This window comes from Dipodomys ordii, unplaced genomic scaffold (genome assembly GCF_000151885.1).
Source record: "Dipodomys ordii isolate 6190 unplaced genomic scaffold, Dord_2.0 Scaffold8, whole genome shotgun sequence".
Lineage (NCBI taxonomy): Eukaryota > Metazoa > Chordata > Mammalia > Rodentia > Heteromyidae > Dipodomys > Dipodomys ordii.
Window position 1 is genome coordinate 9,649,902 of NW_012267224.1, and position 72,089 is coordinate 9,721,990.

General features: G+C 45.1%; 1 protein-coding gene across 2 annotated transcripts; it reads right to left on the reverse strand.

The window, feature by feature from the left end:
* Nucleotides 1-1,949: 1,949 nt before the first annotated feature.
* Ccdc149 (coiled-coil domain containing 149) lies at nt 1,950-56,286 on the reverse strand. Of its 2 annotated transcripts, XM_013009202.1 has the most exons (13): nt 56,239-56,286; nt 54,244-54,405; nt 52,771-52,809; nt 41,882-41,989; nt 31,885-32,001; nt 30,501-30,673; nt 29,723-29,795; nt 28,316-28,400; nt 24,797-24,941; nt 17,256-17,332; nt 15,365-15,397; nt 11,514-11,630; nt 1,950-4,242 (listed from the first exon to the last, which is right to left on the reverse strand). In XM_013009202.1, the coding sequence occupies exons 2-13, from the start codon at nt 54,301-54,303 to the stop codon at nt 3,803-3,805; spliced, it is 1,467 nt and encodes a 488-aa protein (XP_012864656.1). In that variant the 5' UTR covers nt 54,304-54,405; nt 56,239-56,286; the 3' UTR covers nt 1,950-3,802. The 2 variants fall into 2 exon arrangements, with proteins under 2 accessions (XP_012864656.1, XP_012864657.1); XM_013009203.1 differs by lacking the exon at nt 15,365-15,397.
* Between the last annotated feature and the right edge of the window lie 15,803 nt (nt 56,287-72,089).

A 72,089-nucleotide genomic window follows, 5' to 3' on the forward strand; every position in this document is an offset into this window, starting at 1 on the left:
AAAAAAAAATCACAGAAACACATGAACACTGGACAGCAGAGCCTTTTTCTGGAACTTCACATTGGGTTGAGGATACGTTTGTTTGGGAAAATATGGAAGAGGAGAAACGACGGGGGAAAAACCCCTCAGTTTACTTACATTTACTTACATTTGCCTGTCTCCTGGGGACACTGAAGGAGAAAGGGGAGAGGAAGGAAGAGTGCAAGCAGGGCAGGAAAGGCCTGTAAAGGGAAGGAGTTAGAGATGACAAATGACTGTTTTTCTAACACCAATCCATTTCCACAGGCCTTAATTAAAAGGAAGACAAACACCCATATGTAAAAATCCACACCTAAGGGCTCGCAGGTACAGAGTGGTCAGGAGACCGGCAGAGTGTGCAAACTAGCTTTCATTAAGAGACCTGTCAGCTCAGTTTCATTTATCCACTACGGCTCTGCCTTCTGCTGGCACCAAACTGGAAAAAGAATAGAGGGACAAATGCACCTGTAGAGGGTAGCACATGCCTAGAACACATGACTAGAAAACAGGGATATAGTTTAAAAAAACAAAAGATATGAAAGACCAGCCCCTCCCCAACCCCTACCTAAAACATAAAGAATAAAAAGGACACGTGGGGTTCAGAGATAGCACTGATGGCCGAGTCAAGTCTACTTAAATCGAATTCCTAATGCTACTGCACTGCTAAGATGTGATTTGTTTTGATGGTTGCCCATTTAGTGTCTGCATTTCTAGTGCATGAATCTAGAAACAATAATATCGTCTCCTTGCTAAGAGTTGGTTTAGACCTAGGCATGCAAGATGGTTACATAAGCAATTGATGATTTTGATTAAGAAAATGTGGCCAGAACTGTTTCTTGTTCTTAAAGTGCACACATATATATATATATATACAGGGAGGGAGCAACTCCCTATGTGAGAACACGGATATCTGCTACTGCTGCTGCAGCTATTTTACTGTCATGAGGGAGTAACTGACACAGAACAAGCAAAGCAGACAGGTGAACACTAGACCCCTGGAGACTTTCTCAAATGAACCAGCCCTAGATGCTGTAATTCAGAATTCTTGTGATTTCTTTTGCGGGGGGTGGTGGTGGTGGTGGTGGTGGTGGTGGTGGTGTGGCGCTTGAACTCAGGGCCTGGGTGTTATCCCTAAGCTGTTGTTTGCTCAAGGCTAATGCTCTACCACTTTGAGCCATAGCTCCACTTCAGGTTCTTTGGTGGTTAACTTGAGATAAGAGTTTCATGAACTTTCCTACCCAGACTGACTTTGAACCATGACCCTTAGATCTCAGCTTCCTAAGAAGCTAAGATTACAAGTGTGAGCCACTAGTACCCAGCTCTGGTGATGTCATCATATTCACTATCCTATTGTTTTAAGTTTCTGTAAGTGTGGCTTATTAGATTGTATGATGACTGCCTTTACAAGGCCTCTATTTTGTGTGTGCTGGTACTGGAGCTTGAACTAAGGGCTGTCCCTTAGCTTTTTCACTCAGGGCTGACACTCTAACACTCAAGTCATACCTCCAGGTCCAGTGTTCTTTTTATTGTTGGTTTTTTTTGCCAGTGAATTGTAGATAAGAGCCTCCTGGGATTTCCTGCCTGGGTTGGCTTTAAACTATGATCTTCAGATCTCAGCCTTCTGAGTAGCTATGATTACAGGCCTTAACTATCTGGTGTCTGGCCCTTTTAATGACTATTTTTTGGGGGTGGGGGAGGAGAGTCAGTTGTGGGGCCTGAACTCTTGGCCTGGGCACTGTTCCTCAGCTCTTCAGCTCAATGCTAGCGCTCTACCACCTAAGCCACAGTGCCACTTCTGGCTTTTTCTGCTTATGTGGTGCTGAGGAATCAAACCCAGGGCCTCGTGCATGCAAGGCAAGCACTCTACCACTGAGCCACCTTCCCAGCCCTGCTAATAAATCTTAAGAAGACAAAAGACAACCACAAGTAGCTGCTGAAACTCTTTTAATATTTGGAAAGGAAAAGGGAACAGAAGAATCATACTGGGTGGGGACAACAGAAGTGGGACAGCGTCCCATAGGAGACTGGGGTGTTGTCATGGTAACCCTGTGACAGGATCAGCTCATTGGCTCCCCTTCCATCTAATAACAGCCACTTGGGCTGCTTGCACACACAGTTGAACTTATGTCTCTCCTAACTCTCCAAAGCACAGACTCTCTGGGACCCAGTGAGTCCTACTGATCTGATGGACTGCATTGGAGCTCACCACAAGTCCCGCTTTCCAGAGCCAGCCCTGGGCTGCTCATTTTGCCCAGCGTGGGTCAAAACCAGAGCTTGCAGAGGTCAAGTGTTTTCTTCTTCACTATCACTGTATTAAGTGTGGCTGTGTTCCTCAGTTAGCTCTGGTGTTGTGGACAGCTGATCCCGTGAAGCTGAGTGGCAGGACAGTGGTTTCTGGGTCTGCTGGCGTGTGAGGGCTTAAAGCTGCATAAGTACCCCTTCTCAGGGTGGGGTGGGGTGGGGTGGCATGTTACAGAGTGGCCCTGGGGATGGTCTGGAACACAGGGATGAACAGCACATCCCTGAGGATGTCATCAGACATCATCTTGACCCCCAGGGCACTGACATGGGGATTTGAGGCTGAACTGGTCACCCTGGAGCCTCGCTCCTGCTGGAGTACATCGGAGGACAGCCATCCTGCTGCTCTATACTTCAGGCTGTGCTCTCAGAGCCTCCCAGGGAAAGAACAGCCTATGGTTCGGTGAGCCTGCACTTCTCTGCAGCCCAGGGTACTACCCTAACATAGCTCAGAAGAACCAGGTAAGACAGACCCTCCCCTCAGGCATTTTGGTTTCATTTCTTCTTTTTCCTGTAGGGCCCCAGCACCTAGTGGCACAAAGGTGACATTCTGCCACAGGAGTAAACAATTCAAGGACAGTATAGGAAGCTAGACTAGCCCTAGGCAACTCGCTTTCCCCTCAACCCAAACTGGCCAGGCAATCCTATATGTAGCACAGACCCAATAGAGAGAACCAGTATTTCTAGTGGAAACGCTCACATCAGCTCAGAGACACAACCTCAGACGACTCTTCGGACTCTTCACTCTTCCGAGGAGACTCTCCCTCCCCACCAAACCAGTTAATCCTGCCAACGACTCACAGGCTGGACAATGTGGGGGGGCGGGAAGAGGGGGCTGCTAACCATCAACAAACAGCCTCAGCAGAGGCCACTCCTTTCAAACCCAAAGCCCAACCTTCCCGGGGCCTGCGTGGGTCTCCTTCTTCCTGCCAGTGCCAGCTGTGACAGGCAGTGCTGTGGGCAGGGTGCCAGGCACACCCATGATGGGAGATCCTGGAAGGAGCAGGCTGCCATGATGAAGTCCTGTGGACACCTTATGCTCAAGTACACCTGCCTCTCCAGCTACCTCACCATCACGACAGAGACCTGCTTAAAACCCCCATCCATTCCCAGCCCTTCCTACAATTTTGATTGCCAACATTAAACGCTAATAGAAAAAAAAATCTTATCTCTAATAAAAGAAATGCTGACAGGAAGATGGATGTCAACAAGCGGCCATATGGCTGCCATGATTCCAAGCAAGCCCGGCTCACAGCAGCAGGACAGGCAGAAGGTGATGACATAAGAAATCGGAGGGTGGCGTTTCATGAATGCTGCTGAACTGGCACCGTGGATGTTCGCAGCTTGTGGCAGCACGAGTGTTTTCTCATTTGCAGGTGCAGAGGTGTTGCAGAGGGAAGGAACTTGGGTGTGCGCTCTGTCACGTCCTTCTTTTGCCCTCCTCCTGGGTACCTTCATGGTGTCACCGAGTGCACCAGGCTCCTCTTCAGGTTTGCCGGGCTCCCCTGGTGGTGTCCCGGTCCTCTGGGATCTCTTCTCTGCTTTCCCGGGAGGAGGCTTCCATCCCGGGCTGGGCGGTCTCCAGGTCGCCCAGCAGGGATCTGGGCCCCTCCCTGTGATAGGCCAGGCCAGGTGTAGGTGGTCCTGGCTCACTCTGCTGTCCCTCCATGGCCCTTTCTCTTCTGACCCCCTCCAGCCCTGCAGCTGCCTGTTCCTCTGTCAGTTTAATTCCTTCCCTTCCCAGCCTGTTTACTTCTTCCTCTGAAGGTAAGTGGGAAAAGGAAGGGTGATGAAAGCAAGTGCGCTGCTTCCCCAGGCTCGCCTTTGCTAGGGAGCTGACAGCAGGCCTCACGGCGGCGTCCTCTGGTGCTGTCAGTGCTGCCACAGAACCACACCTTTCATCTCCTTCCTGCTGCTGAGCCTCCCCTGAAAACACAAGACAATGTCAAACCTCTGGCTGCAAGTCAGCCTCCTCACTTTGCTCTCCTGTGGGGCCTCCAACCTCACCAGCATTGACATGGTCCCCCCCCCTCCTCCATCCAGGGCCCATGAACACTGATGTGGTTTTCTCCCCTCCATCCAGGGCCCAGGAGCACTGACACGGTCCTCTTCTCTTCCATCCAGGGCCCAGGAGGATTACAGGACCTATTTTGTTTTTGTGATGGTCCTGGGGCTTGAACTCAGGGCCTGGGCATTGATGGTGAGCATTGTGGCTCAAGGTTCATGTTCTACCACTTGAGCCACAGCTCAAAGCTCTGACGTTTGGGTGGTTAATTGGGGATAAGAGTTTCAGGGATTTTTCTTCTGGAGCTGGCTACAAACCATGATCCTCAGATCTGTTTCCTGAGTAGCTAGGATTACACACATGAGCCACTGGTACCTAGCCAAAACCTGGTTGTTAAGAAGCCAGCATGCAGCCAGGCACTGGTGGCTTATCCCTATAATACTAGCTACTCAGGAGGCTGAGATATGAGGATCATAGTTCAAAGCCTGCCCAGGCAGGAAAGTCTGTGAGACTCTTATCTCCAGTAAACCACCAGAAAAACCAGAAGTGATTGGAGAAGGGTTGGGATTGGGGGGGAGGGGGGAAGCTGGGAAGGGATGTGAAGGGTAAACCAAAGGAGGAGGCTGCAATGCTTGGTAAGAAATGTACGCATTATCCTGCCCATGTAATTGTAACCCCTCTGTACAGTATGTTCACAGAAAAAAAAAAAAAAACCAGAAGTGGTGCTGTGGCTCAAGTGGTAGAGCGCTAACCTTGAGCTGAAGAGCTGAGGGACAGCGCCCAGACCCAGAGTTCAAGCCCCACAGCCAAAAAAAAAAAAAAAAAAAAGCAGCAGCAGCAGCCAGTATGCAAACACCCCAGTAAGGGCTCAGGGAGGAAGGAGAGAGCACTTTAAATAATTCATAATACCATTCATAATTGTAATCTAAATCACAACAGGATTCCACTGATGAAACTGGCAAAAAAAAATTCAAAGGATTCAGAAAGCTCAATGTTGTTAAAGGTGTGTAGGGAAACAGAACTTCGTATGACTTAGGAGGACAGGAAGGCAGAAAAAGTCTTTTACGGGTCTTTCGGACAATATCCACGGGAACCATATAGGTAATCCTTTTATGGCAAAGCTACCAATGCATAGCAGCCCAAACATTTCAAGTCTCTTTTTTTTTTTTTTTGCATGTTTGCTACAACACTGATGGGGTTGGAGGCATGGTTCAGGTGGGAGAAATCCAGCTAATGAGCCAACATGTCAAATACAAACTTCCAGACTGGTTTCAAAAAACAATAACAACAACACCAACACTTTAATAGCAAGCACCTGGATGTTACCTGTGTGTGCATCAATGGGAGATTAAGTATAAAATTGCACTCAGCAGGTTGTAAAATTCTTTCCAGTGTACAGGATGCGTATCTTTTATCCAAAATGCTTGAGATCAGAAGTCTTGCAGATATTCTTAGATTTTGAAATCCTTGCATATACATAATGAGATATCTTGGGATGGGACCCAAGTCTAAACATGAAAAGTAATTTGTTTCATATGCATCTTCTATGCATAGCTGAAAGCAATTTTATACAATATTCTTACTGTGCCTGTGTTTGACCGTGACCTGTCACATGTTGACAGGGTGGTATGGAATTTTCCACTCCTTGCATCATGGAAGCAATCAAGAGTTTCAGATTTGGGGGGAATTGCAGATTGCTGACTAGAGATGGCTTACCTGGTGCCTCTGGGGAGCAGCATGAGGACAGGCAGCCAAGGCGGAGGAAATCTTTACATTTCACTTCATCCTTCTGCCAGATTTAAATTTTTATGCTAGCCTAGTAAGTGTAAGACCTGGGGGTTAAGCCCGAGTACTGCACACAAACAACAAGAGGCACGTGTGCTTCTTTTATAATCAAGAAAGTAAAAAGCAAGATTTGCAAGTTCCAAGATTCCACCACCCATGGTTGCTTTGTCTTTCTAGTCTCAGAGTTCCTGTCTATTCTGTGTGTGTGTATGTGTGTGTGTGTGTGTGTGTGTGTGTGTGTGTGTGTGTGTGATATGTGCTGACATACACAAGCTGCGGCTTGAACTCAGGGCACGGGTACATACTGTCCCTTAGCTTTTTTGTTCAAGGCTCTACCACTGGAGCCACAGCTCTAATACTGGCTTTTTAGTAGTTACTGGATATAAGGGTCTCATGAATTTATCTGCCTCCATTTCTCAATCCCGATGATACCTTCTCTGTCCTGCGTCCTCCCTGCCCCTCCCTGATATGAGGTCTGCCTCCTCAGCTCCCGTGTTTGTTCTCTTTGGGTCCCCAGTTCTGTACCATGCATTTCCATTGGCCATGTCATCTTTTCAAGCTGCCTCTGCCTGTGGTTTCTGCAACATCCCCATATTCTGCTGTTTGTCCTCCTAATCTAGTACTGTGAGCATGCTGTATTAGTTTCCTACAGTTGCTATAACAAATGACTGTCTACTTCAAACAATGTATACTGATTCTCTTACAGTTCTGGAGGTCAGAAGTCCAAAATGGAAACCTTCAAAGGCTGTGTCTGCCTGAGGAACACAGCCTAAGCTTGTCACCTGTCACTCATAGCCTTCTATGGCCCAATGCCCATCTCCCTTGCTACTTCATGTCCCAAATCCTCTCCTTGTATTTTCACCCTCCAACTACATAAGCCCTTCATTGAACCCACCTCTGCGCCAGTGTCCTTGCTTAGAGTGGGACTATTATTCCCTTCTGTATCCCAAAGACAGATCTTGTGAGTCGGCCCTACCTCCCTGTCTGCCACATAAGCCTATTTGACTAAATGTGGACACAAGTCCTATCTCCATGTCCAACTTCCCACAAGTCTATTATCAGATATATTAATTTTTATTTCTCAAATTGTTATTTATAACTACCATTAGTATAAAACCTGTCCTGATTAATTTTTTAAAATCTTGTCAGTGTGCTATAGTAGGGATTCAATCACTATTTATTAAATGTTTTTGAGTATACAGACCTATCCATGTATGCATGAATACCTGAATATATTAACACACATCTTTAAACACCTGGCATTAATATATGAATGTGCTCCTTGTATTCATTTTTGGTTGTGTACAGGTAGCTACCCTTAAATTTCTTCAAATGGTACTTTCTGAAAACAAAGAAAAAGCTTTCTACCTTGCACAAACATTTAGCTACATTAAAGGTAGCTTGGGAAAGCAATCACATAAATTTCACATTAACAAATGAGCTTTTGTTGTTGTTGGTCATGGGGTTTGAACTCAGGGCCTGGTCACTATCCCTCAGATTTGTTGCTCTACCACTTTGGGCCACAGCTTCACTTCTGGTTTGGTGGTGGTTTACTGGAGATAAGAGTCTCACAGACTTTCCTGCCTTAGATGGCTTTGGCTATGATCCTTAGATCTCAGCCTCCTGAGTAAATAGGATTACAGGCATGAGCCACCAGTGCTTGGCTCCAAATGAACATTTTTATAGTGGTTGTACAGTGAGGGAAAAGGAACAAGTTTCCCAGAATGACCAAGTTGATTACAACAGAATAAAATAGGATATTGTCTGAAGCTAAATTTTTCAATGTGTAAGATGAATAAACTCCCTTTGGAAATTACTCCTGTGGAATTACTTCCTCTAGGATACTTCATAGTATATTCTTGCCCCTGAAAAATTAATTAACCTTACTCGCCGCATCTTCACCCCTAAGCCCTTTGCAGTACGTTTTTTTTTTTTTTTTTTTTTATTATCGAGTCAGGTTAATTCTCTTCACCTTTACCTGCATTTATACTGGGGAGGCTGAAATGATACTGGCATGTTTGTTCACTGGTATATTTCCTTGTATAATTTCTTTAGATTATATTCAACTCATGTGCAGATGGGACTCTTTTCCTTTAATGGAAAACCTATGACAGTGTACCAGGGAAGCTGCTTAATATTTTTTGGTGGAGATGGGGGATACTCAGTATGGATTTACAGCATAGTCACAGGCAGGCACCAGTGGCTCACACCTGTAATCCTAGCTACTCAGGATGCTGAGATCTGAGGACTGCAGTTCAAAGCTAAGCTGGGGAAGGAAAGCCTGTGAGACTCTTATCTCCAATTAACTACCAAAAAGCTGGAAGTGGAGCTGTGGCTAAATGGTAGAACACTAGGCCTGATCAAAAGAAGCTTGGGGATAGAGCCCAGGCTCCGAGTTCAAGCCTCACGACTGGCAAACAAACAACAATAAAAACCCACAGTCACAATGAAGGACAAGTGGGCACAGGCTATAATTGGCTTAGGAGGTCCCATCTGGCATTTGCTTCCTCTGAGAAAGGCTAGATGGACATTCAGAGTGCCAGGACCATGAAGCTCCAGAGGCCAGGTTCTGAGGTAGGATTACAGGTCAAAGTAGGGCTGACCCATTCATTTTCCCCTTGCGTTTATCTATGATCCTAAAAGTACTCCAGGAATTGTCAGGACACAGGTGTTTCTTCAATGTGTCACAACTCCGTGTCCATCATTGGCACCTCTCAGTACCTTTTAAGGCCAACGTCTCCTTTCACTTTAAGATTCTGGACATGAACTCAGCGATGAGAGTGTCCTTTCTCCTTTAGAACAGACTCACAGACACGTAGCTTTGGCATTTCCAGAATGGCAAGATTTCTGAACTAGCCAAACTAGGAAAATATTATTGCAAATAATAGTGATTATTCTGTGGTGTTTTAGCAAAGCAAATTAACATCATGAATACTTATTAATAACCATATGCATATCAAGAATGACGAGGCAATAGCTGATACAAATGCATCATGACACAAATAGTGTGGAAAGAAAAACGATGAATAAAAAAATACCCAACGATGTCACTTTGTAGAAGCCGATCACTAAGCCGCTAGAAATGTGTCCCCCCTCCTTGGCCCAAAGGCGATATTTGTCTTCCTTTGTTAGCAGCTTTCTGATAGGCTTTGTTCTTCTGCATGTGCTTGGCTTTCAGCTGGAATTAACTAGGGCTGTGATGGCCATGCGTCCAGACACTGACAGCAGCCCCATGAATGCTTCCTTGTTCCCTCAGCACCAGTGAAAGCCGGGTGGGAACAATGGGTGCTGATGATGGAGCTCTGGACGCTATCACATTGAATTACAGCATCACTTCTAAGGCCCTTGTGAGATTCAAGCACAGCTCCTACTCCATTCTAATTTATCAGGCCCAAGCCCACTCAAGTCTCAGCAGGTCCAGAACAGACAGAAGGCTTTGGATCTTCAGATGGATGCTGGATGCTGATATGAGATGACCACCAGCTGAGACATGATATACTCTAGTGTGCTACAAGCCCGTCTTGCAAACAGACACGTGTAGTGGAAGGTCAAGCAGGGAGCCTACCAGAATCAGGGGCTCTCTCCAACAATTCCCTCACAAGTACTTGTGGGCACTTCCTGTGGAAACTTGAAATCCATGTCCTGGCTCCTGCTCTTACCACTCTATGCACTGTGACAAATGAATTGAACAAACTTCAAAGCACAGCAGTAAAAATGCACACAGAAGCCTGGGTGAGGCTAGATCAGGTGGGCAGAACTGCCTGTCTGAGCCAAGGACTCCTAAGAAGACACTACTGTTGTTTAATGCCCGCAGTTTTGAGGTGACCTGTTACACAGCAATAGCTGACCGACACAATTGACTAGTCTACTTTGATAAAAGGTCAGATGATCATCAAGTTAGAAAGTTAGACTAAGTCGACATTTGAAATAGAAGAAAGTTGAGAAGCACTTGGATCACGAGACGGGCACAAAATAAGATGCAAAAGCATCCAGAAGGATTATCCTAAAGCACAGGAGAAGGGTGGAAGTAAAGCAAGGGAGGACAGGAGGCAGGAAATCCAGGTGGGGAAAAGAAGGTCTGAACCAGGCTGGAGGTGAGAGGGGCCCAGATACAGGAAACCCAGCAGGACTTGGTCTACAGACCAAGTGGCGATGGGGAAGAGCAGGGGACACTAGGTCTCAAGCCTCAGTAACTGAGAGGGTGACAAAAGAGGGAGGAAACAGAAAGAGTTGGTGACATCCACCAATTGAGTTGGAGAACTCCACCAAAGGTTTAGTAGAATGTTCTAGGCTCTGGGAAACATGGGATTCCGGCTGCAGGTAGAACCTAGAGCAGGGGCATGAGGGGAGAGAATATTTTTATGATATTGATAATTGAAGGTAGGCCTCTAAGCAGGCAAAGCAGAAAAAACTTTAGCTGTTCAAAGAAAGAACTTGATAGTTATCTGTGGATAACAGTGTTATCTACTGCCATTTCTTCAAATCCTAGAGCTTCATACCCAGCTTAAGCTGTCTGAGGACAGTTTATTTGGATGGTTCCAACAAATGGATTCTCATGGAATTTTCTTCCAAATGTTAACCAGGACTGCCAGCATCTGAAGGTTTGACAGAGGTGAAGAATCTGCTTCCAAAATGGTGCCTAAAGGCCTCAACTCCACACCACAGGAGTAGCTTGTGAGATCACCTGAATAACATGGCGGCCATCTTTCTCCAGAGATGACCAGGAACAGGGAGGGATGAAGCATAAGGAACAATCCATTCATCTTTCATGACCTAGCACCATCCCATTACTTCTGCAGTGCCCCGATAATCATTAAGGCTGATTACAACATGGTAGAGGACAACACAAAGGTTGGAATACAGAGGAGTAAGGATTGTTGGCGCCATCTTGGAAGCTGGCTTTCACACTGAGGATGGAGGAAGAAGACAAAGCTTCAAAAGATGTGAAGGAGAGTTTTATCAGGTAAACAAGCCTGCCACATGGGAAGAATCTGGTGTTCATAGCTGTTCTCATCCCCTCCCTAGATGAGCCATTGATCGCCTACCACTCTACCCAGAACCATGTGCCTGGTTAGATGTTCTCACCATTCCACTGGACTCTTTCCAACTACTCAGCCAGCAAGCCACTGGCTAAGACTTCTCTGAGGTTGACGCCATCATGTCACCGTTTTGTGGGAGAAGAAACAGAATTGGAGTCACTAGCCCAAGTTCTAACAACTGCTACAACATGAGGTTTTATAGGGGATTAGCACTCCTTTGCTAGGACCTCCCAACAAGATCTCAGGTAAGCAGGGAGAAGAAATGGGGGGCTGTCTCAATGGTACCATAGCAGCTGCAGAGAGGAAGGGACTTTCCTTAGCCTGTCCTACAGAGGAGGCAAGCCGGAGAAATGGAGGTATGTGCTTACCCTCTTTGGCATCCATTTGCTTCTTCAAAGGCTGCTCAGCGAACTTCAGCAGTGGGGATCTTGATCGCTGGGTATTGGGAAGAGTGGAGTCATTGAAGAGTATGGTGTCCTTACCTCCTGCCATGGAAAATAGGAGACATGTCATATCATCGGTAAGTTTAGCTTACATTTCCTCCCACATAACCAACTGTCTGTTTGGAGTAGGAGTCTTCATCAATGGAGGAAAGGAAGAGAGGAAGTGACCAGCAAGCTCTTTCTCTACTGGGAGGGTGGAGCAGTGAGGTCGAGGGCCAGCTGTCAGTAAGAGTTTGCTCAGACATGGCTGCCCACAAGTACCACCATTGAAGGGTGGTCCACGTGTTTGCCCCAAACTAACAATAAAGACAGTAGCAGTGGGCTCAGGAGTGCAGGCGTTGGGGCCCCACTCTACTATTAACTGCTCTGGGAATGTCATTTGCTAACTGACATCAAGAATGTCACTTTACCTCTCTGGGCCTCTTGTCTCTCATCTGTGAAATAGGAAGAGTGATATATCTGGCTTGATTCTATTTTGATTACATTGCAATTGGAATTCATTTTGATTGAATAGTGACTGCCATGAGGCAGGTAGTATCAAGTCCTCCAAATGCTCCCAGGTGAGCTTCCCTTCGGCTCACACTTCTACCACACCCTTGTGTCTATCTGTGTGATAGTCTCGCGTGCAGAGAGAGCACACAGGATGGGGGAAGGTAAACAAAGCACCACACTCCTATTCCGGAAGTCATGGCTGCTCACATAGAACAGTTTTGAAAGTGAGCGTGAGGGCCAGACACACAAACACAAAACATGTGGGCATGAAATGATGCCACCCTGGGGCGTGGGGGAGGAGGTGTGGAGGGGCGGGGAAGAAGAGGCTGCCAGGAAGGATTTGGTGCCATATTTGATTCCTTGATAGGAACCATCATTCCAAAAATGAACCCCTGGGCTGCCTTGGTCCAGGCTACACTCCAATCTTACTGTTTGACTATAAGTAAGATTCTCGAAAGCTGTGTGAAACCAACCCACTGAACAGCCCTGCACCCTGAGTGGGTTCTAGGCGTTAGAATTCTCTAATTTCCCTCGGTTTCAGGGGCAGCAGACACCAAATAGTGCTGCATGAAGATGTCTATTATTATTTTTTTCTTCTTGGAAAACCACACCACCTCTGGATATAATCCCCTATACTGCCCACCCCACCCCCCTCGTCCTTCCTATTTGTGCACCATACTGTCTCACTAACTTACTGCAAAAACTGTGTTAGAGAGTTTTACATATTGTAGGTGTTTAGTAAACATCTGGTCATGTCTGAGTGACCCACCGGTGATGCATCCTGGGAGTCTGGCATTTGGTGAGTCTGCAGGCTTACAGCTGTCTCAAAGGATAGAGCCTGTCACCACCCGCTACAGGTGCTACTTTCTCTGCCAGCTGAGTCCCCTGGGACTCCAAGCTTCCACAAGACATGCTGTTTTCACATGGAGGAAAAAAAAATCCAGACACCCATTTGGGATGGGTTTCCCGAAAAAACAATGTTGACCTGTGGCTCAGGTGTTGGTAGGAGATGCTAAGAAGGAAGCTGGCATAACCAGGTCCCTTGTGGGCTGCAAAGACACAGCTGGAAATGCTCTGATGGGTTCATAGCAATTGAGACTTGGTGACTATGAAACCAGAGCCGGGGCCCTCATCATGGATGGCTTTAGTTTCTCTCCATCAAGGAGAGAAAGTCAAGATCAGGCCACATGTCAAGATCAAAGCTGTATTCCCTGTATTCCTTGGCTCATCTTGGTTGGCCAAGTGAACTGGCCTTTCTCTGGCCTTCTAGAGGCTCAGGGAGAAAAATGACCAACCTTACCAATGCCCCTTCTGCCTTAGTGGCTAAAGAATTACAAATGTGGGTGGGGTAAGAAGCAGCTGCAATATCTCTGTCAGCCTTCCTCTCATGGGAATTCTTTTTTTTTGGTCAGTTGTGGGGCTCGAACTCTGGGCTTGGGCGCTGTCTCTGCACTCTTCAGCTCAAGGCAAGAGCTCTACTGTGTGAGCCACAGTGCCACTTCCAGTTTTCTGGTGGTTTATTGGAGATAAGAGTCTCGTGGCCTTTCCTGCCCGGGCTGGCTTTGAGCCATGATCCTCAGCTCTCAGCCTCTTGAGTAGCTAGGATTACAGGCGTGAGCCACCAGCGCCCAGCTCACAGGAAATCTTCTATGTGCCTTGCCTCACGGGCCCCACCCAAACTCAGGGCCATCCTTAACTCCATGGCAGCTCCTCAGAAATGCAGTGTTAACTTCTGCAAAAGTCTGAGCCAGGCGCATGCAGAGCAAGGGAACAGCAGCCAGCTGTCACCATGCCCAAGCATTGTGAAGGTGTGGAAAGGATGAACCCAGACTGCTCCTGATTTGAAGCTTGCTAAATATTCGAAGGGTTCTCAGGCTTTGTTAGAGACAGCTCTTAGCTCTATCGTTTCTCTGAGAGCGCAGAGCTCATCTACATTGACTATATGGAGCTTGAATCCATTGGCCTGATGCCTGAGCTTTCGTTTGGTTTCTTAGGTCTAGCAGGTGGAGTGCGGGAGGGATGGCAATAAACGACGGTCAAGCTACCATCGAGGCAGAATGCCACACAGGCCTTCTGCAAGCTCTCCTAATTCCTTATGGCATAGAAGTCCTCATCCTCTTCCCCAAATGTGCCAGAGACTCTCAAAGCCTACACCTTCCAGAAGGGACCCTGAGGGTGCTTCCCCCACCCCCACACTCCCATCTCCACTACTCAGTGCAAAGTGGGGACCATTTGATGCTTTTTTCTCTCACTGTCAGATGCAGGTGCATCTGGAATCTCCAACTGGCCTAAGAGTCCACCAAAGGGGTGAGAAGCAGCATTTCCCAGTACAGCATTGAATGCAAGTGGACACTGAAATGCTATCAACCCACTGATGGGCTGACATGCTGGCGAAGACATTGATCCTTTTGAGGTGCTGACAAGTCTGGTTGGTGTTTCTCCCACTGAAACTCAGTGTCTACTAGTGTTGATTTGGTTCCTACTTGGGAAGAGGACAAAGAAGAATAGGCAGAGAAGGAGAAGAATGAGGAGGAGAAAGGGGAGGAGGAGGAAAAGGAGAAGCAAGGTAGAAGAGGAAGGAGAAGGAAAAAAAGGAGGAGGATAAAGAGGAGGAAGAGGAGGAGGAAGGAGAAGGAAAAAGGGGGAAGATGAAGAGAAAAGGAGGAAAGAGAAAAAGGAAGAAGAGGAAGAGGAGAAAAAGGAGGAAGAAGAGGAGAAAAGAGGGGAAGAGGAGGAGGAAGAGGAGGAAGAGGAAGAGGAAGAGGAAGAGGAAGAAAAGAATGTCCTCTTGTCTTATCCCAATATTCAGTAGGTTAAATGGAGAGAAATAAAGCCATCAGCAGATAGAGGGCCTTGTCTGAGGTTCAGGGAGAGGCTCCCTCGTGCCTGCTTTCATGAGGTACTGAAGATACATCATGCAATGCTTCATGGGTACATATTTCGACACAAGGCAAAGCTGTCACTATTACAAGCACTGTATCAGAGCTGGGAATGCCCACTCCTCCCCCCTCCCCGATGCACCTACTTGGAGTCAGGCACTAGATAACCACAGCCACAGTATAGAATTCATTCCAGCAGGTCCCTTAAAGCCAATTTTCCCTCTCTAATTCTTGCTTTGAATTAATTAAATTCTCTCTTCCAACTGGCTATTCTAGTCAGAAAAGTTCAAGGAAACACAGGAGACACATTTCTACTTCTTCACATGCAGGAAAGATGTAATGCACCACTCATATTAGTCACAAAAGCAGATATTACCAAAAACAAGAAAAAGAAAAAGAACATACTCCCGAATCCTACAGAGACATTGTAGCTCAGGCCTGCAGGCAGAACAAGAGAAGGAAAGAAAGAGCTGTTATTGCATGACGGCCACCTGGACCAAACACCAGAGAGAAAAGTTTCAACATTCAGTCACTCATTCAAACATCCATTGTTTCCTCGAGATTATAGAAATGAAACAGCAAAAATTTACAAAGGCATTTTGAGAGAAAAAAATTAAAAAAAACGTCACGGCAATCTGACTGTACGAATAAATGACAGATTTGCTCAAACACACAGACATTCGGTGCATGGGAAGTGGCCTTCCCAGAAGATGGGGTTTGAACCGCATCCAAGGGTCCTGAGCAAAATGAATCATCCAAACCTCCAGGATGCCACTTGCCACTAATTAGTTCGGTGGGGTCTTTTGACATCAAGTTCAAGGCATCTCTGCTAAAAATTCCAATTTATGAAACATACTTCCAGGCAACCTAAGGCAGCCACTCAGATTTATAGTTAAGCAAACGCAATGTTGTCCACCTCCCTGGGGCAAGTTTCACCCCCCACTCCCACCCCCCCCCCCCCCCCCATTACAAAGACACAGCCCACACGAGTCAAGGGCAGAGGAGCTGTTTTGCGCAGAAAGGGTACGTGACTAAAAATACATGCACCACGATCCTTCCAGGGAAAGAGGAGGTGTTAGAAAATGATAAATATAAGTTTCTAAATAGTATAAAGACAATGGAGATTAGCTGATGGGGACTCCTGAAAAGGGGTATTTTACAAGGAGAAGTGGGATAAATATAGCTAAAGTGAAATCTCAGAGTTGCTTGCAAAGTACAAGTATGGAAATAAATTCTCCGGAACATTTTCAGCTCCATACAAATGGGACAGGGAAAGCAGAGAAGGTGGTTGTGAAGTACATTTGGGTGAGAAAAATTTGTTGGCTCTTCATTTATAACAACAGTGATTAAACTGAACAAATCATTGTGCATATTTCCATATGGCTTTAGGACTGATGATTAAATTACACAAATTGTCCTAAGATCTTAACATTCATTTTTAGGACCAATAATTACATTGGACACATCTTTGTATATTCTCACATTTCTTTTAGGAGTGATGATTGCCTTGATAAAAATCTTTATAGGGTACTTACAGATGAAAAAAAATTCCCTATATTTGCAAAGGTTAACCACACACCCCCACACCCCCACCCACACACACACAATGGCAATTTCAGAATTTAAGTCAGCAAAACTTTAGCGTCTCCCTAAAATTTGAATACTGATTATATTTTTCTAATTCTGTCTCTCTTCATGATGTTTTCTAAATTTAAAATACTTGTTATATTTTTCAGCAATGATCTCAAAATAAAAGAATAAAAAATATGCAGAGATATAATAAACATAGATGGGGGCTGGTGGCTCAATGGTGGAGTGCTTGCACATAAGCAGAAAAACCAGAAGTAGCACTGTGGCTCAAGTGGTAGAGCGCTAGCCTTGAGCTGAAGAGCTCAAGGGCAGCACCCAGGCCAGAGTTCAGGCCCATGACCGACAATAATATATAATATTTTGTACTGGTATTTGGACTTGAACTCAGGGCCTGGGCACTGTCCCTTAGATTTTTCACTCAAGGATGATACTCTACCAGGTGAGCCATAGCTCCACTTCGGGTTTCTTGGTAGTTAATTGAAGATAAGAGTCTCATGGACTTTTTGATACCTGACCTGGCTTGAAACTGCGATTCTCAGCTCTCAGCATCCTGAGTAGCTAGGATTGTCAGCATAAGCCACCAGCATAGGACATAGAAGGATACTTTTAAAAAATGATATTAATCTTTTTTGTATTTACCCAAGTACTTCTTTTAAAAAACAAAGCAAAACAAAAGAAAATCCAGCTTCCAGGAATTTCAGCTTACCTGGAAGACTCCACAAACCAGAAACTTCCAGAGTTCTTAATTTTTTCTCCAGTTCAGCCACCCGATTCCCTAAAATTCTGGAAAAAAATGGAGGGCATAGATGACAACAAATTAACCAGTCCTTGTCAGTTTTCAGGGCTGAGGTAGCTACTGGAAAACTCAATAGTTCACTCATAAAGATGAAAGATTTAAGATTTAACATCTATAGATGGATCACGCATGGCAAGTGTATGTATCCATATGCACACATGTGTGCCTGTATCTAAAAATACATACTTTCTGTGTATACACACATGCCATTCAAATGAATCCTCTTCCACATTTGTCCAACAATTATCTCACCATCACCCCAAACAGGGATGAGAATTAATCCTTGCTAAAGATGATAAGTAGTTTTGACTCCTTTTAGTAGAATCACACCTGGATTCTTGGAGGGTAGTTTTTGTTGTTGCTTTTTTTTTTTTAATTTTGGAAACAACCAAGACTAACAAATAAGACCACTAGACATGCTTGGTACTTTCACTTCTGAGCCAATAAAATAAGAACACTAGACATGCTTGGTAATGTCACTTCTGAGCCAATAAAAAGAATATACTGTGGCAAAGGAGGGACAAAGGGTGGACAAAGGCAGTGATGGTGCTCACTAGACACCGTGTTGAAAATGAACGACACAACTTGTGAGTGGGGATGGGAGGAGAAAAACTGGGAGAGATCGAGGGAAGGGGAGACAGTGTCCAAAAGGAAATACACTCATTACCTAACTTACATAACTGTCACCCCTCTGTACATCATCTTTATAATCACAATAAAAATTAAATTAAAAAAATAATACACCAGGGCTTCTTAAGACTCACTGGAGGGGCTGGGAAGGTGGCTCAGTGATAGAGCACTTGCCTTGCATGCCAGAGGCCCTGGGTTCGATTCCTCAGCACCACATAAACAAAAAAAAGCCGGAAGTGGCACTGTGGCTTAAGTAGTAGAGCGCTAGCCTTGAGCTGAAGAGCTGAAGGACAGTGCCCAGGCTGAGTTTAGGCCTCACAACCGGACTAAAAAAAAAAAAAACTCACTGAATGTCTAACCCGTATCTACCTCCTTGAGGGCTAGCACGATGCCTGGTACAATGATATTTGGTGAAATAAACACTTTTCTCTTTCAGGATTTATAATTATCTATGGAAAGACTAAAAAAGTAGGCATTTCAAAAGAGTTGGCAGTAATTTCAGAGTCAGCGTAGTAATTATATTGCTTGCTACAATACCACTCCACTCCCTGGGAAGCACACGTTCTGGAATATGCTTTGCACAAGATCCTACCAGTTCACTTGGAACCCAAACTTCATCTGCAGGGGTACGTAGGCACCCCCAGGGATCTTCATTCCCCTCCTCCACTTTACAAAACTGAGGTAGAAAATGTTCTGGTCATCATCTAACAATCAACCACTTTCCATTGACCTAGGGTTGGAAAGCCCAATCTTTATTTTATTGGGGGGGATTTTTCTTGATGCTGTTGTGTTAAAATGAGGTACAAATCACCTTAACAGCGAAGATGCAATTCCTTTGAACAGGAGAAAAATCAAAACACAGGAATTATTCTCCTGCCTTTCTCTATATTCCAGAGATAGTTACACACACCCACGTGCACACAAGAGGTATGAATATTTATTAACTATAATATACATATATATATATATATATGGCTTCAGATTCACCCTTATTTCACCTGAAATGACTTGCACCATTGTAATTACTACTCCCCTTTGAATGCAGAGATAACTCTGGTGTTACTATATGTGGTTTTGTTCATGTGAATACTTAGAGCTTTCCTGTTTTATTTTTCCTTAAGTCTTCAAGTTCTGCATGGTTCATTATTATGTTTTTTAATCACTTACATTTCTACTCCATTTCTTGGGTCTATTTTGCCTTCGTGCCCCTGACTCTCCCATACACACAGTTGTTCTCCAGAATCTCACTTGCAATATTTTGTCAGACCTGCTCTGTGCTGCCTTTTCTGCCTTTTCACAGCGATGGTTTTGAGATACAATCACAGCAGTGTACAAGCATGATGCTTGCTCCTTCCATCCTTCCTTCCTTCCTTCCTTCTTCTCTCTCTCTTTCTTTCTTTCTTTTTCCTCCCTCTCTCTCTCCCTCTCTCCTTCCCTCCCTCCCTCCCTCCCTCCCTCCCTCCCTCCCTCTCTCTTTTTTGGTCCAGTTGTAGGGCCTGAACTCTGGGCCTGAGTGCTGTCCCTCAGCTCTTCAGCTCAAGGCTAGCACTCTATCACTTGAGCCACAGCGCCACTTCCGGCTTTTTTTTCTTTTTGCTTATATGGTGCTGAGGAATCGAACCCAGGGCCTCAGGCATGCAAGGCAAGCGCTCTACCACTGAGCCAACTTCCCAGCCCCTCTCTCTCTCTTTTTATGGTCAGTTGTGGGACTTGAACACTGAGTCCGGGCATTGTCCCTCAGCTTTTCAGCTCAAGGCAAGCACTCTACCACTTGAGCCACAGTGCTACTTCCGGTTTTCTGATGGTTAATTGGAGATAAGAGTCTCACAGGGACTTTCCTGCCCGGGCTGGCTTTGAACCACAGTCAGATCTCAGCTTCCTGAGTAGCTAGGATTACAGGCGTGAGCCACTGGTGCCCAGCATTATGCTGTTTCTTAGCAAGATCAGATCATGGGTCTGTGGCTGCCTCTTGCCAACAAGTGATATCAAGTTCCAGGCTTCTTTGTACCAGAGATGCCTTCTGGGCTAGATGTAAAGACAGAGATGTTTGGATACATCCTGTTCTAGAATTCCTGCTGCAGATACATTTGGTGATATTGTTTCTAGTGTTTGTGGGTCAATAGTGGTTTCACCCAGAAATGGACTGAAGTGAATTTGTTGGTGTCCCCAACAATCTACATCAAGCACCCTGCCTGCCAAAGCGTGTCAGTGGTAGCCTTTCTCTTTGGTCTGCACTTACCAGCATCAGATGCAGAGGTAAGAAAAAGACTCTCCAAAAGTTGTAGTCATGGTAGTCATAGCGATCAAAACAATAAGAACAGTACCGTCATAAACACAAAACATCCAGCTAAGTTTTCCTTAGTCCTTACTCTAAGATACAGATGATCAGAATAGCAACCTACCATGTGTGATCTCTAGTCTGACAAAAGCCCTGCAGTGTATATTATATTACTATCTTCCTTTTACACTGTGGATTTCCGAGGACAGAGAGGTTAGGCAAAGCAATCTCACCCATTACACCCGCCTCTTCTCATTAGGAATCAGAGGTAACCAATAGAAACATGCAAGGCTCCGTTACTGTTACCAATGAGTCTGGATTTGAGATTAGGTCTCCATTTGCCTCCGAGGCATGTGCTACTTTCACCCCTGCAGGCACTTTCAAATAAGCATGCTCATAGTCTTCCTCAGTGCTGTTACCATGGAAATACAGATGTAGCCACAGATGATTTGTGAAATTCAACGCCAGAGGCTTTGTAAAGGACCTGGTCATCTGGGCACTGAAAGAGCAGCGCAGGACCGTAAACCTTCTAAGGCAGCCTGGGCGAGATGCTGCCTGCATGCTGGATACAAGCACCGGGGAGGCAGAGAAGTAGGGACAGGACCCATTCACTGCTCCTGATGTCCCACTGTGTGGGGCAGGTTGCAGGGTGTCATGAAGGGGTGACTCTCTCTGTTTCTTGGGGAGACCAATGCATCACCAAACACACAGTGCCATGGAAAGGCCTATCACTCCAAGCTGCTACCCATCATCTGTTCAGTACTGGTGTTAGTGCTCTAAGTACTGGAAAGTATGTCTCCAATCCATTCTAAGCCCTTATTATTATTATTATTAGTAGTAGTATTTTTGTCAATGTTGAGGGAACTGAGGCTCCGAGAGGTCAATTCACGCACCCTGGGCTACACAGCTAGCAAGCAGATGAGCCAGACAAAGCACCTTGGTGTGGAACTGACAATCTCTGTGGAGGAGGTTTTGGGATCCAGATGGCAGGTGAACCGTGGCCACACTGACAATGGGTCGGGGTTCTGTGCATGGACAATGGAGAGCCACTGAAGGGTGTAGAGCAGGAAGCAGCATCACAGAGCTCAGAAAAAGGGCTCTCTGTGTGGTGCTGAGAATAGAGCGGAAGGAGAGTGAGAAGCAGAAAGACCCACTGGGAAGACACCGCCCAGGTGGGGGATGAAGTGGGGAAAGAATGGCCGTGAGCATGAGGAAGGAGGAGGAGACCAACCCACTTCCCAACACCGGGTATAGGGAGAAGCCAGAGCAGGAGCCCAGCGAGCCAGATGACAGGAAGCAGACCAGGGCAGCGAGGGGCCTGGCGGCCGGGGGGAGAGGGTCTCAACATCCTCTTTGGGGCAGTGACCACCCTGGCAGAAGGGCAGAGGACATCCCTGGCCCTTGACAGAGATGTTTCAGCCCGGCAGGGATGGAACCCAGAATCCAGGTGATAGAAGTGACCAGATGAAGAGAGATGACTGCTAACCTGGGCCCTGGCAGCTCACGCCTGTCATCCTAGCTATGCAGGAGGCTGAGATCTGAGGACTGTGATTCAACGGAAGCTTGGGGCAGGAAAGTCTGTGAGACTCTTATCCCCAATGAAACACCAAAAAGCCAGAAGGGAGGAGTGTCTCAAGCAGTGAAGCACTAGCCTCTAGCATAAGAGATCAGGGATAGTGCCTAGGCCTAAGTTCAAGCCCCAGGACCAGAATACATACATACATACATGCATACATACATACAAACAAACAAACATACATACATATATAAATAAACACTAAATAAATTAACAAATAATTAAAGCTGACTGTTTGAAAGAGGGACTGGGACACTCTCCTCCATAGAGAGGGAAGGCACAAAGTTGGAAGAGGAGGATCTTGCTTTCAGATAGATAGATAGATAGATAGATAGATAGATAGATAGATAGATAGGAGTTTTTACACAGTTATGGTTGTTTTAGCATAGCAGAGATTTCAACAAACACCTACCTAATAGTTAAAATATAAAACTCCCAGGACCTTAGGCCTCCAGATGGACTTTGGGCATGGTATCTGGTAGCACTGGCATTCCTGGGGTGGAATCTGCGAAGGCTGACTGACTCAGGCACTGGCCACTGTGGTTTTGCTCTCTGGACAAGTCAGAACCCAAGTGGACACAGGTAGAAGGGTCCTAAGGAGGAAGCAGGAGGCTGTGGCTCTGTAGAATGTCAGGATCCTCCCCACCAAGTGGGTAAGGACAGTGCAGGCTGGCCATGAGCTCCCTGGGAATTCTACGGGGAGGAACAGCCCTGGCTTCCTGAGAAGTTGCCACTGCTCAGGCCCTAGCCAGGTTCACTTTGCAAGGAGCTTGCAAACTTCCATCCATAAATTACCCTTGGCATCTGGGAGAGTGCCAGCCTCCTTTGCTGCTAGGACCTTCTTCACATACATCTTCATCTCTGTGCTGTCTCTCCCCCTCCCTCCCCCTGGCCCTCACACTCCATCTTCTCCTTTGGCTATCTGGCTTTCCCAATACTTTCAATCCTATTCCCCAGGTGTCCCTTTGCTAGCCTCCCTCCCCTCCTCCAATTCTCCCCCCCCATCCCCCTTCCAGCTTGAAGCCTAGTATTTCAGTCTCTGCTCAGTTCTGCATTTTCATTCTGGGTCTGGGTCTTGTGAGCAGGATAGCTACATCATTTGCAGGACTCTGTGTAAGATAAAAACTAGGAGCCTTTCTAGTAAAACAAACAAACAGAATACTTATTATGAATTTCATGGGCAGCACAGGAGAGCAAGCACCAGTTCTTCTCAATACCGGTGTGGTCCTTCTGTGATTCCCAGGTATGTCCCAGAGGGCCTTGGTAGAAATGTAATCTCCAAGTTCATATTTTAATGACATTTGTAAGTGAGGCCTCTTGGAAGTGATGGGGTGAAGTCATGAGGGTGGGGTGCTAGAGGCTTTATAACAAAGACCTTCACCCCTGTCATTCTAGCTACTCAGGAGGCTGAGATCTGAGGATCACGGTTCAAAGCCAGCCCAGGCAGGAAAGTCCATGAGACTCTTATCTCCAATTAACCACCAGAAAACCAGAAGTGGCACTGTGGTTCAAGTGGTAGAGTGCTAGTCTTGAGCTGAAGTGCTAGCACCCAGGCCCAGAGTTCAAGCCCCATGAGCAACAACAACAAAAGACCTTCAAGTGCACATATTTTCTGTGTCTCAAGCACATCATGTCCTGTGCCACGTCATGTCAGGATGCCACCAGTAAAGCCCATGGATGCTGGTGACGTGATCTTGAACCTCACAGCCTCCTGGGCTGTAAAAAGCAAATTTCTTTTAGTTGGGCCTTTGTGGCACATGCCTAGCTATAATCCTAGCTACCCAGGAAGCTGAAATCTAGAAGGTCATGATTTGAAGCTAGCCCAGGCAGAAAAGTCAATGAGATTCCATCTCTAGCAAAAGGCTAGGTTGGAGGCATGGCTCAGGTGGTAGAGTACCTGCCAAGCAAACTCCAGTACCACTATCACCAAAAGAAGAAGAAGAAGAAGAAGAGGAAGAAGAAGAAGAAGAAGCAAAACAAAACAAAGTAAGCCAGACCCAGAGAAACACAGGTTGCATGTCTTCTCTCATTTGTGGTAGCTAAAATATGCCTATAAATGTACAAGTAAATAATGTACAAGTAAATACACTGGATGGTAAAAGACACAAAAAAAGCCACACTTGGACATGATAAATTATACAGGATTCTAGACACTCACACAGTGAGACCGAAGGAGGATACTCTTAGGAGAGGATCACAAAGGCTCAATAGCTATGTGCTATGGATCACATAAAATGGTATTTGTCAAAATGAACTCCAAGAAATAGAAGTGTCATACTGGTACCAAAAATAAAACAAAACTTTAAAAAAATTTACAAATTACCCCGTCTTGGGTAATCAATCATAGCAAGAGAAAATGGACTAATGTGTGGAGTATTTATGACTTCAATTTACTGCTCTTATTCACCATTCTGTGAACACTTTCAATTTTCTTCCTTCAAAGCCTCCTTTTGCTTGCTTGATCTTGTACAATATAATACACTATATAAAAAGAATGGTCTGTTTTATTTATTACTCCTTTTCATCACTTTTTTGCTCCTCTGGGAGAAGGACATGAGACTCTGTTAGTCCCAGCTGCTGTCGAAGTTGGTACTGGGCAGTTGCTGGCAGTCAGAGCCCCCAGAGTCATGCTGTGAGGATGAATTAGCACAGAGGCAGCCCCTCCCCTAATTGGAGACCTGGAAGGTTATTGGACGTTGCAACTGTACTACAGAAACCACCAGGAAACGTGTGCTGTTCAGGACGTAGCTCCAGGATGCACCTGGCAATCCATGACCAGTGTGTGGACCCTGGAGTGTGGCCGCAAGCTGACCTAATATGGTTCATTTTAGATTGGAGAAGACATTACCTGCTTCCCACAGGCCTCTACCTGACCTCACCAGGCTTTACCCAGCTGCCATTGACTTCTAGAAACTTCTTCCCACCTCCCTCCAACTCACCCTCCAACACACAGGTTCAGCTACATACTTGTTGGTTTGCCTCTGGTGCTGAATGACCATGTTTTTCTCATGGATGGTCTCCAGCAGGGCAGTGGCCAGGGACTTCAGGTCGGAGATGGACTGTGGGGTAGCTGGGAGGCTGCAGCCATGGTCCTCAGACAACAGGTCCTGGACTGGGAAACAGCGTGAAGAAACGTGTGACTTCACAGATGCGACCACTCAGGACAGAGCCAGGTAAAAGAGTCACTTAAAAATCAACTTGAAGAAAGAAAAAAAAATTTAAACAAATAATGCCATAAGGGATGTCAAGACATGGCAAAGAATTACATGGCCAACTGGAAAAGTGTAAGCATTGAGGTAGAGTTCCTTGCACACGGCCTAGCCGTGCCTGAGGCTTGTTATTCTACAACCTGTCAATCGTACCCATGGCCAAGTTCAAAGTTAAGCCAAACACTAGACACAGGTTGGAGCAAGACAGGACTGAGAAGCCACAGGAAGCAGCCCATCTCTGCAGCCTGGCTTCAGATGGGCCTCCGAAGACAAGTCTCCAGTCATTTATGGACAGCTCTGGTAGGAAACTCTCTTGCTTTTTGTGTCTATTTTAAAAAACTATTTCCAATATATCAGGACATTCTAGGAATGTCTGATTCATCTAGCACATAGTAGGACTATTACCTTCTTTATTCCAAATATCAAACTTTGGTTAGTATGATGGAGATTTCATGAGCCTCTTTAGCAATACAATACCATTGGTGAATAATACCACCTGCTAAAATTTCTATGACTTCTCATATATGGGATGACTTAAACTTAGTCCCCATATTGTTGCTTAGCTAGGCTCAAGATAGCTTAAATAGGGAAGCACATGCCTGTAATCCCAGCTGCACAAGGCAGAAGTCAGGAGGCTTACCAATCAAGGCCAGTCCAGACAATGAAGTTAGCAAGACACTGTCTCAATCAATATACCAAGCATAACAGTATACTTATAATCCCATTGACATGGGAGGTATAGGGAAGAGGATGGAGATCCAAGGTCACCCTGCACAAAAAGTACAAGACTAGGGCTGGGAAGGTGGCTCAGTGGTAGAGCGCTTGCCTTGCATGCCTGAGGCCCTGGGTTCGATTCCTCAGCACCACATAAGCAAAAAGAAGCCAGAAGTGGCGCTGTGGCTCAAGTGGTAGAGCGCTAGCCTTGAGCTGAAGAGCTGAGGGACAGCGCCCAGGCCCAGAGTTCAGGCCCCACGACCGGACCAAAAAAAAAAAAAAAAAGTACAAGACTAACCAAAAAAGGCTGTCGGTGTGGCTCAAGAGTAGAGCACTGGCTTAACAAGCATGAGGCCATGAGTTCAAAATCATTATCACACACACACACACACACACACACACACACACACACACATATACAGAGCTTAAATCACTCTGATCCATCCACAACACAGCCCTGATCAACAGGTGGCAATCCCTTCTATCTTCTGTTCTCACTGCCGTTGGGTCCTTTCTCTGACTGAGTTGTCTGTTTTTAGAAAGAACAGTAAAGCCCATAGATAATACCAATAATAATAACAATAATGATAATAATAATAATAATGAAAAGTAAGAATCCTGCACTGTCTTTCTTTGAATGTCATTTTTATATGGTAATTACAGACATTTCATAATACTTTGTCTTTAAAAATGGAGGAGAGCTGGGCACTGGTGGCTCACACCTGTAATCCTAGCTATTCAGGAGGCTGAGATCTGAGGATCATGGGTTGAAGCTGGCCCAGGGAAGAAAAGTCCATGTGAGATGCTTGTCTCCAATGAACCACTTTTTTAAAAAACCCAGAAATGTTGCTGTGGCTCAATTGGTAAAGCACTAGCCTTAAGCACAAAGAAGCTCAGGAACAGCGCCCAGGACCCGAGTTCAAGCCCCACAACCAACAACAACAAAAAGAGGCAAGCCTTTCTCTCACTTGACATCATTCCATATCATCAGATTCTCTAATGGCCATGACCCACCAGCATCCAGCAAGAGTCCTCATACTCTTACTTGGCTTTGTTTGCTCACAGATCTACCATTTGAGCCATCCCTTTAGTTTGGCATTTTTCTGGTTAATTGGAGATAAAGTCTCACAGACTTTTCTGCCCAGGCTGGCTTTGAATCTGCATCCCCTAGATCTCAGCCTCCTGAGTAGCTAGAATTGCAGGTATAAACTACTAGTGCCTTGTTTGCAATTTTCTTTTCAGGAACAATTCAAAGATGCTCTTTTCTAGTTGATTGGTGGACATGGGAGGGTGGGTGGAGAAGGAGGGGGAAAAAAACGTGGTTACTATGTACACTGGAGACTCAGCACTTTTTTAAAAATTCACTCTAGCTCTGATTAAGATTGTCACATAATAGTCACTGGTCTGTGCCATCAACAACCAAAAAGTGGGCCAGCTGAGCACGTGGCCCGAGAGGCTTCTGTTTAGAACTGACTTCTGCATATTAAGTGTCAGACGCAAGCTCTTTGCTATTTATTCCCTCGGACTGTTCCTGGAAGATCATTATTTTTCATCGGAATCGACAAGGAGAAGGAACAAAATTGCAATCAATAAAAGCTTCTTTGAGAACAGCACAGCTCCATGGGGCTGTTCATTCTGACCACAGTGGCCACGAGAAGGAGAATTCAAGGAGATTGAAACACATCTCACTGGAGATACTCATCGGGGCTAGGGAAGGAAAAACAGTTTTAAAAAGAGAACACAAGTTGGACTCTGATGCATGCCTGTAGGTGACTGAGATTTGAGGATCACAGTTCAAAGCCAGCCAGGGCAAGAGTCTGTGAGACTCTTATCACCAATAAACTACCAAAAAGCTGAAAGTGAAGCTATGGCTCAAGTGACAGAGTACTAGACTTGAGCCAAAGGAAGCGCCCAGGACCTGAATTCAAGCTAGGAGAGAGAGAGAGAAAGAGAGAGAGGTGGGGAGGGAGGGAAGGAGGAAAGAAGAGAGGAGAGAGACAGAGACAGAGACAGACAGACAGACAGAACAGCATAGGGGCATCTAGCCAGTCTGGGTCTAGTCACTGGTTTTTCTGTTGTTTTTCACTGGTCATGGAGCTTGAACTCAGGGCCTGGGTGCTGTCTCTGAGCTCTTTTTGCTCAAAGCTAGTGCTCTACCCCTTTGAGCCACAGTACCACTTCTGGTTTTTTTTCTGGTGGTTAACTGGTGATAAGAGTCTCATGAACTTCCCTGTCCAGGCTGGATTCAAACCCCAATCCTCAGATCTCAGCCTCCTGAGCATCTAGGATTACAGGTGTAAGCCACTAGCACCCAGCATGCAGTGGTTCTTAAACCAAGGCTTCCAAAGAAGCCATAGCAACCATTGGGATCTTGTCGAGTACAGAATTTCAGTCCTTCTTACCCAGAACTCTGGGTAATCCTGGTACTATGTGTTGTCACCTTCCAGATCTGGGCTCATCGTGCTTCCCAACCCACAATCCCCACAGTGTGGATGTGACACAGACTGTAGTTCTAGATGATTCTGTACTGATCAGTGAGTCCCACACAAAGATAAGCTCCTACCTTGCTTTGCTGACAGGACTCCAGTTAGAGCACTGCTGTTGGACTTGCCCTGACTCTTCGAGTTTTTCCGTCTCTCCAGAGCATTCTACAGTAGCATTAGGGGAAAATAAGAAACTGTGTCAGAAAAGCCAATGAAGGAAAAAAAATCTTTTAAAGGAGATGTCTCTCCTTTCTGCTGGCCTAACAGGTAGACTTCTCAATCCTTAGGAGTTTTACAGAACCAGAAACAAATTTTGTCTTTTCTTTAAAAGTTACCACAGGATAACAATGATTACAGTTCTCTGGATTCAAGGGCACTCAATGCATATTCCTGAAACCAAATGTGAAGCAAGAATGTAGTCCAATGCATGAAGCTACTAGTTAAAAAGACCACTTTGGAACAGACATATCATGGAGAATAGGTTTCCTTCCATATACCAATGCTGAGATCTGGAAGGATTTGGTACTTGCACTGGAAAAAAAGCCAACCTCAATTGGTGATGTCTGCCTTGGACACATGAAGGAAATGAATATATGATGCCTATCATTCTTAGCACAGACTCTTGCATTCAGATTTATTTGTAGTATAGAGCTACTATCTGGTATAGAGAATGGAATAAATGTTAAATGAATGCAACCATGCTTAAAAAATAATGTACTAAAAGCAGCGTACTTGTTTGGCCACATATATAGATATAGATATAGATGATAGACATAAATGGATAGACAGACAGATAGACAGTGTGGTTATGATGGAACAAAGAAGCATGAAGATGTCTGCGGATGAAAGCTAAGGTCAACCACCAGGAAAGAGTCGACTCTCCTGAGCATCTAGATGGATGCAAAACTTTACCCTCAGGAAGAGAAATCAATCTATTTTCAAAGCAGAGAAACCCAGGAGACTTTTCTAATTATAACACTTACAACTAACATCTGCAGAAATAGATATTATCAAACTAATGGGGCTAGAATTAGACTAAATATCAGTGGGGAGAATTTAAACATTCTGTCCTCCCCGAGTAACGTGAACATTAGAGTCTGGATTGTGATTTCCCAATCCCTGTCTCTTCATCCTTCCCAAATCATTTTCTCACGGAGGACGATGATACAAATAGCATCTGACTACTGCTCATTTATTAGGGAAATGGACAGGAGTCCTAACTTCATAGGGACTGCAGCTGTAAGGTCCAAATATGAGAGTCTAGCTCTCCAGGTACCTTGTCTACATGATAGCCACAGAAAGGGGGTCTAGAAAAACCTGGTGGCATGTCTTTGTTGTTTGGGATTAACTGTTACCAATCATGACGGTTAACTCTCTTTGGGGGAAGAGTTATCATTAAAATATATTTGGCACACAATAGAGAATTAAAATAAGATGCCATCATAATGCCCAGTGGTGAATCACTGGCATCCTCATGATTTCATTACCTTGTACTTGGCGATATTGGATTTCAGGAGGGTAACCTCTTCATGGAGTTGTTTTAATCTCTCCTGAAGGTATCTGGAAAAGAATATATGCAATCAGGATGGATTTGGGGCAATTTTTAAAACACACACACAAAAAAAATATAAGAGAAAACATGAAAACCGTGGTCTGGGAAGTCAGTTTATGTATAATGTCTTCCTTCTTACTCTAGAAAGGAGAAGGAGGAAAATGTTCACCTGTGTGGCTTTCTCCTAAATGCATCTGATCAAGGTCAAACATGCCCAAATCACAGACACCCCCACTTTACAACGCCCTCTCATGACCCCCCAGGGAGAGCAACACCATCTTCACATAATTCTCATTAAGATGGCTCCTTGGGAAAGCAAAGCAGGAAGAGGCAACCCCAGGCAAAACAGCAAGTCAGACACACACACACGCTGAAACCTGCCTGTGGGGGGAAGACAGAGCTAAGGGAATTTCTCAATTTATTTTCTTCTTCTTTGCCCTCTCCTGGATAATAACAAGCAGCTCTTGCTGGCTCCTCCCCGTTCTGGCCCAGCCAGGCAGGGTGTGGGGAAAGAAAAGAGGGACATGTGCGTGGATCTGTCATTCTTGTCTTGCTTTTTACAACCCCTACATGACAATAGGACCATTTGGGGTTGCGACTTTCTCTTCACTTAGAAGACAACTTTCTCCAGTGCAAACAGGGTGGCAGGTGACTTGCACGCCTGCCTCGACCTGCACAGCCTGCCTTCCCCAGCATGGGGTGCCGCCACCCACCTGTTCTCCATACACAGGGCGTCTACATCGATGATGCGGCTCTCATGCCCACCCAGGATGTGGTTGAGCTCCTGGTTCAGCCTCTCCACTTTGTCCTGGTACGAAGCCCGCTCTTCCTTGACGTCTTGAAGCTCATCCACGGATGCCTGCAGATCATGCTCCAGAGACTCGATCTGAAACCCAGCAAGGACTCTCACCAAGACCGGCTTCCCACCCACCCTTCCTGCCAGACACAGAGCCTCCTATCGGCTGGCTGACTTTGAGATAGGGCTGTGATGGCCACCTGCTCACTAGAAACCCACATGCATGATGCACTGCATAAAAGCGGGAAATAAGGCGGCCTGCCAAATTCGGGATGGGAGAGGTAGCACAGACACCTGGGAAAGAGCCCTGAGGGGTCCCCCCACACACACACTCCCACCCAACTCACCCTCAGGCCATGGGCCTGGAGAGAGCAGAGCCTGGGGCCTCACAAACGTATACTTCCCCAGCCCACCCCGTTCTGTTCTTCACAAGCAATTAGTAAGAGGAGGAGCGGGAAGCCTGGTCTCACTGGTTTGCTCCTAACTAGGGCTCGACCCACTGCGAATCTGCCTAAGAAGCACCACTCAGCATTTTAACGGAAACTTGCAAATTAAGGCCAGCTTGTCACATTTCCTTCCCTCCCTGTCTATCCTGAGTGGGGACAGGTTCCTGGTGCTCAGCACAACGGGGGAAAAAGCCAGACACCCAGAGGGCGTCAGAGCTTGGGAACCAGGGACAGAACAGGGAAGTGAGGCCCTGCATCTTCCACCTCCTCCCACACTGAAGGAATGGGTAGATGGGCTGGGAATGTGGCTTAGTGGTAGAGTGCTTGCCTAGCATGCATGAAGCCTTGGATTCCATTCCTCAGTACCACATTTATAGAAAAGCAGAGGTAGTGCTGTGTCTCAAGTGGCAGGGTGCTAGCCTTGATCATAGAGAGACTCAAGGTCAGAGCCCAGGCCCTAAGTTCAGGTCCCAGGACCTGAGTGGGCACACAGCCATCCTTATAGTCCAATCTAGCCATGTAAATGCAACCACATCCCCCGTCTTTGTGTGTATGTGTATGCATGTGCAAACACATGCATGTGTGAGTGTACACATGCTGATACTGTGAATCCAGGGCCTCATATTGTTACTTAGCTTACCCTCCTCAAGGCTAGAACTCTACTACTTGAGCCACACATCTACTTCTGGCTTTTTTTTTTTTTGGTTAACTGGAGATAAGTCTCTCAGATGTGTCTGCCTGAACTGGTTTCAAACTGAGATCCTCAGATCTCAGCCTCCTGAGTAGCTAGGATTACAGATGTGTGCCACCAGAGCCCAGCCCCCTCCCGTACTCTTAACAGACATCATCAATCACCTGTTCCTTAGCTCGCTCAAGCTGTTGGACTAAGTCTTCACGCTCGTGGGCTGCAAAGTGCCGCACGCCGATCTCTTCATCTCCTAGCCTTTGCTTGGCAATTGTCATCCTCAGCAGCTGCATTTTCCATTAGTAGAACAAGGACAGAGAGAAAGGGGAGAGGGAGGAGGGAGGATATGGATGAATACATCTAAATAAAACCCGAAACATAAGGACACTCGTCAGAAACTTCTGGAAGAGGACAATCCCTCGAGAAATACTGGAGGACAGCACAAGGCAAGCTGCTTGCCAGTATTATGACATTTTTAAGAACATTAAAACTCTCTATTGCAATTTTTGCCCCTGCACATATATTCATATGCACATCCACTGTGGAAAGCTGGCGGGAATGCTGGAAGGTGGACGTAGTGAGTGTGAATCACACAGTTACCATTTATTAGAAGAATACTGAAAATCATCTGCTTTGAAACATACAATGCTTTACTGATAGCTGCAGTGTAAGTATCTTTATGCACCCTGCTGTGCAGTGGAACATGAAGACATGTTAATCTGGCCTGCTGGTCACTCTCCCCTCCCTAGCGTCTCCTCCCATCTTCTGGGTCTCTGAGAAACACTATTTCCTCCTCTCCTAGAATTTTTACAAATCATTCTGAGTGCGGTCCTGCAACAATGCTGGGTTTCTTTTGCTTAACTTTGCTTAAGCCATCTACATGGTCACAAATGACAGGATTTCACGCCAAATAGTCTTCCATTGTGAACATATACTACATCTCTTTCTCTTTCTATGTGCCAATATTGGTGCTCAAACTTAGCACCCCTCCCTCTTTCACTTGTCTTTTTTGCCCATGGCTGGCACTCTACCACTTGAGTCATGCCTCTAGTCTGGCATTTTGCTTGTTATTAGGAGATGGGAGTCTTACAGACTTTTCTGCCCTGCAACCCTGCAGGTCTCAGCATTCCTGAGTAGTTAGAATCACAGGCATAAGCCACCAGTGCCTTGAACCCCACATCTTCCTTCTCCAATTATCTGTAGATGGAGATCTTACTGGTACCATATCTTGTATACTGTGAACAATGCATCAGTGGACAAGGAATTATAGGTATCTTTTTGGTATACTGATCTCTTTTCCTTTAGAGGTATACCTCACAGTGGGATCGCCATGCTGTATTCCTATTATTTATTTATTTATTCATTCATTCATTCATTTGTAGGAACTTCCATACCACCTTCCCCAGCAGTTGTACTAATTGACATGGCCACCAACAATGTGTAAGGGAGTCCCTCACACTACCACTCCCCGGGCTGCTGACATCCTGGCCAGTGTCCCTGAGGGCCAAAGGTGGTGTAAGGAAACTCAGTCATGAGAAACAGAGAAGTCACCACTTAAAGCCAGAGGACTGCTGGTGGAGTCGTGTCCCATAGACCAGCAGCCCCAAAGGCAGTTAGCATAAAGCTTGTATAGACCAAAACCACTCAAGATGTATGGAATCAAACCCAACAAAAGTGTTATACAAGAGCAAAGCAATCCAGATGAGGACACTTAAACATAATAGAAAAGCAAACCATCTAGGGAACAATTGTTATATATTCATATACAGTAATATAACATATAATATAGAATATCATAATACATAAGCATTATATTAATATATGTTATGTTTATATATTATGTAATATAGTATATATTATATAAGCATATATTAATGTATAATATATAATGCAAGTTATATGTTATGTAATATGCATTATTTTATAATTAATATATAATAACACATAATATGTAGACAATATTATATATAATACATGTTATATATTATATATACAACAAGATGACTTAAAACAGAAGCACACATTACACAGAGCCTCAGAGGACCCCCCCCCTCCATCGTCTCCCGGAAGCAATAGCTCAGCATGGACAAATTCAGTGTGGACAGTGACTTCACTGAACATACTTATAGCAGAATCATCCCTCTGCTCCCCAAACTGAAGTGTGAAGACATCTTTCCCATCACACAACTCTTAGCTGCGACCCCAGGGCCCAAAAGTTCATTACAGAGAGAGGACAAGCAAGCCAATAGAGCCAGCCCTCAGAGCTGAGGCTCTGGGACAAGAGGGCTTGTGCCTTTGGCAGGAAACGTGAGCTCAGCTTGGAAAATTGGGTATTTTTCCTGATGCGTGAAAAGCAGACTGACAGCCTGAACTTTAAGTAATAAAATACCACTGTGGCTTTCCTTCACAATATGCTTCACTGCATGCTTAATTTAGAATCACACGATTATGTTTGCTTAATGCCAATTAATTATTAAACATGTTTATTGAGGTCTGACAGCCATATAAGGGAGTCATCTTTTATATACTGGATGCCGGCTAGGCTTCAATAAATACGTTAAAAATCATTTGGTGTTTAATGTGCATACAATATCGCCTCTTAAATCGCAGGGCTGTGTTGGTGGAAACTCTTATTTTTAGAAGTGAGGCCCGAGACGGTGATCGCTGGATTACTGGTTGAGTCTGACACTCAAGTGCAGTGGGTGGAAGGGAGCCCAGGAGGTCATTGCCATGGGGATTTGCAGCCATGCAGCGTCCTCCCGCCCTCCCCAGGGGCGGCCCAGGGCTCCGGGGCCAGCTGCCTTCAGCTCCCCTGGGGTCCAAAGTGTGCAAGCTGTGCACTCTTGAGAACGTGTGTAAACTTCTCTGGGCCTCGTCCTTCCCCAGTAAAACCAGTGCAGTCTGAAGGCTGCCTTGTGCATGAGAAAGGGAGCAGCATTCCAGGAGACTTTAATTTAGGAAGTCCAAAAAAAAAAAAAGCAAACAAAAGTTACAAACCATGGAGTAAGCCTAGTAGCTCAAGCCTGTAATCCCAGCCACTCAGGAAGCTGAGATCTGAGGGCCACAAAAGTCCGTGACACTCTTACCTCCAATTAACCACCAAAAAGCCAGAAATGGAGCTATGGCTCAAGTGGCAGAGAATCAGCCTTGAGTGAAAAAGCTAAGAGACAGCTCCTAGGCCCTGAGTTCAAGTACTGACATACTGATACACACACACACACACACACACACACACACACTTTTAAACGCATGGAGCAATACTATTTACTACCGATTCAGAGCACACATCCAGTCATGGGTCCTGTCCTGTTTGCATGATCTAAGTAAGGTCATGACCAGGATCTGGGCGAGATACAAGCTTTTCCTCTTCCCCTCTGTCTTCAATCCAGCCCCTAACAAGAGGAGGCATTCTCAGGGAACCAAGTGCTTGGAGAAGCTGCTGTTCTGATGACTGCTTTCTTCTCCTCCTGCTCCCCCTCCCCCGAAGGCTTTCACCCCAGCCCACTTGGAAAGCGCTTCTCTCTCCTGAGCTGGACAGAGCCCGGCTCGAGCCAGTCTTATCTGGAGAGCGCAGGCAGATGTTGATTTCCATCCTGGAACGGCTCCGAAGCAACTGCTTGTGGCACTTAATTCCCTCAGACTGGCTGCCACCATGGCCAGCCTCGGCCTGCCAGGCCTTGAACCGGATCCAGGCTCTGCGCAGCCCCCACCACTCTGCCACCAAGAGACACGTCCATGCCCCGATTTACAGAGAAATAAATGTTGATGACTGAGGGATGGGTGAGCGGGTTTGTGGACGAGGCACAGCTGCGGCCGGGCTGTGCCCTGAGGGATATGAACAAAGCCATGGATGTCGCCTCCCCAGGTCGAGTGACCCGATCTTCCTTGGATCTCAGGCTTTGTTTCTGGCTGCCCTCACCCGCCCCCTCCCCTCATTTTATTTCCAGTCCCAAGCCCATGACCCACTAGAGGCAATCAGGTGTGGGAGCCACCATGCCCTACGAAGAATTGTCCCTATCTGTGCGTGCAGAGCAAGCTATCTAACCTTGCTAAAAGGCACATGACTTACTTAAAAAAAAAAGACATTACCTTAGAGACAAGGACACCCGGCTTGGCTTCCCAAGCTGCGCACTGCACGATGCCAACCTGGGTGTCTCCCTTCCCCCAGGGTGAAAATGCAATGCCCCATTCGTGCAACTCTGCACGGAACTTGAGAAGCCCAGTCCCCAGCCATAGGTGGTGTGCTTGTGGCTATTTGCTAGAGCTTTGGGAGGGCCCGGGGCTGGGACTTTTCTCATACCAGTCTTGTACAGCTATAAACAGCCACTGGGGTCAGAGAGATTGGCACCAAAGGCATTTACTAAAAATTCACCCGATGGAGTGCTGGACAGTGTGATGGGTTTTCCACATCCTTCCCAACCATCTATCTAGCCCTCAAAGAAAGAACACTACCCCAACGACATCTCAAGCTCACGCCCGCCTCAGAGCCTTTGCACCTCTTCCCACCACCCTTGCTCCAGTCTGTGCCCAGGTGTGTGTGCACATGGGTCCCACCAAGGGTCTCAGAGAGCATCTCTGCCTCCCGGCTCACACCATTCTCTGCTTAGCACTGATCATGCCCGCCCACCTAGACCATCCCGCCCAATAGGAAAAGCCAGCAACACTCCCAGTCATGACTGTATTGGAAAGCTCTGATCCCAGCTCTGTGACACTATGACACGTGCTGCCCTTGTGCCTGGGATGTGGGGTGTGTTTATTCGCTCACTGTCACTCCTTTGGAAGCAGGGACCCCAGGTTTCATGTCCTATGCCATACCCAGGATATACAGTTGGTCTCCTAAGATGATGGTTGGCACACTAGGAACTATATAGATAAAGCACAGAGAAGTCAAGTAGCTGGCCCAAGATCACACAGAGGGGAAGCTCCTGAATTCCTGCGAGGTAGCTCAGTCTTCATGCTGTCCCGTCAAGAAGATTTGAAGCAGCTTTGGATTCCTTCTATTTTTACTGAACATTTTGGGCATGGAGTTATTGTAAAATTCATTTGGGCAAAACCAGTCAGTCCTCTGCTAGGGAATGGGATTGTGATCTGTGGTCCATAGGATGAATAACAGAAACCATGCTGTCTTGGCCATGTGGGGGGGAGCCTGGGGGTAACACGTTCATCTAAGGCAGGACTGACTCAAAGATAGGGTCTCAGAGGTCCAAATGCATGGTGGTTCATTTGATGTAAAACACCAGGGAACACTGGGTGAGTCTGGTCTCTTGCTGGTCTCCTGAGCCTTCCTCTGCATCACAGACAAGAGTCTTAACTTGTTGAGCAAGGCATGATGGGAAGAGGGGGTGAGGACCTCCATCACTCCCATGAGTCTTTGCAATCAAGTCATTTAATGGCCGGTGAGGGCCGTGCATTATCACCACACTCTCCTTGGCATGGGGATTTCCCGAGATCCAGGCGCTGTCCTGCTCGCTCTGAAGCACAGAGCAGAGCCTGCACCAAAGAACTCCCCCATCCCTCATCCATCACAGCTGAGCCCTTTTCTTTTCTTTTTTCCAAAACAAAGTCTACTTTAATTAGTCACCTGCACGCTGATTGTTCTGACTTTATTGGATGGTGGCTCTGACTTAATTGGTTTGCTCGAACCCATCCAAAAGTCCCTCGTCCATAGAGAGGTAGGACGTTCACAGAAGGCCTCTTTGGTTTTATGGTGCCAAGCCCAGATAAAACGGCAGTACTTAAGGACCGTCAGCTGGTGTAACATAAAGCTCATTATTAAAGGCAACGCTCTGTGTTTATGCAATATCACGACATCTACATTTAAATTAGCCAGCAGGGGACCCGGAAATGTGAATGCCTGACACCCACCGGTGGGAGCCGATATCTGCCTGAACTTGCTTGTTGGTGAAACCATCACACCGCACTACAGATCCTGTGCAGTGACAGGGGTCGTGAAGAACAGGGAAGACCAGCAAAAATACACAGATGAGCACCAACCACAGCGATTCCCATGCCCGGGGCTCACCCATCCTATCAAGCACTTACTCTATAAGGAAATCAACATGCAGAGAAGCTTCTAGAAGCTCGACACCCAAACAGTGACCCTCTCATTGGCCAATCACCTACTGAGGGGCTCTAGCCAAAGTACAGCCATTCTGGACTTAGACTCCATTTTGAAGGCCTTTACTGAAGGTATCCATTGTGAAAGCCTTTACTGAAAATACCCGTTGTAAAGACTTTTGCCGAAAGTAAGAACTCAGGTTCCTGGAAAAACTGTGAAATATCCCAATAACGTGCTGCCCATAACTCCCCTAGCAATAGCCATTGGCAGATGACAGGAAGGTATCTAAAGCTCCAGATGTTTCTTAAGATAGCACAGTTAACATAGTTCACTGCTTAACCGCTTAGCCCGCACGCTAGCCAATAAGATCGTTACAAGATTCACTCACTAAATGTCAACCAATCATGTAACCGCTAAGTTGGAAACCCCCCACCCTTGCTGTAGCTGTAATAAAAACCCTGCTATACTGGAAGACGAGGCTCTCAACTCTGACCCGCTGCTGCATTGATGGCGGCTCCGAGTCCAGGCTCGAGCTTGCAATAAACAACTCTCGTGTGCTTGCATCGCAATCGGCTCATTGGTGGTCTTTGGGGATCCTTGTCGGGGCACAAGACTACCTGATGCTAGATGGCAGGTTGGCCAAGACTCCCCAGACCCCAGAACCCCACCCTGACAACGGGGTCCCTTCCCTCAATAAGGCTTCGTAAGCCAGGGCAGCCACAAATCTCTCATGAGCCTGTCTGGAAATGCTTTATGGAACCAGGTTTCAGGGTTCTGAAGGGTGGAGAACATTTTTACTGTAAAAGGCCCTTTAAATGCAGCATCATTTGTGAGCCATACATAATTATCCATGTAGGCAGGTGATTGTGGGCAGCCAACACGTAAGCACACACACCGGTCACATACCAAATGATTTCAAGGGCCAGAGGTGGCCCAGCCTTGCAGGCCGAACAATCAGAAAAAAAATCCAAGGCAGATCCTTTCCTATCTTATCTCATGTCTCAAATTGAGGCTTCCCCAAAATAGGTCTAAGGTTCACCAGATGACATGGCAACTTAGAGACAGAAACCTCCCAAGTTAATAGTTGCTCACGAAATCATGGTCCATCTCCTTGACATCAGAGTTGGAGTCCAACCACCTCCATGTAAGTTTGCTTGAACTGAGCGAGTCTGTCCGGGCTGTGGAGGGGATGTTTGTCTCCGGTGCACCCCCCCCCGCTCCTTGGCTCCCTCTGCTCTCTCTGCAGGGGGCTTCCCCTAAGGCTCCCGGGTTGCTTTCCTCCCCTGCCCAACAGTTTCCTTCTCTCACATCCTGAGGCTCAGGGCAGAATCTCACACGCACAAGCAGGTTGAAAGCAGTGTGAAGTCACGGAGGCCTGGCCTACAATGGCAAGGAGGCAGACGAGGAAGATGGTGGAAGGGCTGGAGCAACAAGTGCTGTGATGAATCTTCCCCTCAAACAAACAAACAAAAACAACCCTAAGACTCTAAGAGGTTAGCCCCCCCTTCCTCTCCCACTCAGTCCCAGCCGCCTTTGAACTTAACTTAGAAATGAGCCCACTGCTATAACCTTCGCGTTGGGACTGGGTGGGCTGGGCTGGAGGTGGGGAAGGGAGGACACACCCAGGAAGCATCGAGGCCTGAAAAAGTGATGTGTAAATGAGAGGAACGGGTCCCAGGGGCTTTTACTTGCTTGTGTTTGTTTTCTCAGGTGGGGGCAGATATTAAGGCCTTTACCACCCTCTAAGCACCTTCTTTCTGGCAGGCTAATTGCTTCGTGGGACCATGAATGAGTCACTAGATGCTAAACCTTGAACACAAAACAAAGTTGACAAATGTGCCCAGCTACTGGAATAATGACCCAGAGCACCAGCAAATCACCACAATTCAGACTGCAACAAATGCAGAAGGATTCCAGCCTGGGATGAGCGTTACAGGGTACCATGAGCAACTGCCAGCACCAAATCCTCAAATTCCTCATGATCAAACAGAAAAATTAGGGCTGGAGGAGGGGCGCTCAGGTTAGATCACCTACCTACCTAGAAAGCAAAAGGCCCCGAGTTCAAACCCCACCACTGTCCAGAAAGAAAAAAAAAGGCAAAATAAAAGACAGATTACAAAAGCTGGGGGATGAGAGGAAGAGAAAGCCAAGAGCAACTAGGAGACTCTCTCTCTCTCTCTCTCTCACACACACACACACACACACACAAGAATCATGAAAAACATACTTTCAAAAAGTTTTGGCGGGCTTATGAAATCTCCAAACCCTTTCTAGTATTTTCATGAACTTAAACCGCTATACACATTTATTTTTCTCTAGGACACTCTGCCCTGCTGTTGTCATTGGAGACAGTGATGAAGAAGGGCTGGCGTTTTCATTATTAGCCAAGCACTTAGGTTACAGCTGGAGCCTTGTAATGACCCATGAGCCACGTGTGAGACCGGGTTAGCTTGTCCAGAGTTAATTAGAACTTTTCTCAGACATTCTTTTCCTCCCTCTTTTCATGAGTGGGAATAACAGGGACCTCATCTTTCAAAAGGCAAGGGGTTTACAAAGAATTTTTAGGCAGACAGAATGAAGACTGGACTGTGGAAAGAAGGCTTCCAAGTTTCTTTTCCATTGCTGTAACAGAACACCAGAGGCTGGGCACTGGATGAAGCAAAGAGGTTTGTTCAGTTCACAGTTCTGGATGTACAGCCTGGGCAGTAGCACAACGTGGATCTGACATCACGTGGGAGGAAGATGGCGGAAGGGAGGAGCCAAGAAGGGCTCAGTTGGTGAGAAATGAAACAAGACAGCAGGGAGGAGCCGTGCTTGCTCTTTCATAATGATTGGCCCTTCTGGGAACTCTCCTGAGAGATCGAACCCACTTCAGCAGACCAAGGATTGGCCACGGCCCGATCACCCTCTGCTAAGCTACCTAGCAACACCGTTCAATACAGATCGCCCTGGGGACCAAATTTCTGGCAGATGACTCTGAGGAATAAACCATACCCCAACCATGCTTCTTTCTAGCCAACAGACAGCAGCCTTCAGATGAGGTCTCTCCACCTAGAAGCCTGCAGAGTCATCTCTGGCCTCTTATTATGGAAGAGCGGTCTCTCAGACAACTGTCTGTCTCCCACAGAACTGTCTCCCAGACAAATCCATGCATTGTTTTCAAGAGTGAGCAGCTTTCAAAAATGATCCCTTCCAAGAACCATCACTTCCCCAGGAAAAGGCCAGTCAGCATCGTTTGTCAAGGAATTTTGTCACGGCTAGAAAATATCTCCCCAGGAGAAAGACCTTGCATGTGCGCATGCGTGCACACTCACACACACACACACACACACACACACACACACACACACACACACACACACACAGTTTTCTCCAGTCAAAATCCAACACCATTTCTGTTGTAAAAACCATCCCTGGTGAGAAGTTAGAAATAAATCTCTCCTGGCAAAACAGGAAATTATTGGAGAGGGGGAGGGGGAATTAAACTTCGGTAGTTTTTCTTTTCTTTCTTGATTGTACTCTTGTACGCAGCTTCAGCTGGGGAGACAGTGCTCACATTTGAGTTTATGAGTTCATATTTTATAATTAACGTTGCCAACAGTGGGGGAGGGGGGCGTTGATTAATACCACGCGATGGATTTTGAGCAATGTTCCATACAAATTGCCAAATTTAGCAATAAAATAAATTGGTTATGTGAACATAATTAGTAGGAGGACTACTTAAAATTCAAACCCGAATGGAAATAACTCCAAATCGTCTGAGCCACAAATCCATTATTTGTATAGAAGAGAGAAAAGTAGAGCAGTTGAGTTTTATTTTGCCCTCAACAACAACGTTATTCACCAGCACGCGGAACATAATGAAACTTCTACAGTGGATTGTGACAATATTTTAAAGCCACCCCCCCACAAACACACACATGCTCATGCACGTGCACACACAAAAGGGATGTAATAAAGCTAAGAAATGTGAAGCTGTGAATTTTTTCATTGCAAACGTAACCATCTACAGCAAATTTCTCAGCAAACACGGCAGTTCATTTTCCTGATGGGTTTGGCTACCCACAGCGATGCAGGCAGAGTGCTCTTCCTTTCAGCAGCCATCATACCTTATTGTCACCCTGGACTTCTCCAAGCCTTTGCTGGAGTTCTTTAACTTCCTCTCCCAGATGTTTATTTCGGTCCTGAGAATCTCTCAACAGCTGTGCAAGATTAGCCTGGAAATAGCAACACATCATGATGTCAGTCAGAAACGGAGGAGTGGGGAAAGTGCAGGGCTTTGTTGGTTTATTAATGATGGCGTCCCGGCCCAGCTGTCTCCATTAAGCCCATGAGTGTGAACACAGCGAGGGTGTGAGTCATACCACTATTTGCTGCACGGAAGGAAGTGAAGTTGGCCGTGAACGCCAACTTGGGGCTGTCCTTTGTCTCCAGAATGGCTCAAAAAGGGTGCTTGGACAAGTAATGAAGGAGTTAGTCATACTCGACTACTTCCAAAATGTCCTAGGAACTCACTGCTATAAAGCCCATCTTGAATACGGAGAGTTCGGTTCTATAGTGCAGCCAGCAAGATAGGAAAAGCTTCATTTTGTTGCTTAGATTGTTTTTTGAAATTTCCCTTCCACTCTCTTGGTACGTGAGATTCTCTTTGCTACCATAATGCCCAATATGTCCTTCACAATTCCAGGAGGCAGCAAAGAGGAAACTAGTGATGAAGAGTCATTTCTGAAATCAGGGACCAGGGCTGAGTCTTCATCTCCTGGCCTGACTTCACCTGTTCAGTTCGTTTCTCAAGCACACACGGTACCAAGGAGCAGGACCTCTGTCCCCCACCCCATCTCACCATGGCATCCCTCCTACAGCTCTGCCTCCTGCCCATACCTGGATCCCTCTCTCCCTCCATGGGCAGCTCTCCTAGCCAGCTCCCCTTCCAACAGAGATTCCTCCTTTTGCTCAGAGCATGTAGGGTCCCCAGCTCTCCTACCCCAACCTACTTCCTCCTCAGATCCTTGATTTCTGACTGTACCATCTAGCTCACGCCTCCATCCCCTCCAGCCTTCCACGTGCCAGCCTTCCCCCGGCCCTTGCCTGCCTGCACCTGGCTTCTTGTTCTACAGAATAGGATTCTGATTTTACGAACCTGAACTTGCTCTACTTCTCACCTTGCCAAGTACTCTTCTCTAGCTTTAGAGGGATAAGATCACAACTGAAAAGCAGGGATGGTGGATTTTTTTTGAGTTGTTTTTTTCCCCTGCCTCAGCTGCCACACGTGGGACTGTATGGGGCGAGTGTTTTACAGACTCAGGCTGGATAAATGAAAGAAGGAAGCAGCCGTGCTGGCAGACGTGATGTCTGTAAGTTGTGAGAAAGAGGCTTAGAGGGAGATTACACATTGTTCCACAGATTTCTGTATGTGGATGCTGAGAAACCCAAATCCAAAGGGTTTGGGGGAGATCTGACCCTAGTGGTTGATCTCCCACGATTTTAATACTAATAATTCAAGGGATGCTTGCATTCATTGTCGTAAAAAGAGCCAAGGAGGAAGAATATGAAGATTGAATCTTGGCCCCTCCCTCATCTTACCTCTGTAGCCCATTGGCTGTCAGCTGTCTCTGCCTTCAAGCCCCACCCCCTTCATCCTGCTACCTCCTTATTCCCAGTCCACTTCAGCATCCCTTCCATCAAGGTCTTGCAGGCTCCTGGCCCCTCTGAGCCTCTTTCAGGCCTCTATTCAGAGGCCTCTGTTCAAGTAAGGGCCACCTGGACCACTCGTTTTAATGTGGCAAACATCTCCACTGCTACTTTGTCTTTTTTCATTTTTGTTTTTTTTTTACAGAGCAATGTGCCATCTTTTAACATAGCATATAATTCGCGTCATGGTTTATTGCTTACTGTTTATTTCCTTCTCCCTCTCCTTGCGAAAATATAAATTGCATGAAGGGCAAGAAACCTGGTTTGCTCTTTTCACCTCTCCAGCACTGCTATGGAAGTTTCGTAAACACTGTTAGACTAAGAGATGAGAATCCATCCAGTCTGGAAGTAATGGTCTCAGAGAAGCATCTAGAAAGTGGCAAGGAATAGCAAGAATAGGAAGAGCCCTTGTCCCTGTGGGCTTTGACCTCCTTTCAGATTACAGGCATTGCTCAGTGATACAACCCAAGTTTCCAGTCCTATATGTCCATTTCATTTCCATCTCTGCACACGTGTCTTCTTACAAGACAAGAGTTGTGACGGGTGAGGAAAATTAACCTCCATCTTGCAGGTGAGCAAGTAACGCAAGAAGACCTGCCAGGACCAGCTGTCTGTGGGCACTTCCGTAGATGGAACCAGAGAGGCTGATTTGCACTCCAGTTCCGCCATGATCTGGGGGGTGATCCCACATGAGATCTTTGTTGACTCTCCCCCATCTATACAATGGAGTTAACAGTGAATATTCCACAGGGAAATCTGACACAGAACAACAATGCTGATGCTCGGAACACAGCAGGCACTAGCTGAAAGATACCCAGGGGCTCAAACTCATGTTCCCCGGGGACAGAGCTATGAGGCTATGGTGGATGCCTCCTTGGTGGAGGCCTCCATGGATACTTGGCTCCTTTGTGATCCTGCCTCTGCCTCATTCATGATTCATACAGAGATTGATATGACAAATATTCATTGAGTAACTACTCTATGCCAGGCCTTGTCCTAGGTCTAAAGAGCAAGCCAAAAACAACATAGACAAAACCCTTTGCCCTTATTAACTTAACACTTAGTCAGTTATACGAATTACATTATATCATACCAGAATAAATAATGACTTAGCAAGCCAGATAGTAAGGCCTCCAGAGATAAATTAAGCAGACACAGGAACAGGGGGTGAAGAAAGGCCAACACTAAACCACAGTTAGAAACAGAGAGGGAGTGAGCTGCAGCTATCCTTGGGGAAGTCTAGATAGGGAAAAGGTGAGTCAGCCCCCACCTCTCCGCCCAAATACATGGCCAACTTCTATTTGGAAGAACAATCAAGACCAGGAGAGAGGTCTGGCTTCTGGAGCCACAGCAAAGGTGGAAGATGCCCCTTATTCCACCCCAGACCTTCTGCTCTCTTTCTTGAGTGGCCTCTGCGTTTCCTCCACAGTTACTCCAGAATGCTCCCAGATGTTAGCTCACTGATTTTATCCTGGGTGGCACACAGACTCCCCCCTCCATAGGCACACACACACACACACACACACACACACACACACACACACACGGATGGAGAGCCACACCACCAGGCCCAGGAAGAAGCACCTTGCTTGATCCATCCAGAGACCACCGCCAGCTGCATGTATTCAGGCAGCTCTCATGTCTCTGCTGGAGGGGACGCACCAAGGCCCCTTCAGGGAGACCTTCCAAACAAGGAGAGGGGTCTGGACATGGGTTTCCAAGAGTAAGAAGCAAAAAAAAAATCAACAGAAAACCAAAAAGAAACAGTGCAACTTCCCTACCTTCCCTTTCTGAATCACTAATGGCTGAGTCCTTCCAGGGTGCGCAGGCCTGACACTCAGGGACCACTGTCACTGCTAAAATCAGAGCAACTCAGTCTTCACAGTGGAATGGGGTAAATGAATGATGCTGTTCTTCCCGCCCATCCAGCCCTGATCTATGCCTTCGTAACATACAACAATAGTGGATTACCAGGAGAAGGAACGTTCATTGTCAGATCCGACACACATAAAGCCGTGCTGTCAGATTGTTATGCAAGGCTCTCAACACACACTCTTGATTTCTGTCTCCTATCTTGTCCCAAACCACAACCAATTAGGTTGCAGCCAGGCACTGGTCCTTGACCATCACTTTGAAAAGCATGGAGTTCAACCATGCTTCCAGATATCTGGGTGGAGGGCAGGGCAAATACCCAGCAAAACCTCAGTCCAAGAGTTCAGAGAAGCTGAGGGCAGAGAGCTGGGGATTTAGAGACCCAGAGCTTTAATGATCAAACGTGACTTATTCTGTAACCTGGCTGAAGAGAAAGCTACCAAGTAAAGTCATGCATTTCCATGTGTTCACCATAAATCTACACCAGCCTTAAACAGGACCCCCTGGGGTACAGTGGATGGGGGAAGGCATCACTGTAATTTTCTTTTATACTTAACATGTGTATTACCTGTCAACACACAATTCTTCCCCCGTGCAAGCTTTCAACCTCCTCAACTCCAAAACAGTACCTTTGAAAACCAGCACAGGATGATTCCGATACGGTACCTTATTCTTTGACATACACCTTGAGGAACAACAGCAATTACAACCACCAAAGCCGTCTGTTTCAGAGCACCCAGAATAGAGGAGGATAGTTCACACACAATTCTTCTGACCAAAATAACATCATGACTCACACACACTCACTGGAACAACCCATCAAGGAGCAGGAGGCTCCTGTGTCCAATTCATCAGCTCTGCAGAGCGTTTTGTCTCTGTGTTGTTGGGAAGGGCTCCGTGGCCATCACTTTGTAATAGCAACAACTATAGGAAGGAAATGACGGGAGATGGTGGCCGATGCCCCGAGGCTAGCAAGGATTTCCCAGGGAAAGAAATCAGGCCCCAGAGATGATTTCTTCTGTCTCTCAGGTGGGGATAGGGGGAGTAGCAATAGCAAATTGCAGAAAGGTTTACAAAGGAACCTGTTTAAAATATTCAGATGAGACAGGGCCAACATTAAAGGTTAACATTTTCACTCTGATAACAGGGGAAAGCACAGGAATAGACACAGAACCCAATTTAAGTCCGTCTTTCTACCTAGGAGCTGATATGTTAAACTTGTGATAGGGAGGGAGGGAAAGAAGAGTGATTTGACAGAAAATAAGGAGGGGATCTGAAGCCCAAAGGACACTGCAGTGTTCTATTCTGACAAACTGGCTCCATAAGTGCAATGATGTGTACCCAAGCAAGTCACCAAAACTTGCTCCCGCCGTGGGATCCAGGAAGCTCTCGAAATTCTCTCTAAGGCTGATGACTAGCATCCTGCGAAGGCAGAGAGCAGAGAGCGGAGAGAGGGGCTGGCTTCCTCTTCACTACCTTCCTTCAAGTCCTGTTACATCCTACACTCCAGCTCTGAACGAGCACCCCTTCAGTTTCCCCCATAAATGCCCTGGACTGTGTCAGAACCATGAACACTGGGGACACATTGACATTTTTGCACTTTGAAGAATGGATGGGGGACTTGTGTCAACATAATTATGTGTCGTGTTTGGCAATGACCATCCTACCTGCAATGATCCATCAACACTGATTCACAAGGCAGAGATTTCAGGAGATGAGCTATAAAAAGAGAAGGCTAATCTTTTGGATGGAAAGAAAAAAGGATTTTCTAGGTACTATTTCTCTCCTTGCTATTAGAAATGTATGGGAAGGGAGCAGGATGTGTCATTGCAAACAATCCCACTTTGACAAAAAAGATTATTTTTGACATGAAGGCCACTGAAATCAGCAGGTCCTTAAGGGGTTCTCTTGTTTCCTTTTCTACTTAAAGGCTCTTGCCTTTGTAAAGTATCCCCTCTCCAGTACTAGGGAGAAGATAAAAGTCTCTACCAGAGACAGTCAGTACCAAGACATACCTTCATAAACAGATCTCACTGCAGCTAGCCTTGTTCATTATTTTGTCCACTGTTTCCTAGTTATTTCTCCACAATCAGACATCACTCAGAGGCCAACTTCCGTTTCCTTTGTTAAAGTGGTATATAACCTTTTGAATCTATTGCTTTGAATTTCACTACTTTTCTGCAAGTTCCCATTATACAGAAAATGTTAATAGAACTGTGTGCCTTTTCTTCCCTGTTAATCTACCTCTTGTGCTTTAAATTTACAGGTCCTAATCACAGAACCTAAGATGGCAGAGGAAACACTTTACCTCCCTGATGGAGGAAAATGGAGTGATGAAAAGTTTAAGATAAACCTTCTAAGTATATCCTGTTCCAACACTGAGAATAGAAGTAAGAAGAACAGGCCATATGTTTTCACCTGTGTCCCTAAATATTTCAAACCAGAGGCCAAGAGAAGAAAGGGTGGAATTCTCAGGAACAATTTCTCAAGTCATTCTGTTGGAAGCTATTAGATAGATACATATTATTCTACTGATCAAGCCGTGGGCGCTCCTCTACATCATACAATAAAACAATGTACACTAGAAAGCTCTGTAATATACTGCTGAGTTTGCAGACGTAGAAAATCAGAATAAGAACTCAAAAATGAGAGGACAATAAAATGAGAGTGAAACTGGGGAGAAAAACACACAAACGGACAAATTTTGTCCTAAGCACTTCCTCAAGAAGTATAAGGGTGGGCTGGGAATGTGGCTTCGTGGTAGAGCACTTGCCTAGCATGCATGAAGCCCCAGGTGCGATTTCTCAGTACCACATACACAGAAAAATCCAGAAGTGGTGCAAGTGGTAGAGTGCTAGCCTTGAGCAAAAGAAGCTCAGGGACAATGTCGAGGTCCTGAGTTCAAGCCCCAGGACTAGCGAAGAAGAGGAGGAGGAGGAGGAGAAGGAGGAATAGGAGGAGGAGGAATAGGAGGAGGAAGAGGAATAGGAGGAGGAGGAGGAATAGGAGGAGGAGGAGAAATAGGAGGAGGAGGAGAAATAGAAGGAGGAGGAGGAAGAGGAGGAGGAGCAGCAGCAGCAGCAGCAGCAGCAGCATAAGGGTAAGGAAAGTAAGAGAGAAAGAAATACACAAGAGACCAGATTTAAGAAAAGCTGCATCATAGAAGATTGATGCTGTGGAGATCTTAACTCCATACCTTCCATAAGGGAAAGCAAGTTAAGCAAGAATACATTAAAACACATGTTGGATGAAACATCAAGTGTTCTGGAGATATGTGATTGATAGCAAATTTAATTGCAATTTCTACTTGATTGCACTGGTCCAATGGCAACTGGTGTGTTTATGGTAATAGAGGGAAGCAAGCTTTGCTTAGCAATGGCTTCTCTTTGAAGCAGCTGCCAAAGTGATGGCCTGTGTTGCAGTGACAACTTCTTATTAAAAAAAAAAGCCACAGAGAGTGGATCCATACAAAGGTGTTGGCTGTGCACAGAGCCAGTAGAAGCCCACTTCCATCAAGAGCAGATGTCATAAAGACAAACTTGCAGACAGATTCATTGCCAGTGCTGCTGGCCCCCCCTGTTGAATGGGCTTGGAAGGTTGCTATTTAAATTAGTATGTCCTTCATCTTGACCATTACCATTCTGTGTCTGTCTAATAGTGACTCCTTTACAGCTACCAAGTACTTAAGACTCTGTGACATCCTCCTCCCCCAATTTCTGGTCCATTTGGGGAGTGTTCTCACATTCCTTGCAAAATCTTTGTGAGACTGAAAAGGCTAATAGAGAGGGCTGTCCGTACAATTCAAATGGAGGGCTCTGAAAGGCTGAAGCTGGAATCTTCTTCAGCTTCCCTGGTGTGACAGTTAAGTCACGCCCTGTTCAAAGTGTTTTAGAAAGAAGCATCTCAAAGCACTTGCCGTCTGTGAGGGAAGTTTAGGTTCTGAGCATCAAACCAGGACACACATACAAAGTCATTCTGATTTGCCATCGCTGGGGACTAACATAAGCTTGACCAAGACTTCTCCACTGAAATAAAAGACTCCTCCCATCCCCCAAAGGATCACTCGACGTGGTTTCCTCCAGGGCTGTCATCTTGCGTATGCCACTGTATAAATAAGCCATCACTTTGTAGAGACAAGAAAGCAACAATTCCCTCCCGGACCAAGAAGGATATTTCCCATGATACATCTGCTTGAAATCAAACAGGAAAAGACAAAGATCTTAAAGATGCATTTGACTGTTTGTTCAAGGAAAAGAGTTTGCATGGAGAAAATGTGCGGTGTGACCTGAAATAATCCCATCTTCCTAAGAAGATGAAGCCACGATCATTTAAATTCCCCTTTGCCTCCTTTGGAAGGCCTGCTTGTTTAGCAAAAGAAAAATATTGAAAGGGTCGTTTGAGATGTCTCGGTGGTATGTCACTGCAGGGTAAAGGTGCACAGGGTGTACAGTTCTGCCTGGAGTAACGAGGAGACATTTTCATTTCCATATCCCACGAGAAGCTATTAGTGTAATCACTGTTGTCACGATTTCTTCCTGGCTTCTTTAACGGATGATTTGCCTTTGGAAATTGAGTTGTTTAAAAAAAAAAAGAGTTCCAAGCTCAAAAAAAAAAAAAGCATCAACAACTACATTTCTAGAACTACAAGTATAAAAGTTCTAGTCTGTCCTCTAAGAAAGAGACTTTTAATAAGGAAGGGGAAGAAAAATGATAGCCAGATCCTGGTGGCCATAGAAAAGAAGAAAATATCTTAGTATGTCTCCAATCTTGCACAAGATTTGTATGCTACAAAGATCCATTAGCCATCTTATTTCAAGTTTGCCTAGATGGACAGTTCTTTTATTTGCTAACCACGACGTAGAAGAAATAAGTACACAATAGGTAGGACCATTGTCTACACAGCTTGAAGCCTGCATTACCTTGGGCTTCTGGCCAGATTAGGTAATCAGTTCATTCATTGGCTACACAGTTCAGAATTTCTGCCACTTGTCCCCCAGACCGCCTCCTTGCAGGAGGTAATCAGTGGTTCCAACCCAGGCAGGAAGGCCATACAACACAAGTTCCCATCGCCATACTAAATCCCAAGGTGACAGAAGCTAAATGCCATTCTAAAATCTACAGGACCAGTGCTTGGGACCTGGAACTTACAGTCTTAGAACAGTAAGAACGCAAGCTTGACTGACTGGATTTAAACAGATTCGCCTCAGCCAATGTAATTTTTTTTATTATAAAGTCACAGAACACAAATTCACTGCAAAACTGTAAAACTCCTTCATGAATACTAACAAAGTTTATAGAGACAGCAAAGATGACTGTGTACAGCCATTGAAAACACCCAGCAATTCAAGATTAAGGATCGCAGTTTTTAAGGAGTAATGATAAATTTCCATGTGATTATGTGTAGAAAAAAAATCAATTAACTACACAGAAAAATCAGACTCTAGATCAAACACTGGAATGTTTTAAACTAATGGCATTAACTAGGAAGGAGTGTGAAAGTGAGTAGCACTGACTGATTGGAGGTGATTGGAGGCTGAGTTGTTGTTTAAGGGTATCAGTTCTGCATGGGGAAGGGAGAATAAATAAACTATTCACCAGCAGAAAGAACCTCAAGATAAGCTGGGTGCTTACCCATGGCACAAGCCTGTAATCTTAGCTACTTGAGACACAGAGATCAGGACAATCTCAGTACTCAGTTTGAAATCAGCCCAGATAGACATACAAAACCCCTGCTTAACTAACAGCTGACCACAGAAATGTGAACCTACCATCCTAGCTATAGCGAAGGCTAAGATCAGGGAGACTGTATTCCAGGCCGGCCCAGGCAGAAAAGTCCACCAATTCCATCTCAACAGAAAGAAGCTGGGTGTGGTGGCACACGCTTGTCATCCCACCTACAGAAGGAAGCAAAAAATAGAAAGACTGTGGTCCAGATAGGTTCCTGGGCAGGACGCAAAACCCTATCTCAAACCTCAAAACAACAGCCAGTGCAAGAAGAGGGTTGGAGGTATGGCACAGCAGAGCGCCTGCCCAGCAAGCATAAAGCCCTGGGTTCAAATACCAGTACCACCCAAGGTAATAAACCTGCAGATTTTACATGTGGCATCTATAACAGGATGTCAAATGTTCGGTGGTTATTGATGTATCATCAATGCTGGTGGCCATCCCAGCTGAAAACACCAACTTACAAAGCTAATTCCAAAGTTCTGGTCCAATGTAAAACACAGAACACAACACTGCACCTGTTCACATCATCTCTTCCTGAACACTAAACACCTCTACTTAGGGGCATACGAGAGTACAGAGAAGTTGTGAAATTAAGGAAAGCTCTAGCAAAGATATCATTGGAAAAGATTGTTCTTTAAATCTATGAGAGACCAAATTGACCTGCAGATCAATAAATCTATAACTCAATAAATTTAACAAATTTACTGTTCACTGGCATCAAAAATCAAAACAAAACGAACAAATGCAAATGTGCACTTTTATCACCTAACCAATTTAGATGCTCACTTTTATCAATTTAATGAAACAAATTTAACAACATCCCAAAGGGATTTGTGTGTGTAAGATCAGAGGAAGAGGTGGTAAAAAAAAAGTTTCTCAGTTTTATCGGGAAAAGATAAATAAGAGGAGAAAAAAAAAACAAATAAGAAAGTCCTAGCTACTTTGGAGACTGAAAATAGGAGAATCATGGTTCAAATCCAGCCCGGGTAGAAAAGCTTGTGAGACCCACCCCCTTCACAATCCATAGCTGCATATGGTAGTACGTGCCTGTCATCCTGAACTATGCATGACGCAAAGATTGAGAGGATCATGTTGGCAGAAGAAACGTTTGTGAGACTCCATCATACAAAGGAGGTAAGTTGAGGCTTGGAGTTCAAAACTCAGTACCACAAAAGAAAGAAGAAAGAAAAGAAATGTTTGAAAAAAAGAATAAAGAGGAGACCAGTTGTAAGCAGATATTAAAGTAATGTAAAGTAGAAAGAGTTAAAATAATGCATCATAACCACAAAACTATACAGGAAGCTCAATGGAACAATACTTCTGAGTTCAGAAGCCAAGCATGGATATATGAGGATCTGAGAAAAAATAGATGTCAGTAAATAATGATGGCTACCATGCACAGAATTAAAGTAAACTCTGAGTTTTGATGGAAGATGGGTTTAAGTCTGAATGAAAGGATCAAAGAGCAGAAGAGTACACAGCTTCTAAACAGCCAAGCTGCTCCACTCCAAGTTTGCCAACAGAATCCACAGAAAACAAAGGGACGAGGTCACCTGCTAGACTGGGCTGCCTCCCCTCCCCTCTTCACCATCAGAATCTCTGTTGTGTTCCACCAACACAAAGGACTCTGGGAAATGAGGAGCACGCTGTGTTCATTGCTGTCAGTCAACAATTATCCTCATCCAATAGTCATCAGAGTAAGTCTTACCTGCTTCCTCTTCTCAGGGGGAAGTGACGGGTCTCCATCCTATGGAAAAACAAATACTGCAGTTCACTATATGTGCTTAAACTATGAATCTCTCCAACCCATCCTCACCATCCTGCAAGCAATGTGGAAAAACAAGCTCAAGTGTCCTGTTAAGAAGTTAACTGGAACTGAACCAGAATGACTTTGGAGAACCTCCTAGTAAGGATGGGGAACCTTTCTTCCGGATGTTCCTTGCTTGCCCTCAAATTTCACACTATTATTATGATTCACTCAATATAAATTTACATCGCTATTTGAAAAAAAGAAAACAACACACCACCTTGATTTATTGACCTGCCTTGGTTGCTTTGGCAGGGTCAGACCAAATGACTTCACAGACGTTATATCATCCGTGAGCTGGAGGCTCCCCACTCCTGCCTTGGGAATCACTTTTAATTAGGACCAAATTTACATATTTTCTAAATCGATGCAACCTTTAAAAAGACCCTGAGATTGATCAAAATCGTTTCTGAGCACAGTCTAATCTAAAGTAATAGTTCATTTGGCTGGTGTTCCTCTTTTAAATAGAACCAAAGAAACAGTGACTGATTCTCTCTCTCTCTCTCTCTCTCTCTCACACACACACACACACACACACACACACACACACACACACACACACACACACGGAAAGGGAACATAATAGGATTTGTTCAAAATCAAGCAACATTTCGAACAGCCAGACCTGTAGAACTTCTTGCCTTTCAGGAACTGAAGTTCTTTCCTTTTGTGCCATTTGGGAGCTATGAACACTTGAAGTGAGTGAGACAATGCTCCCTAATTTAGATGCTGTTCCCATGCAGAATTCTGCATTATTTGAGCCCAAAGAATGTTTCTGTTCTAGTTCTACTCCAGGGAAATACAGTGACCTCACCTCAAGAAGGAAAAGTGAGCAACAGTGTCTGCACTTAAAAGGGGGGGCAGGAAGGGGGGATGAGTTGGACACATGCCTGCGATCCCAGCTCTTTGGGAGGCTAAGATGGGTTTGGGGGGGTCAGGGAGGGAGGAGGAGATCATGAGTTTAAGGTCAGATTCAGCAACTCAGTGAGGCCCTGTCTCAAAATAAAATAAGAAAGAAAGAAAGAAAAAACAGGCGTGAGGATATAGCTCAGTGCCAGAGCATCTGCCTAGCATGCATGAGGTCCTATGTTAGATTCAAATCAATGAACAAAGAAACAGAGACATATATGTGTTCACACACATGCACACACTCACACCCACACATGCACACTCACAGCCCTGTGTCTATTCCAGGACAGAAAAAGCAGTCTGGAAGCATTCATGCTCCCTGGGGTGGGCCTGGGGTGGGCCTGGGTTTGGAGGAAATGGATAACTTCACTTCTTCACTTTCACACTTGAGGAATGTCTGAATGCAATCACTGCCCCCCACGCCCTGCATGGAGGGATGGCAGCGCTGTATGAGGAAATACATACGATCAGCTCCCGGTACTTCTTCTTCAGGGACTGGTGGCGCTCTCGGAGCTGATTGGCCATGAGTTTGTATTGGTCCCTCTCCTGCTGGCAGGTGTCCAGCTCCTTGGAGAGGATCAGCAGGGCCTCCTTCTTGCTCTCCAGCTTTCGTTTACACACCAGATACTGTGGATCCAACACATCCAGCAACAGGTCAGAAAGGGCCCACCAGCCTTCACACAGGCTTCATGCTGGACTATTTTTTTGGCAGTACTGGAGTTTGAACTCAGGACCTTGGAACTTGCTAGGCAGGCACTCTACCACTGAGCCACACCTCTAACCCAACCCCTGTCCTTTTTCTGCTTAGGGACCATGTAGTAGGGAATACTTGCTAGTACATAAAGTCTGCTACAGTGTCTGATGCACACTCCCACAAGGACAGAACCACGACTTTAGATGGTCATGAACTTTCACAAACAGGGACAAATCAAATAATTCACTTCATCAGTACGTTTTTTAAAAAAAGGATATTTTTAAGCTATATAAATCAGTTAATAAGAAAGCTAGGCTCAAGTTTTGCTTTAAAAATTGTAAACATCCAGAAAAGAATAAAATTTAGGCAAGTGCTGGTGGCTCATACCTATAATCCTAGCTACTCAGGAGGCTGAGATCTGAGGATTAAAGTTTGAAGTTACCTAGACAACAAAGTCCATGAGACTCTTATTTCCACTTAACCACCAAAAAGCGAGAAGTAGAGGTAGAGTGTCAGCCTTGAATGAAAAAGCCAAGAAGAGTGTGAGGTCCTGAGATCAAGTCCTAGTACTGGTGCACACACACACACACACACACACACACACATATTTTATTAAAATATATTGCATAAAGACACTGAATAAAAATGTTTGCAAACATATTGCTAATAATGATCTCTTGGTAAAAAAAATTTTTGCTCAACATTTTGAAATTTTTCTGTTTTTTTTTTAAATTTTCTGAGATAAATCCATAAGACTCTTGTAATTTTAAAAATAACCCCAAAATGTAAAGCAAAATAACTGAATTGAACTAGAAACCACTACACCCAATTACTCTTGCCCAGAAAACTCAGCAATGTTTTGGGTTTTTAAATTATCTTTAAGTAATTGTGCACAGGGGTTTTAATTCAACATGTCAGTTTCAGAGTACACTGTATCTTGATTAGTGTCACCTCTCCATCATGCTCCCATCTCTCCCAATTCCACCCATTCACTTGCACTGCCAAGTTCAATGTTCACATATGTACATTGTGTTTTACGACTGTATTCACCCACCATCCCTCTCCGTGTGTGTGTGTGTGTGTGTGTGTGTGTGTGTGTGTGTGTGTGTGTGTGTTGGTCCTAGGGCTTAAACTCAGGGCCTAGACACTGTCCTTGAGCTTCTTTTGCTCAAGGCTAGCACTCTATCTCTTGAGCTTTAAGTCCACATCTGGCTTTTTGGTGATTAACTGGAGGTAAGTCTCTATAGATTTTCCTGCCCAGACTGGCTTCCCATTATGATCCTCAAATCTAGGATAGCTATGATTATAGATGTGAGCCACCAGTGCCCAATTCTCAATGTTTTTTGGTTTTTGGTTTTTTTGACTCAGGAATATGCTCACTAGCTCAGCCTGATATGCCCAACTTCCATGATTCAATGCCGACAACTACCACCTAGATACCGATCTTCAGAGCTAAGTATTTTAGTTGTACTTTGAGTGATTCCCCAAAAGCTGGAGCTCAGGCCTGTCCTCAGCTCCACTGCCCTGCACCAGCAACCATTCTCCCCTGCCAATCAGTCACCTACACTGGCTGGCCTGAGCCCAGCCTCGGACTCCACTTCCACCGGATAAATGACACCATCTGCTGTTATTCACCTATGGGAAATGTGGCACTAAATACCTTTTGAATTTGTCCCGTAAAAACCCAAATTGAGAGCATTCGTGAAAACAATTTATAGTTTCATTATCCCCTGTGACATGGGCGTTCTGTCATTGTGGATACTCACACAAAGCAGACGGAGTCAGCATTCCCAGACCATGGCAGTCAATGCTCCTTTATGGACAAAAAGCATTACTCATATATAGTGCTTGCTCGGAACTGACTTTGTTAAGTTCAATTTCAAATAAATGAAAGGGGAGAAAAGAGAGGTTGGAGCATTTGCACTTTTTTTTTCCTTAAAAAAAAAAAGGTAATTGCTTAGCTTTAAAAAACAAAGGAGAAAGAAAAGCCACTCTGAGATGGATTTCAATTCTGAGAGGACGCTTTACCTTGGATGAATTTTATTCCTGGCAATAATGAGGTTGGAATCCTGTCTTAAAACATCCTAGATTTTGAGATTTGGACATCGTCTTCATGGGGGCAAAATAGTTCTGGTACCACAGTGATTTTTCAAGAGGGAAAATCCCCAAGGAGCAAATATCAGAGAGTCTCACAATCCTCAACAGCCATGTCCCCAGGGAAGTATAGAGATTTCACAGGAATAAAGGAAAAAAATACCATTTACATACAATTCAACGGAGCTACCCTGTCCTCCAGTTCTTTTCTGTGATCAGCAGCCCCACTGTCACTGCCCTGGGCATCAGTGGCAGAAAGGGACAAGGTTACCTTTGTCCCTCCAACTTGTCAGATTGAAAACTCAGACCCCCAACCAATGCAGGGTGCCTTTGAATTTGAGGGAAGAAAATGCCAATTGTGTGGGGACACTGTAAGAGTGAGGAGCTGAGATCTGTGCCCAGGATTCACAGCTGTGAAAGATGCTAACCAGTCTGCTTGCTTCTAGGTTTGCTGTACCTGGTGAAAACCAGGCCCAGAGGCCTACACGAAGGCCCCACGGTCCCAGGTCTGAGGACCAGAGTTCCATTCTAATATATTTTCCTATCTTGTTAGCCACCTGAGTTGATGAGTGCTTATGATCTTTATCCTAGGTACAACAACAACAACAACAAAATCAGTGTTTTGTCACAGGCTGCTACCCCCAGTTTTGCTGTTGGACAGTGATATAGAATATTTGGTATGTTTATCACTTCAGACTCCCCAAAATCTGAAGCATTTCTGGAACCAAAGCCTTTTAGAGAAAGAACCTGACATTCATTTGAAAGCCACCCTCATGAGCGAGGAACAGTGGTACATAGCCAGAATCCCAGCTACTCAGGAGGAGAAGGGTCACAGTTTGAGACTGGTCTTGGGAGAGAAAGCATAAGTATCTATCTGAAAACCAAACTAATCTAACTATCCTTCCATCATGGATACCATTAGCTCTTTCTCTGGACCGAGATACAACTCTATTAAGTAAAGCTGGCCCCAACCTCTCTGAGCCCCTGGGAAAGAGAAATGCAGTGTGAGAGATTAAAACACTGTGAACTGTTTGTAGAAACCGAACACATTATTGTTATAGTATTTATTTACAGCAAACAAACCACTGTTACGGACATTATTTCCTGGTCAACACCATAGCAGGTAGAGACCCACCATTTCCCCCATTTTCCCAGGAAAACAGCTGAGATTTCCAGAGGTTCGGTGTCTTTTCCTTAACTCACAATGTCGGCTCAAGCTAGAAGTTTCCACCACACATTCTAAGCTCTGTTCATTATTCCACATTCACACCAAATAAATCATTAGCAGTTCAACATGCTTCTTGTTTTGTGTAAAATCATATTTTAACAAGACACTCCCAGAGGCGAATGCGAAGTTCAAAGGAATGTACTGAAGTCCCACCACAGGGCCTTTGTAGGCCATTCCTCTTGTTCTTATTGCTTGGCTTCTTTCCTGACTTCTTTCATACCTTTGTGTGCTCTGTTTCCTTCTCAGAAACCTTCTCCCTCTCTGAGTATCAATCCCCTTAGCTGGTTTTTACTGTCTTTCATGTATGGGCTATTTGACCTTGATCGCTACTTCTCTATAACAGTAGAAATGGTTTTATTCATTACAGATTCCCCAGTGCTGATACACAGCTCATGTGTGATCACTCTTAGATAAACAGGTGATAGATGATGGATAGATGGATGGATGGATACACACATATACACATACATAGTAATAGCTATACCGTACATGTATCATAGATATACCATATGTAGTTATGTATATCAAGCATATGCACATATATAAGGTATGATGCTATATAACAGTGAGATTGTGTAGAAATTGACTCAATATTCTCTTGCTATGTTTATGTATACATACATAATACACATAGAATGAATGTAAAATAAGAATGTATGTGCATGCATTATGTACAACAGACACACGTACACACTGCATGAGACAACCACATGCAATGATTCTCATTACGGCTTCAATAGGCCATGTGGTATATATGATACTGCCCCTGGTCTCCAGGCTCCCAAGCCCTGTATCAGAGGCGGCATCACAAACCATCTAGCCAGGACTTCTTGCTATAAATGGAGAAACTGGCACTCAGAATGGCATCAGGACTTCCCGTGGCTGGCTAGCAGGACTCAAAAGTGGGTCAGAAACTAAGGATTCATCTCACTCTGAGTTTCAGACTTTCCTGCTACCAAATGCCTACCAATTCACAACCGGGAAGTAAAAAGCATGAAGTAAAAAGTCTATGAACTTAGAATAGTGACTAGTGATTTTGTGATAAAGAGCAGACAATAATAACTGATAAGTGGGATCAGCTTGGCAAAGAAGTGTTCAACATGTGAGAGGAATGTGACCTGGAAACGCACCTACAGGGCAGGGAGAGCGGACACACATTTGGGGACAGATGGAGCGGGAAAGAGAAAAACAGCTGTAGCCCAGCACAACGTTCAGCTGCCTGGTAGGACAGTCAGGGCCTGTGGCCTGGGTGGAAGGAAAAGCTAAAGAGAAGACTGGACAGATGAAACCGGAATGGACATGCGCTGAGAGCTTAGATTTGATTCTCCCAGGGATGAGGAGCTCTACCCTGCATCTCTGGAGTATCCTACAGAATCCTCTTGCAGAGAAATCCATCCTGACATCCCAGCAGGGAATAATAACAGGTGTGCAGCACAGACAAAGTTGACACCCAGCAGCCCACAAAGAGCAGTGTGTTTCTGGGCCACCATGAGACCCCACACAGGACACCCTGCTGTGTGGCCTGCTCTGCCACACCCCCACAAAGAGCACAGGGCTCTACTGTGTCTTAAGATGGTCTGCATGCCTTCTCATGCTGTAGTGTTAGGCAGAGTGCTACCCCAGGCATCCAGATGCATGCCTGGAGTTAGCCTGGGCCACAGCAGGCGGTATCAGAATCAATCCTATCAGCAGGCCACGTGGCAGCATGTCCATACTCCAAAGGGCTGGGCTGAGCAAGTAAACTCAGAACAATACCCCACTTTCTAGTCTTTTGGGCAGTGCCCAGGGGTCCATGTTTATTCTCCTTATGCCTTTACTTTTATCTTCAAAGTATAATTCTACTCATCTAGTTCACGTGTGGAGAAGGGACCATGGAGTTTTGCTCTTCCCTCTGACCTCAGGAAAGGGATCTGAGGAAGGAGTGAAGAAATGGGTTATTTGGATGCAGACTGTGTGCCAGGTATTGTTGAGAGCAATAAGATGATAAGGATTTGATGATAACAATAACCGTATAGACACTATGCAGTGAGCATCCCTATGTTCTGAACTATGCTAAGTTCTCTCCTGGAAACATCACATTTGAATGCTGTGCTTTCCTCCAAATAGACCATGAAAACGGCCCTGCTTCAGAGATAAAGACATTGAAGTCCAAGGAGGTGAATTGTCCTTCGGTGCAGAGGTGGTAAGCCGCAGAGTCCAATTGTTATCAGTGTATCAAAATTAGGACTTTTGTTTCTTTTTCAAGTATTGAAGTTTGGACGAAGGGCCTCACACTTGCTAGGCAGGTGTTCTACCACTTGAATCACACCTCTAGCCTGCAACTGGGAGTCTTTGGTGGTAAGCAACAGTAACAGATTATTTAAACTGGGCCTATATCAAGAAAGATATCAGTTCTGGTAGTCACAGTGGGAGGAGAGAAAGTTAACATGGGGAATTTTAGACACTGTAGACAAGACCTGGAACCACCAGTCCCCACTGCAGGAAAAGTCAGATCAGAGGGCTGCTGGATGGCTGAACTCCTCTTAGTTCAACTTCCTTGTCTCCAATGGGCCTAGAGCCTATTACATGCCATCCCTTGCCTGGGCAGAGAACACCTGTCCACTGTCCTTTGCTGCATCCAGAACTAATACTCTTTCAGGTGCTCTCTGAGGAAGAGAATGGAATGTTGGGAAGTGAGAACATGTGAAATGTTTACCTCACCAACCAAGAAACAATCTATTCTACTGAGTTTATCTCTCTACCTTTCTAAAGTTTCTCTTCTTGTGGTTCATGAACAAAGTTGAAAAAGAAATGGTGATCATTCAACAACAACAATAATAATAATAATCTCTTTCATTTAGATTCACTCTGAACCTCTGATCACACATAGACACACATGAGTCATGCAAGCAGAACTGCAGGAACACTCCTTGTGGACTCCCCAGCCGCAGGCGGGGGCACCCGTCCCAAGTGAAAACAGGAAAACAACCACACAAAATACACGGAGCATTCAATGAGATGGGAATGGAATCAACTCCATAAAATATGCCCCGTTTCTGGCATGTATACTAGATATCATGAAATATTTTTATTATCCACTCAAAAATAGATTTCTCCGGAATTGCATTTCAATTACATTTTTGAAGTAGAACTCATAACTCATGTTAATTCATGAAGAGAGCCTTGCGCATCTCATCTGAAGAACCTGAACCCACAGTTTTTGCCGTTAGTGGCTTTATTCTACATTTTTTTCTGTTATCTGCAATAAAGCAAATCATAATTGCTACAGGGAAGACCATAATAATTAAATGACTATCTGACGTACTACATTACTATCTGAATGGCTTTATGGCCAGATAGCTGCTGGTGAGAGAGGAAGGTGGCTGGCTGTCAGGGGAGTATCTCTCTGACAAGTGACCCTCTGGGCCCAGCAATGACTAGTGGTCCTTTGCTATCTTGACAGATGGGATCAAGTTAGCTCTTGTTGGCCCAGAAAGGCTTCTCACGTCATGATGAACACACATGGCTGAAGGTCATGTTCAAAAATAATTCAGAATCTTCTCAATTACAGCTTCACTTGTGTGTTAAAGGCGCTTCCTTCCCTACTGCTGTATCGGGCTCTTCAATGTCCAGCAATGTGTTGAAAACTCCTCTCTGCAATGGTACTGTGGAAAGTCTATGGCTCCTTTAAGAGATGGGGCCTAGTGAGAGGTATTAGGTCATGGGTGGGCAGGGTAATATCCTTTAAAGGGACAGCTTCTTCCTTTTTCCCTTTCTAGTCCTGACCACAGAGCAAATGGTTTTGCTCCAACTCACATACACACTCATGCCAAGATGTGTGCCTTTGCACGGGCCCAAAAGCTATAGGACCAACCAAACATGGACTGAAACCTCCAAAACTATAAGCCAATATAATTAATCCCTCTCTTCCTCTCTCTCTTCCTTCCTTCCCTCCTTTCCTCCTCTTCTCCTCCTCCTCCTCTTCCTCCTCCTCTACTTCCTCCTCTTCCACTTCCTCCTCCTCTTCTTCCTTTTTCTTCTTTGGCTTCTTCTTCTTTTTCTTCTCCCTGCTTCCCATCTCTCTGTCTCATACTGGGCCTTGAACACAGGGTCTCACATTCTTGCTTGGCTTCTTTTTCACTCAAGGTGATGCTCTACCCCACTTCTATCACTAGCTCTTTGCTGATTAATTGGAGGTAGGAGCCTTATGGACTTTTCTGCCTGGGCTAGCTTCCAATCACAATCCTCAGATCATTGACACCCAGGAAGCTAGGATTATAGCAGCAAGCTACCAACATTCCACAACTTTTTCTCTTTATACATCAACTATCTCAGGTGTTTGATAGAAAGTAGACAACACACTTAGTCACCATCCTCTTCCTCCCTAACCCACCTTTCAGTGCAACAAGCAACTTCTTCCACTCAAACCAGCCAGCTCCAGAAGCCCTGCTTAATTCTTCCTCGTGACCTCTGCCAGGCAGTCACAGTGCCCCTCTTCTGCATGTGCATACACAGCTGCCTAGTCCAGATTCTGTCTCTTTGAGAACATTAAGCAAGTCCTGCCATTCTTTAACAAAAATCTTCAGTGTTCTCACTGAAACTTCATCTCACCCAAGTCAGAATGTCCACCCTCAAGAAAATAAACCACAATGAATGATAGCAAGATGGGAGGAAGGTAGGCGAAGGGATCTCATACACTGTTAGTGGTGATATAAGCAACGACTATGTAAATCAGGTTGGCAGTTACTCAAAAACTAAAGATAGACCCACCATATGATCCTGTTATGCCACTCCTGGGCATATATCCAAAGGAATGTAAGCCAACATACAGTCAGGTTACCTGCATACCTAAGTTTATTTGTAGTACTATTTACAATAGCCCAAAATATGGAATCAGCCTTGGTGCCCATCAACAAAAGAACAGAAAAAGAAAATGTGATCTGTCTACACAAGCACAATTGTGCTTCATTCTGTCACGAAGAATGAACTTAAGTCATTTGCAGGAAAATGGAAGGAACTAGTGCTCATTACATTAAGAGAAAGTCAGATGCTGTTTATTCTCTCTCATATGCAGAATTTAACCCAAAAAAATCCAAGGGCAGGAATGCAAAATAGGTTCTGTTTATGGGCAGGTATGATCAAGAAGAGGATGAAAGAAGAGTTCACAAGTCGGGCACCGGTGGCTCATGTCTGTAATCCTCGCTACTCAGGAGGCTGAGATCAGAGGCTCTCGGTGGAAAGCCAGATGCAGTCAGGAAAGTCCGTGAAACTCTTATCTCCAATAAACTACTCAGAGGAAGCTGGAAGTGGTGCTTGGCTCAAGTGGAAAAGTGCTAGCCTCGAGCACAAAGAGGCACAGAGACAGCGTCCAGGCCCCGAGTTCAAGCCCAGGACAGGCAAAAAAATTAAAAGAAGAAGAGTGAATGGTGAGGGGGCAGTGAAGTGAAAAATTAGAAACAACAATGAGAATACAACAAAGAAACTTGCTGAAATTGTTCCAAGAAGGGGAAGAAGAGTGGGAGAGATGAACAGAATACATTTGCATATATGGAAACACCACAGTAAACTCCCTGTGTACAAGTAACCTTTACTAATAGTTCATAAAAAGCATGGAAAGAAAAGTCTTCTAAGTTCTGAAGCCTGAAAGAAATCACTGTCTGAGACAGCTCATGGCAAAAAATTCAAGACCTTATATAAGTGCTCAATGTGTATAATAAACATAAAATTCATTTTAGTTCCCAGTAGATGGATGGGTGGGTGGGTGGGTGGATGGATGGATGGATGGATGGATGGATGGATGGATGGATGGATGGATGGATGGATGGATGGGTGGATGGACTGACTGACTAACAACTGAGTGATTGATTTAGGTATACAGACCTATTTACATTTTTCAGTAACACCCATTAGTTATTATTATGCATTAATAGCCACGTTCCATTTTAGCACTACATTTAGCAGAGGAGATCCCAGTTAAGATTCCAGACAAGGTGCCAAAGAGCTCCCAGACAATTCACAATGTCATTTGTATTTTGTCTTTTGCCATCACATGGTCCCATTCCCCACTGTCATCTGTAACTGTTCAGGGCTGGGAAATCCAGGCATAGCTAACCTCTGCAGAAGTGAGTCTGCACATACACTATGGGAAATGCCACGTGGGCCAGCTCCACACTACTGTGTATTTAGCTGACATCCTCTTGAAGCAATTCCAGCCACCCCATTAGGCTTCCAGACTTTTCTGCCCTCCTCTACGCCCATCCTCTAACACTCAGCAGAGACCTCTGGGCAATCTGTGTTCGCCTCTGGAACTTCCAGATGACACTAGCATTTCCAAGCTGGCTGTTTAATGATTCTAATGCCATTCTCTAAGATGACTTTTTTTTTTAACTTTTCTTTTATGATCTATCCCTATCTCAGACTCACCATCCCATTTTCCCCTCTCCGGTATGACTTCGACAGGCAAACTTTGATTACTTGAATGCCCCAGGGGACGTGCTGAAATTGAACTTAAGTGAGATTTCAGGTAATTGGAAGAGTTTATAATGTGAACTGCAATAGCTGGAGGAAATGTGAGATTCACTGCCTGTCTTGGTTAACTGAAGTTGTGAATAACAAAGTCTTGCCTGAGAATCTGTCTCAATTCTTCTCCCTTATTTCAACTCCCTCTTTTGCCCAACTGCCTCAGCCTCCACCTACTCTAGAAGGTGTGTGCCTGATCCTCTCAGGCCTACAAGAATGAGGAGGGATGCAAGGAAGGAAGATGAGTTCTTCTGCCAGCCAGAAATAGATCACGAAACCCCTTCTCCTTTGCTGAAGACAGCATGTATTTTTTTTAAAAAATCACTGCTTGCCTAGAGAAGTTGCTCTGGCCTGAGTATAAGTTGCCTTGGGCCAAGATACTGATGGTAAGGCAAACAAAAACATCACATGCTCACCATGCTGCAGTCAAACTACCTCTCCAGCCAGGTGCCCATAGTTCATAATCCTCGCTACTCAGGAGGCTGAGATCTGAGGATCCCAGTTCTAAGCCAGCCAGGCAGAAAAATCTAACAGACTCTTATCTCCAATTAACCAGCAAAAGACCAGGAGTGGAGATATAGCTCAAGGGACTAAGCATCAGCCTTGAGTAAAAAAGCTAAAGGACAGCACTCAGCCCTGGTTCAAGTCCCAGAACTGGTGCGCTCTCTTGCACACACACTCTCCCTCTCTCTCTCTCTCTCTCTCTCTCTCTCTCTCTCTCTCTCTCACACACACACACACACACAATCTACCCATACCCATCCAGGCTTCTGGGAACCTGGGACATGATGCCTATAGTGACAGCTGCTGCCATACTGACCCTCGCATACTCCAGTTCTACACTGTAACATCTAGCAGTCATGCGTGGGACGGCGCGGAGGAGTCACTGGTCTACCTCCTGTGGGCTGGGATAAAAGCTCCACTGAGCTGCACAGGGAATTTCCTATGGGCTTGACAGAAGTCAAAAGGCAGCGTGTGTTCAATACATTTTGCTCAGATTAAATTCAAAAGCTTTAATTGCTATGATTTATTTTTCCCTGATATGGAAAAGAAAGGGTGAACTCTAAAGGTGCTGATGCAAACGTGTAATCCCAGCACTTAAGGCCCTTGAGACAGGAAGATTATGAGTTCGAGACCAGCCTAGGCTATGTAGTGAGACCTATCTCAAAAAAAAATCCCTTGTAACACCTAATACCATGAGCCTCAGCACCCCCTTTCAGATCTACCAATGACACAGGTAGAGGACCTGGTACCATGCTCCTGCTAAAGAGGCCCTATGTGCAGAGCTAGCCCTGGAACCCAGGATGTCAAGTGAGCCATGTGGATTTCACAGCCACCACCTGCCCAGGGGACCATAAGAGCCCCTCCTGTCCTCTGCTTAGCTTTCCTTACCTGTAAACGACAATTAAATAACCATGGGAGATTCCTCAGTGCCCACAGATCATTCAAGCACTCCCTATCCATCAGTCATTAGTCCTGTTACCATTCCCAAAGGGAGACACTATTACCCCCTTTTTAGAAAGGAAGATAATAAAGCTCTAAGTAAGATCTTCTTTAAAAATGAAATGAAAACAGTAACAAAAATATGGCCACTTCCAAGAGGCAATGGTGAGATTGAACTCAGGCCTGTCATAAATATCCCATCGGATGCACAGATGAATCCTAAGGTAAAACTGAGCTACTCTGATTCTAACAGCACCAATATTATCATCACAGAGAGCCAGGTCTGTGCCCCCCTGAAAAAAATCAATTATTCATGAGGATGTCAGCAGATGTGGTCTTTCTGAAAAATACCATCCATCCATCCATCTCTTGCTGGGATGAGAAGTTCCAGAGAAGACCAGAGCACCAGAGACAGACTCCATCAAGACTGCGCATGTGTGAGAACAGCAACTCCCAACCTCTGATACTTGTGTCAGATGCACAGCAAGGAGGTGTTCCATCCCCATCTGTCCCACATGACAGGCATTCACAGACTTGAGATCTTGAAATCAGCCACGCAAATCCATCACCACCTTAATTATGCACACAAGTGCAGCTCTTAGCCTCAGCTGCCAAGCTTTGAACCAATCACAAACATTACTATCCAACTCTCTGGATGGGAACCTCAGAGACATTGCTAAAGGGCCACTTGAGCTTTCAATTTCTGCCTACGGGATGAAGGTGTACCTAGCTGAAGCCTAAGGCTGGAAGCTGACTTTTCACTCTTTGTATACTCTCTTCATATTTCTCTGAGCACTGCTAATTTGCTCCTGGCTTCATCTTCATCATGCTTAACTTTCTTTCCACTCTCTCCAGATATTACTAATTGGCAACAGATTTTCCTCAAGAATAAGTGTCAGTTCAGAACCAACGTGTAACAAGAAGCCAGCTAGAGATTCATTCTGGAACATAGAGAGGTCATACAAACCACTGAAGTTTTCAGAGAACAAACTCAATTGTAATCATAAGGCCCATCTCTGTAGCCAATGTGGTAACCAAAGGCTGTAATGACTGACTTGAGTAGATCGTGACTTTCTAAACAGACAGCAAAACCCTCAATGGCTACAAATCACCCATGAGCCACAAGACAATGCTGAATACAATGTATTTGTCCATCAGTATCATCACCTCTACCTTCGCCACTAATCAAGATTGTGTTTATACAACAGCAAGGTGTGTTGTTGGGTCTACTCTTCTGCATGGACATCCACAAGATGTGACATTACACGAGAGCATCCCCCAAAACAGTCATTGCTGATGCAGGTAATATCAAGGCTTGAGTATTTCTCTCAGTAAAGACATTCAATGTGTGTGGGATCACCAAAATAGTAACAGCAGAATGGATTATTGAATATAGGACTTCAGCTGATCACTGAGAAAGATGCTCTTTTTAACTAAATGTTTTCCCACCCACAGCCTTTGCCTGAAAAATATCAGATGCAATCATTCCAATGTGGAAGAACAGAGGAAGGAAAATTGGAGTTATAGTAAATTCTATATGAATCCTGGAGAAAGAGATCGTCATGCTGGGTCCCTGTCTCAGGCTTTGCTTCTCTGAAGCCACGGCACAAAACCTCTTTACTCCAGAATTGCTGTTTCCTGCCCCTCCCCTGGTAGCTACAACTCCATCCCATGAGAGAGGAGCTCACTAGCTTTGCAGGAACTCTTGTCCAGACTCAGGGATAGCTCCTTCCTCTCCTAAACTGCAGGTAAGTGTTAACTGATCAGTGCTTTAGGGTAAGCTAAACAAGAACAGAGAGAAGAGCAGGTGGTCATAGATTATTTTAAGAGGTATGTGTGTTCTCAGCTGCAGCCAGGAGGAAGTGGACAACTTACCTGATGAGGTAAGCATGTGAGAATAAGGAAGGAATCAGAATGCATGTATAATCGGTTTGGCTGAAGCAGCCAATTTAAGAGAGGGGCAAAAAGACAGTAGACAGCTGGGGGCTAGTAGCTCCTGCCTGTAATCCTAGCTACTCAGGAGGCTGATACCTCGAGGATTAATACCATGCTAGGCAAAATAAAAGCCCTATTAACCAGGAAAAAAATGCATGGCTCAAGTGGTAAAGTGCTAGCAGTGAGCAAGAAAGCTGAGCAAGATTGTAAAGCTCTGAGTTCAAGCCCCAGTACTGGTACACACACACATACACTCTAAGACAGACAGACAAGCAGTCAGACAGACAGGCTGACAGAAAGATGGGTCAATACAGGTAATGAGGAGCCACTAAAGATTTCTAAGTAAAAGAACCCTGTGAAAAATGTTAGTTCAGAGGGAGGTAGGAAAGGGAAGGATAGTGGAAGAAAAAAGAGGCGGTAATAATGCCTGACAAGAAATGTGCTCATGGGGCTGGGAAGGTGGCTCAGAGGTAGAGCATTTGCCTTGCATGCATGAGGCCCTGGGTTCGATTTCTCAGCACCACATAAGCAAAAAGATAGGATTTCAACATGTGAAATTGGATGAAGAGTGTAAATAAATGTATAAAAAAATGTACTCATTACCTTACTGATGTACCCATAACCTCTCTGTACAGCATCTTTACAAGAAAATAAAATTTTAAAAAATGTTAGTTCCTTTGTTTTGAAGGTGGTTTAGCTGGCAATTTGTACAGAGCACAGACTGGCTATATAAAGATCTGATATTGTGAACAAAATTAGGATGTGTGTTACAATAAAATAGCTGAAGATAATGGAATCAGATTAAACGAGGTGAAATGAAAATGGGAAGACGTGAAATAGAAAACAACCACAGGTTTGTGTGTTAGCCTTTCGCTACCATGACAAAATGCCTGATATAAACCATTTAAAAGGAGGAGAGGTTTACGTTGGCTCATGCTTTCAGAAGTTTCAGTCCATGGTCAGCTGGATTCAGTGCTTTGAGGCCTATGGTGAGGCAAGAGACATTATGGCGGAAGGGCAGGGTAACAGAGAGTGGTTCACCTCATGGAGGCCAGGATATAAAGAAGAGGAGGAAAGGTCTGGAGACCAGATACAACACTCCAAAATCACATGTTGTTTTCATCACCTCCCAATAATAGCATCAGATTATGAGTCCACCCATGCACTAACCCACTGATTAGGTTGGAGTTCTCAGGGTCCAATCACTTTGTTATCGTTATTTTCAGTGGCTGGAGCCAAGCCTTCAATGCACGAGTCCTTTGGGGAATATCTCATATCCAAACCAGTCTGTGTTTCCTGAGAACCAGAATCTCCTACCTACCCATGGTGCCAGGAGGATGAGGAGTTTCTCACCTAAGCAATGATCTCCTCTGTGAGACATCCAAAGCCCCATATCACAGTACACAACCAGATAGTGAGTAAGGAATGTCATTTACTATGGTCATTTATTCAAGGAGTAGCCAAAGTCCTCTTCTAATCTTTCAGCCAATGTATTTTATTCAATGTGAAAACTCACTAAGTTAATTTTTTTTCAACCTAATAAGAGTAGAAATTGTCAAATTTAGAAGCACATATGCGAAGTTCCCTACACAGGAGAGAACATGAATCCCATTAGTTAAAAATAGCAGTGTGCTCACTTTCCCCCACACGCTAATTTTAATAAACTTACTCTGAAATTAGCCTGCCACAATGAGGATAGCTGCTCATCAGAAATGCTCCCAGCGAGAACTAAGCTTGCCTTGCAAGAGTCAAAGTGTTGCTGGCGACTCTGAACAATATAGAGTTCTATACAAAACATGCCCTCTTCTCAAGACTATGTTACCCCTACCTCCTGCCATCTCACCTTCACCAGGCTCCAGCCACCCGCCAAGGGCCATTCACTGTATTCTATCTTCCCAAGCTGGCTGGCTATGGGGTCCTGTGGGGTCTTCCATTAAGATGTTTCCCACAGCCACCCTATGCATTCTGGTGTTGTATTCACTTAGCTCTTCACTCTTTCTAATTTCCATGTGTTCATATACTCTGGACTTAACTGAGTACCTACTACCCAAGGCACAGCACTAAGGGCTAAGGCTATCAATGAACAACTTTGAGTCTCTACTCCCAAGAGTGTAAGACTTTGGGGATCTGGTAGAAAGATAGACAACCATGAAATACATAAAGGTTTGATTTCTGCCAAAGGAGAAATTGAGAAGACTGATGGGGGCAGAAAAGATGACATTACTGGTAGCTCAACCTAACTGAAGAAAATTTCAGTTTTAAAAAGTGACTACCATTTTCTGTTCCCTCCAGCAATGGAGAAGAACTTTCTGGTAACTCGTCTGTTTGCTGATCTTCTTATAGGGATGTTGTAGTTCTGTGGTCCAATTCACATTTCCCTGACTGATGGCAGTGGGCATTTGCTGGGGAGTTTAGATGCCATCCAAATCTCTTCTGTAGTACAATGTCTACTTACAACTGACCCATTTTAATAATTAGATTAATTTCTATTGTTGAGTTATAAGAGTTCTTTACATAGTCTGGATACAAATTAAATATTCTGCACATACTCTTTCCCAGACAGTGGTTCCTCTATTCATTTTTTTAACAGACTCTTTTATAGGCAAGTAATTTTTAATTTTGACAACATTCAGTCTATCTTCTCTTGATGGTCCTGTAGCTCTTACTTCTTAGAAGCACCCTCCCAATGGTAAGTTAATCACACACAGGTGAAGATTACATTTTCTCATCTCCCTCATAGCTAGGGGTAACCATAGGATGACTGGACTTGCTATGGACTTCCTCTTTTCCCTTCCCTCTGGCCAGGACACAAAGGTGACAGCAACCTAAGTTAACCAGACAGATGAGGACCACACCAGAGGCAGAAGGGAGCAGCACAGGCAGAACCTTGAGTCCCGAAATGACTCCTGGAGCAGGACCTCCTCCCACCCAGACCACCACCACATCACATGACAGACATAATGTCACATGACAGACACGCCCACATTGATCTTAATTAAACCATGACACCTCAGGAGCACTTATCTTAGACTTTACTCTCACAAATACACTCATCTACCGAGCATGATGTAGATATCCACAATTCTAGCTAGTCAGGAGACAGAGGAAGAAGAGCTACAATCAGACTGACCAGGCAAAAGTGCGAGACCCTACCCAAAACGCAAACTAAAAGCCAAAGGACTGGAAGGAAGTGTGACCCAAGCGACAGAGCACTGACCTAGCAAGTGTGAATCCCTAAATTCTATCCTGAGTCAAGGAAAAAACGTTTCTTAGGAAGAAACAATCCTATGCAGACAAGCATACAATCGCTTCCCAAGGTTTCCTAAGGATCAGAATGACCCAGCAGTGCATGAGCCCTGAAGTAATTCAAATCTAAAATATGGCTAAGCCTTTCCCCACCTTAGGGAAGAGCAAAGTATTCCTTGTCCGGAGCAAAGAAGAGTAACCCATCAGTCCATTCACCAAATGTCAGGAGGTTGGGGATGTAGAGGGAGCCAGGGAGGACAACAGTGACTGAGAGTGACGAGAAACCACATAATGGTCTGAAATAAGGAAAATATGATGATATGCAGCCGCCCCGTGACCCTGCCCATGACCCAGTCCATAAGAGGCAAAATTCAAATACAAGTTCAAGGGAAGGTTAATTCCACCACTCCTTCAACGGAGACTTTGAAGCCCATCAGAATCAGAGTTTCAGAGCAAAAGAGAGGCGATGTCATTCCCAGTCTACCAGAGCTGGTGTCCTCAGGTTTGTGTTCCTGTCCTAGTATCCACCTACCTGGCAGAGGGCTCAGCATGGAACAGCCGTGCTTTGTCTGAACCTCTCAGAGAGCACTTGTGAGGTGGGTACTTCAATTGTTCTGCTTAAAGGTGAGAAAACACAGAAGTTTCTCAGTGCAGTGATTGCCTCGACACTCACTTGCCCTCTTCTGGAAACAAACTTCTGTTTTATTTGGGGATCTGCCCACCCCCACTCTCTAGGGAGCCTGGGCAGAAGGCAGATCAGTCTCAAGCCTAAGGTGATGAGGTCACTGCCATTTCTTGCAGGCCAGGTGAGTGTTCTAAAGGGCTTTGAATAGGGTATCCTCGGGGTTGTATGGAATCTGCTAGACAGGATTTTGTCTTTCCCTCTGGATTTGAAAGAATAGAAGACTGAGACAAGTCAGGAATCCAGCAGACTCAATGATGGAGAAAACCTGTCCTTTATTTTTTAATACTAGGGGTTGACTTGCTAGGAGGACACTCTGCCATGTGAGCTGCATCACTACCCATGTGCTGATTTAATTTTGAGACAGAGTTCCATGCTTTTGCCTGTGGCCAGACTCCAGACTGCAATCCTCCTACCTCTGCTGCCTGAGTAGCTGGGATTATAGGTATGCACCATCATTCCTAGTCTAAAAAAGAATTAATCATTTGAAT

Coding starts and splice junctions, on each gene's coding strand:
- Ccdc149 (XM_013009202.1), bottom strand. CDS start 54,303: ATGGCCAATCAGCTCCGAGAGCGCCACCAGTCCCTGAAGAAGAAGTAC. Junction 29,796..30,500: donor GCCCTGTGTATGGAGAACAG/GTGGGTGGCGGC, acceptor ATTCTTTTCCAG/ATACCTTCAGGAGAGATTAA. Junction 11,631..15,364: donor TGTCTCTGTAGGATTCGGGA/GTATGTTCTTTT, acceptor TTTCCATGGCAG/GAGGTAAGGACACCATACTC.